Here is a 60,948-nt window from a genome sequence, read left to right on the forward strand (position 1 = left end):
AACAACAATATTTATTTAACTGTACATAATGTTTCAAAACTATTAAAATATTGTAACGGGCCTTATAACAACTTTGTAAGTAGATAAACAACAAAATCAAGCTTCATAGATGACAGTGATAAAGGTAGATGCTATTTGTTAGACGACCATTTATTAATATGCAATTAATTTTCCAATCCTATTTAAGTAATTGTAATAATAGTAATTTAATCTGCAAAAGGCAATTATGATCGCAAAGCATACTGAACCATTTGGGTATTATACAGCCAACCCAACATTTTCCATATAGAAAACCTATAAGTATCTCTACTAGTACTATGTAACTTCTCAGATATCAGTTGGATTATTTAGCCAAATCCATATTGATTGAAAATAAAAGTTAAGATTTTAGTAAGAAGCTAAGAGAAAGAGCTTCTAGAACATTTCTCAACTCTCACGAAAAGGAATCGTATACCAAGAGTCTTCTTGGTTTGCGCTTCTTTCTAATCTGCGGACAGGTTATATGTCCTAATATCACGTAATTTGATGCAGCCAGGTGCGTTCTTATTGCTTATCAATATTGCTTATCTTTACTAATATTATAATTGTGAATGTAAATCTCTGTCTAGCTGTTGCTTTTTTACAGCCAAACCCAATGATGTTCTAGTAAACAGATATGTCATTAACGCGCAAAAAGTGAAGACTAGAAAACGTCCCAATTGGTACGTTTGCCTTAAGTCGTTTTCATCATAATTATGCCAGTAATACGTTATAATACATCATAATTATGTAGTAATACGTTTTGCGCAATTATGCCTTTTACTTATTGTTTTTATCAAGTTATCCTTTTTACTTTTAACGAAATGTAAAAATAAACTAAAATAAACGGTCCCCGGCGCGGCACACTTTTTACTGTTGTTTAGTATGAGTATAACATATCTGTTTATTAGAATATCATTGGCCAAATCACTACAAAGAGTTCAATAAAATAGAATTGAAACAAGCTTGATTTCCAAGGAAGGTATACTTTTTTATGCCTAACACCTGATGTACCATATGAGGGCGACAACTATGATTTCATTTTGCACATTTAGTTCGTATTATCTATTAAGACCAAATAATATTAGTAAGGAAAGGTTTTTTCATCTTAGCTTGGTTAGTGTTAAATATTGCTACAGATAAAAAATACCCACACAAGTTTCTGCAACGGTTTACCTGTATTCTATGGTAAATATTTCTTATCTTTGAAAATGTATTTACAGCTAACTTTTATAATTCACTGGGATAATATATAGGAAGGTTTAATACTTAAAATAAGTCACTAATAGTAATTACTTTGGTTGACATAACCATTTTTACATACATGATATATTTTCAAACTATAAAGAAAATTCTCATTATAATCGAATATAGCCAATCTTTCGCGTCTATGAATGACCAAACCAGAAACTATACGAGATTGTGATATTGCTAACTTTACTTATATGTATAGTCGAAGTTTTCGTATCACGCTGATTACTTTGTTAATAAAATAAAATATTTCTAGGCTAATATTACTATATTTATGTTAAAACATAACATCTTCTGATTTTTAATTATATGTATTATCAATAAATTCACAAGGAGGGTTATTCTCAATAAAGGAAAAGCAGTTGCGCAGGAGATATAGTTTTTAAATGTATATGCATAAGCACTATATTATCTTGATCTCATATATTCTAATAAAACTGGATACAGTTCAAGCTCAATACTATATTTCGACGGTCGGTAGTATTATCACTTGTATAGAATCTTTGAGAAGCTGATTAGAATTTTTTTGACCATTGTTTTACTACAATCTCTGTACTAGTAGGAGCTGAGATGACCCAGTGGTTAGAACGGGCTTCTTAACCGATGATTTCGGGTTCAAACCCAGGCAAGCACCACTTTATATATGTTAAGCACATATATAAAGTGGTGCTTGCCTGGGTTTGTGTCTGGATTAGTGTTTTTGTCTTTGTGCCTGGATTAGTGTTTATAATTTATCTCGTGCTCGGCAGTGAAGGAAAACATCGTGAGAAAATCTGCATGTGTCTAATTTCATCGAAATTCTGCCTTATGTGCACCATTCTGCCATATTCCACCAACCCGCATTGGAACAGCGTAGTGGAATATGTTTCAAACCCTCTCCTTAATGGAAGAGGAGGACTTTTCTCAACAGGCGGAAATGTACAGGCTGTTACTTTACTGTACTAGAACAGCGAGGATGCTTAGGCAGTATGAGTTGAGATACGGATATTGTACAGAAAATATGTATCAATCGATAAAAAATTGCGGTTTTCCTTAATCTTCACTAATAGGTAACATCAGTTAGTATAGCTGTTAAATGACGATTCAAAAGTGCTTGTGAAGTATATTTTGATATTGATTTCGTTTATCATTCACATTAAACTGTCAGCTGGTCTGATTCGACAAGTTAAACTATTTCCTGGTAGATAAGGTAACTATTTAGATGTTACATTTCCAAAAGAAAAGTCACAAACAGTCAATTTTCGACAATCCTTAACTTGTTTCGGATTTCGAAGAACACGACCACTTGAAAAGAAATCACAGAAACAAATTGCTTATATTCGTGTCACAATCACATAACGATCAACGAGCTGAGATGGCCCAGTGGTTAGAACGCGAGCATCTTAACCGATGATTGCGGGTTCAAACCCAGGCAAGCACCGCTATATATATGTGGTTAATTACTGTTTATTATTCATCTCGTACTCGGCGGTGAAGGAAAACATCGTGATTCGAAATTCTGCCACGTATGCATTCCACCAACCCGCATTGGAACAGCGTAGTGGAATATGTTCCAAACCCTCTCCTTAATGGAAGAGGAGGACTTATCTCAGCAGTGGGAAATGTACAGGCTGTTACTTTACTTTACTTTTACTTTAATCACATACCAATAACATTATTATTTTACTAATAATTTATGTACAAAGCAGTCCATATTTGCTGATGTTAATATTATACTATAATATAATCTCATGCTTAAAACTCCTCGTTAGATGTTTATGGGGTAACACAATGGAATTCAGGAGAATCGTCTCAGCTGGCACCACCACACCGGCACCTGAAATAAAAATCAATATGTTTTTTTATGGGGGACGAGCTAATGGGTCACCTGATGGTAAGTGGTCACCGTCACCCATAGACAATGACGCTGTTAGAAATATTAACTATTCCCTACATCGTCAATGCGCCACCAACCTTGTGAACTAAGATGTTATGTCCCTTGTGTCTGTAGTTACACTGGCTCACTCACCCTTCAAACCGGAACACAACAATACTGAGTACTGTTATTTGGCGGTAGATTATTCTGATGAGTGGGTGGTACCTACCCAGACGGGTTTGCAAAACGTCCTACTAGCAAATAAAAATAAATAAATACAGGAATTTCACAAGTTATAACGTGCCAGTGCGAGAGGCGTAAATAAAACGTTCTATTTCTTAAATATTGAGAACAACAAGTAAAGAAATTTATATATCATTTATACTATCAAATCATTGGCCTAGTGTATACTGCTCGAAGCGTGAATCAGAAGTAAAACCTCCTTCGTACTCGGTTGGCGAAGATTCATCGGTGGTCTTAATATTACAATTCTTACGATTACCACGTTATGTGTTACGAATAATTATTAAATTCACTACGATCACTTTGGTGATCTTTGTGTTATATTCCCCAGAATGCTCGAGTGAAGTGTTACGAGAATTCGATGGGAAATATATTACGTAAAGTATATTTCGAGTTATCAATACTCTAGTCCAGTGCAATTATAACACACGTGTAACAATACCTCCATAATGTCTATTCCACATAGTAAAAGAGAAAGGCCAAATTATCAAATTTTTGGTAAAAGGCTTTGGTACTATGTAATAAGACAAACTCTTTAACAGTATATGTACTGTATAAGGTCCAATAAGCTATTTTACAATGCAAAAAATAAGTGTAAATTATTGTAATCAGTATATATTATGAGTTTAAAAATGATTATTTATTAACGAAGTCGAAAATAATACTTAATTTATTCAAAAATCCATAAATAAAATTGCATTGTGTTAAACGTTTATCACGTGACACAAAACGTTCCTGATTGGTCGGGTTTATGATGAAGTCACTTACTTGTTACCTTAAATTGTTTGCCTACTATATATATACCACAGATTAAAATACAGGCAAGTGACGTCACCTACCCCATTGCATCGGCATATAGTCCAAGTAGCAATGGTAATATGATATTTTTCGGCAAATATGTACTAGAAATAAAAATGAAAAATAACAAATTTTACTGGATACCTTAACCTCTACTTTATTATATTATTATATAAAATGGATTTTAAAAACCAGTCAAATAGCCTATTGTACCCACCTAATATACTTATAGATGGATTAAGCCTGCCGTCATTGTTGAAGAGCGGAGTGTTGTCCATCTTAGCGAAGGGTTTGTTGGGGTCCGGGTCCGAAGGAGTCCCTTCCACACGAGACCACTCGCCCACCGACGCTTCTTGACCAACTGCAGACAAATTATACATCAATACAGAGGTTATCCAAACAAAAAAAAAAAAACGATTATCCTTTTTTAAAAATAATAGTTAAATAAAAAAAAATTGAGTTATGAAAGAACACTAATCCATTTACTTATAACAATTTTTATTTAATTTCCAGAGTATTGATAGAGTCGTTACCATTCAAAATTCAATTATATTACGAATCCATACTGAATACCATAGACAACAATCTATATATAAGACTTGACCATAGATTATGTCAATTCAATGTCAGAATTGTTTGTTTATGCTGTGAATATGTTAGATTTTATCACAAAAAGCATCGATATTATTAGAGGCGCAGTCATCGTACGGCATATGTTTCATACAGCATGGCGACAGTCTATCTAACACATTGCAATAAATATTAATTCGGGGTTCCTGGCCATTACAACCACTGCGATGGCTGTCCTCGGCAAAGCTCGTGAGGGATCTTAGCAATAATCCCTACACTAACAAATCCTTCTTTCGTAATTTCAACTACTATAGACAACGAATCAAAGACAATGAGACATAGACAATTTTACATTTTATGTCTTACCAACGGAATACATGATGAGCGTGTGTTCGTGTATTGTCGCGTTGTTCAATATTATAGACTCCTTGATCCTGACGCCCGCCTTCACGGTCACTCCAGCGCCGATGGACACATTCGGACCGATCTGAAATAAACCAGAAATGTATAAGACATAACTACAGTGATATTGACAAAACCAAAATATAATTCATTCGAGTATGCTTTTACAGACTCTTTTGAATTATTATTTAACAGAACAGTAGTTTAAGAGGACTGATTCCTCTTAGGAGAGGAATTCCTCTCAAGAAATTAAATGGTTTATCTTGTACAACACTTGAAATTAAAAAGTTATGTCAGTTTCTTTTTATGGTATAGGTTGGCGGACGAGCATATGGGCCACCTGATGGTAAGTGGTCACATCACCCATAGACAATGACGCTGAAGAAATATTTACTATTCCTTACATCGTCAATGTGCCACCAACCTTGGGAACTAAGATGTTATGTGCCTTGTACCTGTAGTTACACTGGCTCACTCACCCTTCAAACCGGAACACAACAATACTGAGTACTATTATTTGGCGGTAGAATAACTGATGAGTGGGTGGTACCTACCCAGAGGCGCTTGCACAAAGACCTACCACCAAGTGAAACAAAACTATATAAGTATAATTTTGTTTATCATCAATAACACAATTTAACAGAGACGAATTACCTTCATCGGGAGCATTAGCCAGTCCGGTATAACAAGTAAAACAATGACGATAGCTATCCCTAAACATATCATATCTATACGTTTAATTAAAATATATAACATATTTAATTATTAGAAAACCAATAATTGAATTTTGCGTAAATAATAACTTCATATTGCATAATTTTTATATTTCACTTTTTTTTAATATTACAAATACTTAGTCGAATTTAACATGGATTTAAATACAAAGATAACTTAACTAAAACTTTAAAAACAGTCTAAAATATTTCAATAACTAAGCATTAATATATATTTTACATACCACAGCAGTACTGTCAACGACAGCGGTGGGATGAATGAACACATCCGGGAGGATGTTGCACGGCGCGTGGCTGAGCCGATATCGATGCAACTCCAGGTAATGACGATTCGCGTATATCGCTGAACCGGCCGTTTTCACTTGTGACCACCAATTTGTTACCTAAATTATATAAATTTACTTTTAAGAAAGAAACGGTAATATTTTATGGGTCAAAGATTTCCTAAAAGCCTACATATTTGGGATGTCGTAGTTTGGGCGTGTGTGGATACCGTGCAAAATGAGAATGTATTTCGAAATGTCACCGTAATTAAATAGGCACTAAATTCGCAAATAATCACGAAGCAAAACAAGTTACTAAATGAGTTTAATTATCGTCTCAAAAGGTAAGTGATACGAATTCGCGTGTCGTTTCCATGAGATGTTGTATGGTCATCGTTTGAGGAAAACATTGTTGGTTTTTTTTAGTCTTTTAAACATATTCCATTGATCATTGAATTAAATTATTTTTATGTGAAAAATTTAAGGTTTCTCAGTTTAAAGACAACTTATGTAGACGAACTCTTTCGCTCTCTTATAGCATCCCAGATAATATAAGAGAGAAAAAGAGTTAGTTCATTGTACTGTCATGAGCCACATTGAGAGTCGAGATGGCCCAGTAGTTAGAACGCGTGCTTCTTAACCGATGATTGCGGGTTTCAAACCCAGGCAAGCACTTGATTCATGTGCTTAATTTGTCTTTATAATTCATCTCGTGATCAACGGTGAAGGAAAACATCGTGAGGAAACCTGCATGTGACAAATTTCATAGCAATTCTGCCACATGTGTATTCCACCAACCCGCATTGGAACAGCGTGGTGGAATATGTTCCAAACCTTCTCCTCAAAAGGGAGAGGAGGCTTAGCCCAGCAGTGGGAATTTACAGGCTGTTATTGTTGTTGTTGTTGTTGTAATATATAAATTATATAAATTTAATTTTAGGTATGTGTTTTTTCCTAAAAGCCTACGTTTTGGGATGATACTGTATGAGCGTGTGTGGATACCGTGTAAAATGAGAACGCATTTCGAAACGACACCTCAAAATAATCACAAATCACAACAAGTCATTACATGAGAGTAACTATCGTCCTAGAAGGTAACTGATAAGAATTCGTGAGAGGACAGTTGAATCTTCTTAATAATCGTTTTCATGAGATGCAATTCAATTCAGGAGATTCAGTAGTTTCTAAATAAAAAAAAGTTATTTCAGTTGTATATTAATTAAACATGTATATATAATATGGCTAGCTAAACAAACTATTATTGTAAAGTATATACCATAACTTAGATACTTGTAATATTATAATAACTTGGATACTTCTATTGGATGTTCTAAATAAAAAACCTACCTGTATTGCATATAATTTGTTAGTTCCTGCTAGCGATGCCAGAACGTCCTGTTCCCAGGACATGTAGCCAGGGTGGGCACTGCCTTGACCGTTGCCACTAAAACATATACACTTCAGATATAATATGATCAGATAAAGTAAAAATTATATACTTCATTCAAGTATTGTTACTTAAACATTGTCAATATATGGCTAGCAATGTTTTGGAATGATCTAAAAATATGCTACTATGGATTTCCGGACATTAAGTTGATGCGGATGAAATTTCAAATTCTGACGAGACATCCAAGGGAGAAATTCAGAAACCAGGATTAATATAAATAAGGTTCATGGTTAATAGTAAAATTAACTACTTTTTTAAACCTAGATAATACTGTACAATATTTTTCTTGTCCTTTTCATTACATATAACATTCTCAACACAATCTACACAAATTTAAGACAAGCTATGAATAAAAAAGGGGTATCCATACTTGTAAAATCCATCCTGTTTCCTCTGAAATGCATCAGCCATTGTGTGAAACACTTGTAACGAACACACGTAAACACCACAATTGATCAGTGTAGATATATAGCTGTTCGGTTTCTCAACGTAATGTGTCACAGCCTTCGTATTAGGTTCACGGACCATACAGCCGTAGTGAACTGATTGTTGACGCGTCGCTTCTGTTCCCATTATTGTGACCTTGAAATATTTAAACAATTAAAAATATTGAAGCAATAATTAATTAAGGATTTACTAATATTCCTATTTACCCCTTATAAGCTATTTGACTGGTTTTTAAAATCCATTTTATATTATTTAGTAGAGGTTAAGGAACCCAGTAAAAATTGTTTTTTTTTTTATTTCTAGTACATATTTACCGAAAAATATCATATCAAAAATTCCACATTTAAATAACGCGCGAAAACGCTACTTGGACAATATGGCGCTGCAATGGGGTCGGTGACGTCGCTTTACTGTATTTCAATCTGTGGTACATATAGAAGAAAAGCAAGGTTTACATGAAAGTGACTTCATCATAAGCCCGGGCAATCAGGAGCGTTTTGTGACACGTGACAAACGTTCAATTAAGTATTATTTTTAAGTTTCGTTAGTAAATAACCATTTTTAAACTCATAATATACACTGATTACAATAATTCACAATTTACATAGCCTATTAAAAATATTGAAGCAATAATTAATTAAGGATTTACTAATATTCCTATTTACCCCTTATAAGCTTATCAATTGTGTTAGGATTAGGGACGATAATAGTCCAAGATGTCAGGATTGATCTTGCAACTTTTTAGATTGCTAACTACCCAATTAACCATAACCAAACTGAATGTAATATCTAGTAGAATTAAATGAACCATAATTATGGTATAAGTTTAGTTCATAAGAGATTTAGTGAATTATAAACTATCAAAAGTTATCACTTCATTATACTATTATCTCTGTCAAATTATATTAACGATACTATCCAGTGATATAATATTGTACATAAAGAATGGATAAACTAATTGATACCAACGTTGGCAGAGCAATGGCAATGTAATCTATTATTTTATTCTAATATAATTGCTGTCAAATAAAACTAAACTGAAATTTCAATATGTAAAAATACTCCTTGACATTGCGTACAACCAAGTTATATACAGTATATTAAGAAGCTAATGTAACTGACATTCCAGGGAAATAGAATGAGTCTTATTATAAGTATTAATTCTTACTATAGCTGTTTCTTTTTCTTCATGAAATGCCCATAACTCTTTAAGTGGGAAGTCAGCGCAAACATCGCCATTAAGAAGAAAGAATGCTGTCGGATTTCCTGCTCTAATTTGGTCCCGGAAATGGTAGAGTCCTCCACCGGTGCCAAGTGGAGTGAATTCCTGAAGATATCTGAAATGAAAGGGAGCACACACAGTTATTGTTTCCTTATTTTACCCATTTCTATCTTATATGATCTATGGTACAATACCAAAATCAAGATCCAAATATTCTTTACTTAAGGCTTATGAAGCCCATATTAATGGTCATGTTTATATTTAATTATAGAGAGTGTCTATAAAGTATGATTAAATTCACATATGTTCTGCCCAGAAATTGACAAATACTAAGTTTTAATTTTTATGATCTATGTCATCTTGTGCCTTTTTTTTTGACATGAGCTTAAAAATTATTAACAGTTTTCTATACCATTAATCCCATTGTGTTACAATCTGTACAGCTGCTATTGAAATATCTATGTAGCTTTCTGGAAGTATTCATTATCCTATTTGTTATTTTTCCAGTAGAAAAAATAAAGCAGCACACACATTTTAATTGCTGAAATTGGCATTATTTGTAGTCAATCAAAGTGTATGGTACTATAAAAAAAAGAGCAAGCAAAGGATGATTTTACAAATGCTACATTTATTAGTTGTATTGCTTTTCAAAATTAAGACCTTTTAAGTTGTATAGGTCTAAAACAGAAGGCATCAGGATAACAGTGTAACCCACTCAAACTTTACTGTAGTGAATAGATATTGTCATAATTACCTTATTATAACATGATATTCCTTTTGCATTTCACTGACAAACGGAGTCATAGTTGTTGTGGTGTATGAACCAATTATAAGGATCTCTTTACAATCTGTAAGCTTTGCACATGCTGCTATATGATGTTGTATCAATGGTAGGCCAGCTATGGGGAACAATGGTTTTGGTGTATCAAGAGAGAGAGGGCGAAATCTTGTTCCTGAAATAAATAAATTCATATGTATTATGAACCTTCTTAATAACAAAAGCTGGATAATATGTATAATGAGCAATAGGACTGGTCTTATACATGTATTTCTTAACTATTGTATGTTTATATATGTATACTAACTATGTTTTCTATTGGTGTAAATTAAAAACAAATATAGTCAACTCTTGGTTACATAATATTAAATCCATAAGCAACAGTTGCTATACCAAGTCTTTATAATTTAAGATGTTTTGTATTCCTAGCATGTTATTTTATAGATTTACTACCTGTGAATTAATGCCATACAATATAAATATAACACCAATGACCTAAGAATTACCATACCCTACTATCATGCTACTTTGTAATGATAATTTTAAGTATATATGTGCTTATATCTTACAATACAAATAATACTCAGACTAAAATAATAGACAATTCTGAGATACAAAATAATTCTAATACATCAACTTCTTTAAAATTAATTCTGATTACTGATTTCATGTAAAGCTAGGTTTATATAAGGGTATCGTGATGATTTATAAATTAATCTTCATGAGAATTACAGTATAGTATCAATAATAAACAATACAAGGAATTTATATCGCACCGATAAAAGCCGGTGACGTATAACATCATAAAAGTGAACTGTACCTTTTTGTGGTCCACCGATAAGTATCACAGCTTTTAACATTTTTGAAGCCTACTTTTAACTATTTTTATAATTAGTAAAACAAAATATTCACAACTTTTTCGAACTTATTTTTTTAACTTGTTTACACAAGACCTATCCTCTCAATGTATGTCAGCAAACTACTACAGATAACAAAAACAGATTAAACTTATTAAGTACACGTCAGATCCTATCAACAATACTTGACAGTGACAATTGAACAGATAATGCAATTAATTTTCCGACTAAAAACTTCCAAAATAAATAAACTGTAGCCTTAACTCGAGAGATTAAGATAAACAAATCTCAGATTTACTTCATTCATGCGATCTTTTTTGTAATAGTTCTTCAAACATTTTTTAAATAATAAAATAAAATTATTCACACAAAACTTATATCTTAATAATTTAGAATAATATATAGAGTGAACTGTGTCAGTATTGTTAATAAGCTAATATTTGACCCGGTAATAGCAATTTTTTATTATGTTACAAAATTTAAGAATCTATAATAATACTGCAGGCGCTGACATTCTAACTAATAAGCTAGGCCATGTTTAGGTAAGGTAAGGTAACAAATACAAACAGCCTATAAATTTCCCACTGCTGGTATAAGGCCTCCTCTTCCTTTAAGGAGAGGGTTTGGAACATATCCATGTTTATCTAAAAAAAGTTGGTCTAAAATAATCTTTCAAGAAAAAAAATTCGAAAGGAAACCGACCATATCGCGTGAAATACGTTCCAACGTCTTATTTAAAGGCTCTTTATACCCGAACGTACTCAATCATTTTAATCAAACTAATTTAGTAATTTTTTCGTTCAATAGTTTTATTTATAGGGCAGCAATGCACCTGCAAGCCCCCTCGTATTGCGGATGTCCATGGGCGATGGTAGTCATTTCTATAAAAAAAAATATTTAAGCTACAATTATATCAAGTACTGAGATGTTTGTTACTCAGAACATACCCAAGACCGTCTAAAACAATCTAAACTAAAAACATAGGTGTTAGGTAAAAAACATAGCAAAAACGTGGGAGTATTCGCGTTGAGTATATAATATCGAAAGAACAGATTGCTCAGCGTGATATAATATAGGGGAATACCTTATTAGCAAGTCAGTATAAACAAAAAGGCAACATCGCAATAACGGCCGGAGGTATATTACATATATGCCATCTGTTGAAACAAATCACCTCCGCCGTTTGATGACCTCCGTGGTCGAGTGGTGTGTACACCGTTTTCAAGGGTACGCCACTCCGAGGTCCCGGGTTCGATTCCCGGCCGAGTCTATATATATTATCATTAGTTTACTATGTTGTCTTGGGTCTGGGTGTTTGTAGTACCTTCGTTACTTCTGATTTTCCATAACACAAGTGCTTTAGCTACTTACATTGGGATCAGAGTAATGTATGTGATGTTGTCTCATATTATTATATAATCACCGCCTGTAATTATATAACAGTCATTATAAAATAAATAATTTAAAAAAAGGAATACCAAAGCTAATAAATGTGGACATAGAATTTATTAGAACATACGGGTGAAAGAGATGCAGATTTCTTCAGGAAGGTTTCCTTCACTGAAATGAATTGTTAACACAAATTAAGCACCCAGGCTACTTTCCCCATGTTTGAATCCATAATATCCGTTTTTGTCTTCAGATCAGGTTCTGTGTGTGCCCCTGGGTTATAACAGCATGTGAGTGTTATGCTGTTTGCTGTAATGTCAAATGATTCAGTCGAAATGTTAGATAAAAGAAATCGTCCGCAGACGTTCTATTCACCACTGATGTTACAATGAACAACATATTGAAACCTGTTAAAACAGTTCCCAGAGCAATCGAATAATACGAAATATTCTTATAACTAACAAAGCAGAGGTAAAAAAAAATAATTTAAAAAATATTGGGTTTTTCTTGTATAATTTATTACATTTACGGATAATTGGCACACAGTAAAGCAAATTTGTATTTAGGTATAATTCATCTCGAGCTCGGCGGTGAAGGAAAACATCGTGAGGAAACCTGCATGTGTCTAATTTCATAGAAATTCGGACGCACCACCTCCACCAACCTGCATTGGAACAGCGTGGTGGAATATGTTCCAAACCTTCTCCACAAAGGGAGAGGAGGGCTTAGCCCAGCGGTGGGAAATTTACAGGCTGTTGTTGTTGTTGTTGTAAAGCAAATACTTTATCATAAACAATCGACAACGGTGGCGATTGGGTTTTTAGTAAAACAACTGCACTTGTTTATGTTCTTAACTCTGAATGTGTATGAAATGGAAATAATCTAAATTTGCTTACCTCGAAACTAGTTGTTTTAACATGCAAGGCCGCCTGGGTAAGAACTACTCCCATATATAGTCTACGGCAAAAATACAAAACTAAATATTTTGAGTTCCAGTTCGAAGTTTGATAAAAAACTGTAACTGTAAACTGTTTGGTAAACTTCTCACCGCTGGGCTAAGGCCTCCTCTCTCTTTGAGCAATGCTCGTTGGTGGATTCACATGTGGCACTATTTCGTTGAAGTTAGACTCATTCTTGTTTCCTCACGATGATTCATTTCGTACTCGGCGGTGAAGGAAAACCTTCAACGCATGAATTATATTCCAATAGAGCACATGAGAATTCAATGGTAAGTACCTTGAATTGAATTGAATTGAATCTCATCTCATCTGGGATTCAACCGACAATCATCAGCAAATTTACCCTTCTAACATTGATAAAGGTCTTTTTCAAGATATACGGTATTAAAAGTAAAATCTAAAAATAATACTTGCTACACATTGTTAGCACGCTAACGTAAAGTAGACAATGATTAAATTTTATTATTATACAGAGTATAGTACTTTTCCTAACTGTGTCCCAGTCGTTTGGGGTCCTTCCATTCTACTCTATTATTCATCACCTGATCGTTAAAATATATCTCCATACACAAATTATACATGTCACCCATCCATCTATACAGAATATGATGTGGTTAAATAATGATACTTATAAGCTTGGCAATCATATCAATCTACTTCTATATAAACAAAAAGAAATGTTTGTTCTTCCTACGTTACTACACCATTAGGTAATGCAATTGTGAAGCAATTTTATGGAGTTGCTTGAATTTTGCCCAAAAAGGTTCCTAATTCAGTAAATAAGATTTTTTTTTGGTGTTTTTATCTTTTAGTATAGAAGTATTTTCTAAGCCCCTATTATACCAATTCAACAACAACAACACCAAAAACAGCCTGCAAATTTCCCACTGCTGGGCTAAGGCCTCCTCTCCCTTTGAAGAGAAGGTGCGGAACATATTCCACCACGCTGTTCCAATGTGGGTTGGTGGAATATACATGCGTTAAAATTTCTATTATACCAATTCGAAGTCGCCCAAAGTAGTTTTACTAAGTTTTAACTATAAATAAATTATAACATATACTAATCACGCTCAATTAACTTAACATATTCCATTAATGTGACATAACCTTTTAAGCTATAAATAAAGTTAGTACCTACCTGATATTAAGGTTCTTTTATTTACATATAACCTTCAAAGATATTTTTTAAAATACGTAATATTATGCAATACATGAAAATTTGGAACGAATTATAATAAGAAAAATAATTTTAACTCATATGAAAGAACTATGCACATTATTAAAAGCAATATTTTTCTCTACATGTGGTGAAAGAAGCTGAAAATTCGTATTAATTTAAATGCATATTAATAATAAAATAATACCTTACTTAGACAATAATGAATAATTAGGTATACAAAGATTTTTTTGTTCATGATTTCACTTTACCGTCCTTCAAATTTATTTTAACAATACAAGAACAGAAAACGTACTCATTTTAATTACCAATTACTACCGAAACAGTAACTGTTTTTTTTTTCTCATAAAATTATCTCGATATTTTTCGAATCGATTTAATTACATATGCAAGAATTCGATTATAAATTGGAAAATACACAGCAATCCGGTTGATCACAACTAATGTTTATCAACACATGCATTCGACCCGCTGTCATACGTTCGCTGCTCATGTGTGCAGCGCCTTGTTTGTTTATTATTTTTTAATATTCAAACGTGAATACTATGTTTCCGCTAATTTTGTTTATTATATTTACCTTGAAAATTAAGCTCTATAAAAAATATTTTTATTTAGTTCTTATTCTAATAATATGAAAATAGAATTATGAACTAAATATAATTATAAATATAATAACATTTCTATATTTTGATTTTAATAACAACGTGTGGATTCCAGAATTTTTTCCATAAAGGAAATCTTAAGTCCATGCCAGTTAAACGTAAATAAATATCTATACCAAGCAAATTTTAACACCTAATTATTAGCGTTGGTTGTACACAATTTTTAGTTAGTTTGCTTGTTGCTGCTTTATGCGGACTAAAAAAAATTGCGTTTGATAAATAATAATTTTAGAAGTATTTAATGTTTTAAACAATAATAAAGTAGTTAGTAATTATTTCTCTAGTAATTATTTTATTACAATATCGGTAAGCTGTATATAGTTGCATATACAAATAAAGCAAGGTCAATAAAAAGAGAAACAAATAAAGAAAATAAAAACTTAAATTAATAATTATTCATAAAGCAAATACTAAAATGAATAGCAAGTTAATTATTTAAATCAATAATTGATAATTTACATTAAATATAAAAGTAAGTTAATTATTTAAATCAATAATTGTCGGAATGAGGAACGCAATACAAATGAGCGAATGTTTTTTACCATCTTCCATTCATCTACCGTCGCAAGTCAGTATGAAGGAAGACGCAGCAGTGATTGGGTGAATGTTAACATTACAACATAGTGACGAACTAAAAAAAAAAGTTAAAATTCAAAATGAATTTTCTAATTTCAAAATTCATGTGGCAGAATGGGACCCGAATAAATCAATATCTATTCGCAATTATCAGTAAGTTTTCTATATCGATTATTTTTTAATTTGATTAAATAGTTTATTTTTATTTTTTTAGGCATTTTAATTCAGGTATTTTTTTTAAACATTTCGTTATGAAAAAAATTTGCTACGTTTTTGCGGCTTCTTATGTTCGATTTTCAATTAAATTATCTTTTGACGGTATAAAGCTGAAACGATCCAAATGACATTTTAACGGTGAATCTGGCTACAATAATTGATTTGAAAATAAATTGAAGTCATTTCATATAATATCGTATCGTTTAATTTTTTTTATAAACAATACTTTCGATTATAAATGTTATAAATTATTACTGTTACTTAAAACTAAAAAAAACTGATGATATTTTCAAAATATTTTATACCAATAAATGAGAGTATTTTTTCATTAAAAATTATGCATAAACTATAACACGAGCTTCTGTTTTCTTAATTACGAAATCTATTTAATGATTAATTGTTTAATAATGCACATTCATTCGTGCATACTTCGAATAAAATTCTTTTATTTAATATATAATACAAAAAACTAATTATTATACCTAATATTTCCATCCCTAATTTTTAACTCTTATTTTTATGGAACTGAATGTAACTTCAAACGTTCGCCAAATGAATGAATGATTGATTGTTTATTAACCGTAATAACTCAACAATAACAAATCGTTACCTTAATTGTTGCCATTTACATAAATATGAATTATTACTAAATTATTACTACGCGTTGACTTGTAATTTATACTTATCAAGATTATAAAAAACAAACTTTTCACGTGAATACAGAATTGCGAATATTTTCTAAAAACATATCAAACTTCTGGTATAAGTTTTATGAATATTGTGTAAGTAACTTTTCAGGTAATTTTATTATAAAAAAACATCATTCAACAGTTATTAAAATATATATTTAATGTTATTTTGAATATGGAATTCTTGAAAACAGATAGCTTCCATTTTTAAACATTTTCATTGAAGTTCATTTTAGATAAAGGAATACAAAGTATTACCTGACTTAGATGACTTTATAATAATTAACAATGACTTAATAGATATTCATCAATCAAACGTTGATAGATTAATAATATCATATTATTAAGTATTACCTACTTATCTTTGGTTTTTATTTATCGTAATTTTATTGGCAATTTTAGTTATTATATATTAGTGTAAATAGAAAAGAAAAAAAAAGGAAATTATTTAAAATAAGAATTAGAACAAACTCTTAAATTTTTAGAAATTGGCACATGTATAATAATTGCATGCATAATTTATAGATTTCTAAGGTATAGAACGAAATCTTTTTCGTTTTCGTATTTTATTTACGACTTTTTACAATATTTAACAAAATTTCGTAGAAAAAATAATAATGACGATGCGTTACTAAAAACTGTATTGCAACTGTCAAGAATGAAACCATTAATCTTTATTACGGAGTAATTATACTTAAAAACAATTTAATGTATACATTTATTATTTTATTATTAGTCTGTATATATACAACAAAGGCTATTAATTTATGTAAAAAAATGATTATTAAACATATATTTTTTTTCATTGCGTTTTTTTTAATGTTCTAGTAATTTACATAAAGGGAATTAAACAAATACTTCGATAACTACACTATGTTATAATCTTTTTTAATAAGAACATCATATCAACATATAAGATGATATGAAATGAAACATAAAAAATAATACTGATAAAATTTAATAGAAAATAATTCCGTGAGTGAATCAAATTTAAATTGGGTTTTACCGGAACAACCATTTTAATATAATAAGCAGATGAGAAATAGAATCCTTGGATATGGGATAACCCAACTCAACTCTAAATTGAATAAAGGGAACATGTACAGAAAATACAATACCCTGAGAAGATCTTGACTCAACTCTGTTTTTTTTCTCATTATTTATCTTTTTTTTTTTGTATAGATGTAACAGTCTCTAGTTTTGGTCTCTCGACAAAAATATAGAAACTCACAGATCACTTCATTCATCATTATTCCATCTTTAGTGTATTACTTTAATACAAAGTATACTTACATTAGAAATAAATGCCACGGAATCCTGAGCTTATACCCTTTTGGTCGTGTTGAATTTTTATTTCATATAGCATTACCAATACGTGATTTATGAACAAGATATCTGTCTTGAAGACAGGAGACATACGTTAACGCAAATGTCGGTGCAAACATTTGTGCAAACATATGTCTCCTAAGATTGGACGCCTTCAGAACCTAGCAGATCCTGCACCATACAACGAAACTTTCAGTATACTCAATTGTCTGTTTGTCCATGATTTATCGCAAAAAAAAAAACAATATGTTTTGTCAGCAGTTGTGTTGAGATCTCCCAATTAACAAATTTTTCATATATTTTTCCTTATATTTTGCTGTCTAAAATTATATTTTATTAAGTTGAATCAGTATCAGACAATATTTTTTAAGTTATAGAAAGTCGCGTTTTCCAAATTTTTTTTTAAATTTACATTTGACAGAAGGAGAAGTACGACGAACCTAAAATAAAAACATTCCATACGACTTGGTTATCGATAACTCTACTAACTACTTTATAATACGCTACAGAAAGCTAGGAAAAAAATTATGTTCTTTTTTTAAATTTAGAATAGATTAGCAACCCGACCCCGCTTCGCACGGGTGCAAGGCTGATTTGAAATATACTACAGAATGTTGAGATAGACGTATTACGACCATTCTGGACTTTTTTTGAAGACCTTTTTAAGGTGTAGGTGTAATACTGCGTTATTTTTTTTATATATCTTATAGGGTTCAATTCATTCAAACTCAAATTCTCATAAAATAGATTTATCATAACCATACATGGAAACAGACAGCGGTAAGCGACTTTGTTAAATCATTATGTAATGATTAGATGGACTGGCAAATTGGCTGATGATAAAAGGCCGTTACTGCAAGTTTTATATTAAATGCGCCGTGTCCTTTTGGAACTAAGACATTGTTATTGTTTACACTGGCTCACTCTTTCTTTAAGCCGGAACACAATAATGCTAAGTGTTGTTGTTTGGCGGTAGAATATACAATGAGTGGGCTTTATTCAAGCTCTGCCACCAAGTAATTTTTTTTCCACTTTGTTTTGCTTCCTATAGTTTATTCTTGATGCATTCACTTATTTCTTGATTCGCGCACCATACTGTCGTACCCTGCTACAATATAGAATATATATATAATAAACAGGTGACTTTAAAGCGTTCAAGAGCTCTTTATAATTCCAAATGTTAAACACATCTTGAATTTCTATTGTGTTTTTATGTATCCGATGTGAATCTTCGCAAGATGTAAAAAATCCGTAATGACCAGCGATGTCGCTGTTTAAAAATAATAAAAATATGTAATGATTATATTATGGTTCCGTACTTAAAGTATTTTTGGATAATCCCGTTATTGTGATTAGTCGAGTACGATCTGTTGCCATAACATTTTGTGTTTAAGTTTATAAAAATAATGTGAATATATAAAAAAAAATAAATTATTAAGAAAATAATAAAGATAAGTAAAAGTCTCCTCACCTCACCTTGCCGTATTGCCTCCACTTTTGACAGGAGGGCAACTAGCCTTTTTTGCCCAGAGGATAAGCATTGCGATTCAACGGGGAAATGCTGCTAGCATTCTTGCCACCTTGCACGCGGTCAATATTTATACAGTAACTAGTTTTAGTTCATATTTATATGTATATATTTAAGCACTTAATATTTTTAATTCTTATCTGAATAAATAATATAGTTAAGAATGTTTTACTTACTTACATTAAGTAAACTTACAATACATACCTACTTATTAAAATATTATTAGCCATGATAAAATATAAAAACGAATAATGTATGACAGGCGGCTGGAACGAATCAAATTCATTAACATATAAATTGAAATGAAACAATAACCTTCGTTTAATTAAATAACTATAAATTAATTGTAAAATTATATTAAAACACTTTTTATAAAACAACCGATAGCAAGAGACAGATATAAAAAGGGAACGATTGCCCAGAGGGGGCATAACGCTTTCCCTTAGGGGACGATTTATGCAATTCACAACGTAAGCCGCGTGAAAGAAAACAACAACAATAACAGCCTGTCAATTTCCCACTGCTGGCCTAAGGCCTCCTCTCCCTTTGAAGAGAAGGTTTTCAGCATATTCTACCACGCTGCTTCGATGCGGTTTAGTGGATCACATGCGGCAGAATTTCTTTGATATTATACATATGTAGGATGTGAGGAAACCTTCACGAAAAGAGCGTACACTTTCCTTAAAGGCCGCAGATGCAGATGTCCATGGGCGGTGGTAGTTTCCATCAGGTGAGCCATCTACTCGTTTGCCACCTATCACATAAAAAATACCTATTAGATCTTTTCTTGTTCAGATCTATAAATACCACCCAAAGTTTAAAACATATCTGTCGACTTACAAATATACTCTTGACAAGGCATGACATCACAGTGACGTATTACTTATGAACGATATGATAATTGCTGCTGCAATTCCATTATCACCAATTTTTGTCACATACCATTTTCAATTTGCCTTTAAAAATGTGTGCAAATTTAATAAGTGATATCTATATTGAATTAAATATCATTTTTTTATTAATAACAATTACCATTTTTACACGTGTATAAATAGTTCGAAGGAAATATCATATCGTCAGTATAAAAGATGAAAAAACTGAAGCGCCAAAATGGTATATTTAGGAAATGAACGTTTGAATTTTTATTTAAAGTCTCATTTACCAAAAATATGATTTTGGCGCTTAAGCCTTTCTTCTCTTCATTGACGATTTATAAACAATATACTCAAATTTGAAGCATATTCTAAAATCATTTATATGTTTACACGTTATTATTTAATTATTTATTTAATTTTACAGATCTTTGGCTCTGAGTATGTACTACCCACATATACATAATATTGTTATGTTGCGGTATGAACACATAAAAAACATGGGCACAAGGTTCATAACACCTTAGTTACGAGGTTTGGTGGCGCATTATCAATATAATTAATGGTAACAATTTCTTACGGCACCAATGATATGGTCAGTGGCACTCGTTACGTGGCATAACTTTCCGCCCGCCTAACAATGCAGAAAAAAAATAATATCTATGGTTGATGTGTACAAACACCAAGCGTTAATATAACTTTCTTTTAAAAAAACCTGTCTTACAATTTAAAAGTATTAAAGTCTGCCACGTGATGCTAATTAAAGCGCATCGGGTAATCGAACTTTAAAGGCCCTCAGAGCATTGCCCAGGAGTTCAATACAGACTCCGTAACATATTTCGCAATTAAAAACTCATTTATGACATAAAAGCAATTAATACAAGAAATAAAATACACACAGTGCTTCATTAAATAATTTCATTTTAAGATTATTTCATCGTCATTTATTGAATCTTACATCAGCCCTGTTATAAGTCAAGTAATTGGTGCGGTAATACTTATAGCTTAGTCCTATGAAGGTAGAAAAAAAAATAAGCATGCCTTAGATTTATATACATGCGATTCACTAATGACTCAACTATATTGTGATACTTGGCTTAGTGCAAGCCCGTCTGGGTAGTTACTACCCACTCATCAGTTATTCTACCGCCAAATAACAGTACTCAGTATTGTTGTGTTCCGGTTTGAAGGGTGAGTGAGCCAGTGTAACTATAGGCAAGGAACATAACATCTTAATTCCCAATGTTGGTGGCAAATTGACGATGTAAGGAATAGTTAATATTTCTTACAGCTTCATTGTCTATGGGTGATGGTGACCACTTACCATCAGGTGGCCCATATGCTCGTTCGCCAACCTATTCCATAAAATAAAATATAAATAATAAATAAATAAAAAAATGTGCGTTTTATGAGTGCAATTAATGATTAATTTTAATTTTTTATTTACTTTGTCTCAGATATAGTCCATATTTTAATTTTAGTATTACATGGCAACCTTATAACTAATGATAGTAAAAAGAAATAATAATAAAAGCAAACAAAACAGAAAGAAACAAAAAAATAAAAATCGCCGTTCATAGACAGCGTGTAGCCGTATCCAGTGGCGCAGTATTTCCGAGTCCCAACAGTCAGTGCACACAGAATACCGTTCGAGCTAGATCGTAAACTCAGAAGCGCAGATGCGCAGACTCCTTTTGCGAATAAAAGTATGAAAGCTATCAACACACCTCTCAGTAAACATTTCGGAGGTGTTACAGTAGCGCGGCAATCCGAACAGCGCTCTGAATGCATATTAATTTAAATAATTGTATTAACTAACATGACTGTATTTTTTTAAATGTTGAAAAAGAGTAAATTCTGAGTTTCTTGCCGGTTCTTCTCGGTAGAATCTACTTTCCGAACCGGTGGTAGCTTCACTTAATTGTTAAATGACGATTCAAAAGTGCTTGATTTTGATTGTTGTGTTAATATATTTGTGATACAACACTATTACACTTAACTACTTATAGCCATTTTAATTTTACTCTAACTCTGATAACAGTTACGTTGACGGTCAAAGCGCTATTTTTCGCAAAACCTTACCAAAGCTATCGCGTCGATTTGCTGTCAGATGTTATTTATTTGAATTTTTTCTGATATGATTAGAATAGATTATCAAGATAATGCATAATTATTTATTTACATGAGGCAGAAGTTTCGGAGGTGATTGAATCTTTGACCGAAGACAATAATACATATATCCACTTAGAAATAAACTTTCAGCTTAAAATCTTAAGTAAATTTAAAAATACCGTTTGAGGAAGAGTCACGTTCCACGAAATCCTATTTCTATGAAATAAATATCATGAACACTTTTGTAGTAATGTATATTGTTTATTCAACATGAACAATTGAAGTATAACATAATATATTGGCTAACATTCATACAGTAACTATTGTTAATTCATATTTGTATATGTTAAATAACTAAATGTTAATAATTCTTATGTAAACAAAGATTTATTTCGTGAGCATGAATTTTTGATAGTACGTTATCGGAGATCCTTCGTACCTTGGCAGAAATATTCGGCTGGTGTTTGATCCCCCAATGCCACTCCTTGCATACGTACAAACTAATAAATTAATTAACACACTAATCTGGTTCACATGTACTTTTTTTTTGAATTTTTCAATAGTCTCAGAAAATTACGACCAAGGTGTCATTCGATTCGTATTGTCACCTAAAAAGTGTAAGAAAAAGTCCGAAAAGGTGCTGAAAAAAATTGCAAAAGTTATAAACAATTAAATGAAAAAAAAAATGGGAGTTTAGCTTTTATTGAAAATCTCGGAAAATTTTTGAAATTAAAAAAAAATATATCTGAAAAGTTCATTAAATTTGCTTAGAAAAAGGCTCGACTACCGGAACTGTAGCTCTATTATTTATAATTTTTACAGAGCCCTGAAAATACAGCTAAATTCGGGTAGTTCAGCTGCCGCCACCAAAAACTTTCTTTCAAATCCGTATTTGTACACCTGGCCAAAAGTGACAATATTATTTACTTTGTTTTCAATAACGTATTTTATACACGTGATACTAAATTTTAAAGTAATCTGTGTTTGCGCTTAGAAATGATGATAAAAAGCTGATTTCATTATTTATTCAGGAATTTGCTATACTAATATTATAAATTTTGAATGTTGTTATATTTGTTTTTCTGTTGATGACGCCCTAGTCACTAAACCAATTAAAAATAAAATTTAGTATGAAGCACACTTGAACTTCAATTAAGGACGAAATCAATTTTTTATTATATCTAGCACCTGAAAGAAAAAATCATTAAATGCGAACGAAGCAGCTTTCCACAACTAGTTTTATGTTATATATTTTTAGCTTGGTGTCCTTACAAAGTAAACGAACTTTATTTAACTTGTTACTTAATGAAAAAAAAATAAGAGCCGAAATGGCCCAGTACGCGTGCATCTTAATCTATGATTTCGGGTTCAAAACCAGGCAAGCACTACTATATTATAACTATAATATAAACACAAATTAAGCACACACACTTATATATGTGTGTGCTTAATTTGTGTTTATAATTCATCTCGTGCTCGGTGGTGAAGGAAAACATCGTGAGGAAATCTGCATGTGTCTAATTTCATCGAAATTCTGCCATGTGCATTCCACCAACCCGCATTGGAACAGCGTAGTGGAATATGTTCCAAACCCTCTCCTTAACGAGAGAGGAGGCCTTAGCCCAGCAATGGGTAATTTACGGCTGTTACTTTTTTTTTAAAAGAAACATTTCTATATTTAAGCCGAAACTATTAAACATATAATGCAACCGACGAGGGACTGAAATGACTGAAAAATGTTTATTAAAATTAGCAAAATAACGTTTTGTATATAATTTTAATTTACATAAAATGTCGTACCAAATCTGCATTTGACACGGCTTCTATTATTAGCACTTGTTATAATACCGTAACTGCACTGACGGTCAAAAACTGCATCAACGCCTTTGAAATAAACGTTTAAAAGAAGTATTCAATACTTACACAAATCTAAATTGTAATATTTAGTTTAAAAAAGTTTTTATATATTTTTATTTTTTTTATAATTTTAATCAATTACCAAAACCAAAGAATTACGAAAAACGATTCTTCCAAACATTAAAAAAAAATCAAAATATACTTTATTCAGGTAGGTATACAAGCACTTTTGAATCATCATTTAACAACTATATTAAGTGAAGCTACCACCGATTCGGGAAGTAGATTCTACGGAGCCGCCAAGAAACTCAGTAGTTAATCTTTTTCAACATTTAAAAATACAGTCATGTTAGTTAATTAAATATATATAAATAATATGCACAAGGCTCCAATGTAACGGTGTTTCGTAGGAGCTCCGTATGTTTTCAGCTTTATATACTATGCGGACCGATTTAAACCAGAATCGAATGTTGATAAAAATAATAAACAGGTTAGTACGTCACATTGCGGACTTAAGTACAAATGCATATTTTTATTTTATAAAGTACAATGACCCTTGAATAACGCTGCTTCTACATTGGAAACGAATTTACCATTTGAAGGTGGAATTATCACACTGTTAATTATATTTTAATTATTATTATTTATAAAATAAATCAATATTTATAACTAGCAACATTTATCAATCCGCAACAAATATTTGGTAGAAACAGTTGCTATACTGTATAGCGTAATAACCCTACAGAACAGCAAATTATAAATAATATTTATTTTCATAAGCATTAATAGTTACTGTGTGTGACAATAAAATTTATCTAAAGTTAACGTTTTTTTTTCAATGGTCTTGTAAAATAAGAGTTAGCCCGCGTTTGTTTCGTATTTCTACGATATTTAATTAAACATTGAATTTATCTCAAAAAAATACCAATATCGCCGATCTATTGATTTATATTCAAAGATCCACTGATCCTTAGATATAAGGTACATTTAAAATTTTAAATTGACACGGTTATTTTTATTATTAAAGTTATTAATTTTGGGATATTTACCATGTTTTATATTTTTGTTCGGTGGAGCCCGATATTTCAACATTATCTACGAATGTATTCACGACGTGAACAAGTCTTTCCTCAGACAGTCGAAATAAAAAAAACATGGTAAATATCCCGAAATTAATAACTTTAATAAAGTACATTTATTGCTAAATTCAAAATATTATGTTTATTAACAAAATTATAATTTGTTAAAAAGTATCAGACAGTAATATAAATACAAAATTCTATGAATTTATCTATAAGGTTTAGTTTCTCAAGCTTTAGTCTAAATTCAGATTAATTTAATATAATCTTGTAATAAGACTAATTAAAAGTGCGTTTTAGAAGAAGTACATTTTGATTGATCTAATTAATTGATCAGGTCCTCCGATACTGTTAGTGTCTATTTATTCTAATGGCAGGAGATGTATGAATAAATAACCACATATTTACATATTCCACGCGATCTGATCTATTATGCACTACAACCGATTCTTGATTAATACATATCTTTATTTGTACAACACTATTTAATAAAAGTGGCTTCTAAAGTTCTAATAGCAATTTCGTCGACATTCGTGAAACGAGGCTTGAAGAGGCACCTCTTCAAGCCTCGTTTCACCTCCACTCCACAAAAGAAAATCAATTGAAAAGTTTTCTGTCAAAAAGTGTGCAGCAAAGTGGATTTAGAAAACTGAAGTGCAATTGTGAAAGCAATTTGTCATGTACAGTCGTGGTAAGAAAAGGTTCGTCATCCTCAGATCTATTTTCGCGTGTTCAGTATGAGCAATAATTCGCTTTACCGATTGAAAGTGACATATTGCGTCGCAATGATTTGATGTTTAGATTCAAAAGGTACTAAGAGTTTAAGACTTGATAAAGGAATGAATTTGAAAACTGACGAAGATTTTCTTACTCTGACTGTACTTAATCATTCGTCTGTATATCACCATAAGAGTGATAGACGCCATTTGAAGTCATGTGCATTTGTGCACTAAGTATACTTTTGCGTAATTTACTTTTACATTCGTTTGCAAAGTTACTCTATAAGAAAATACTCATCAATCTCTATTAAAAAGTATTGCACTATAAAAAAGAAATACGGTCAGCAAAACAAATATATTTTGTATGCAAATGAATTGTTTATAAATGTGCTATAAATATTAGGCCAAAAGTCCGCGCGATACAAATGTGAAACTCTTACAAATTATTGTATTATTATAGTTCTCGTAGTTATTAAGCTATTAATAAATCACCTGACCCACTAACGATGTCCAAATGACAAAAAAATAATACAAAACTCGTTTTTATAATAATATTTGTTGCAGAATATTTAAGACCACTTTCTAAATACAAGACTACATCTAAAAGGAATTTAAAGAATGCTAGACACTCCTATAAATGATCATTTAATAGACCTTTCTCCGATAATATATTTCCTGGTTAGAAAAAATGTAATAAAATTAATTCTTAAATCGCAGATTATAGACAACAAGTTATGAATAGAAATGCAAGAAAAATTGTAATTAATATTGTGTATGATAGTGTGACACGCCTGTCAAACTTTTTTTTTTATTCATATGTCTGATAAGAGAACAGACAAGATAGGTCTAATAAAGAAAAAAAAAAGAAAACGTGTACATAGATATCACTACTTCGCACTACTCACGGCTTCGCAAATTAAGCTATTTTATTTTTGTTGTGTTTTCTAATATCAGGAAACGGTTCTTATGAAACAAAATTCAGTAAATAGTGCGCAACTGTATAAAAGTAAACATACTGTAAAGAACATTTAACGATCATATTTTTCGGAAAATAAACCTATGAATAAACAATACCTATGTCGTCGTCGTCGTGAAAACTTTTTTCTTCATTGATGCTTTAGTAAGCAAATAAAAATGATTCCAATAGCACTAAGTAAATACAGACCACTGTGATATATTTTTGAATGAATTATTCTTATTCCGAAACAAATAAAGTAAGTAAAGTAACAGCCGGTAAATTTCCCATTGCTGAGATAAAGCCTCCTCTTCCATTAAGGAGATGGTTTGGAACATATTCCACCACGCTGTTCCAATGTGGCAGAATTTCGATGAAATTAGACACAAGTAAACAATACTTTTAAATTCGACAACTGTTCGCTATTTTTTTCTATCATATAGTTTCATCAGTCGTCTATCGATTTCCTTTTTTGTTTTTTGTTTAACGAGGAGGAAACGCGTTTACGCATGCCGCCCGGTCGAAGAACCGGGACGGGTATTTGGGACTCAACCGGGGCCATAAGGGCCCCGTGCCAGGGCCTAATGTCTTGTCCTAGCCACTAAAACCATCCTCGGGTTTCCAACGTGCAACCGCGACCCCACCAGCGGCAGACGCCGTGAGGCGGCTAAATGACAAACGTGGAAAGCTCGCCTAGTGCGCGTCTTCCTCCTCATCTTACATGTGCTCATGTGAAGAACTCCCCCGAGTCCGCCACTGGAGGCTGGGCGTCAACAAAGCTGATGCCCTGCGCCGGAAAAGATGGTAGGCTCCGCCGCTGACTGCCGGTGTAAAACACCTCGAGTAGCGAGCCTGTCTGCCACCTAGCCAACGAGGCCGCTCACATGGTCCACCCTGACGCCAACCAGGAACTTAACTGGAACTTAGCCGTGGCCGACGAGCAAACTCAAGTCGGCCCCGTTGCCCAGGGTGCACCACGAGGAGGTGACTGCCATGCACCCTGTCTATCGATTTCCTAAACAATCTCATTGAATATTTTGCAGTATTACACAAACATTTTAACTAGTTTTAAAATGCAATTAACCTTAAGACTGCAACTAACTCTAAAGCTTGAAATTTTCGATTTAAAATCTATCTTGTACATTGACTATTTAAACGACGGTAGGCAGAAAAAATATTAACCTTTAAAAAAAACACTTTATATCATTATTGAATGAATTAATAAACTTTTTTTATCTCTCTAAAACAAAAGATTCGATATTGCTTTCACGTGTTATTAAATGCTTTGAACAAAAGAATAATGAAGTCAAAAGAACACAACCAAGTGTCTTTGACGTATTCTCTTTTGTTCTAATTGCCATTTTTAATATCAAATGACAAATATAGAATAAATTAACATTGTATAATAATTTTATACTTGAAGTAATAATATGTAAAACGTGATTAAGAACAAGGATAAACACAAAATTCCATATTATATAAAGTTTTATAACAGTCGTGTTGTTACTGGCAGTGAAGAATAGTACCTATTGATTTTGTTAAAAAAAAATAACGAATGTCCGATGATCATGTTAAATGTAATGAAACGATAAATTAAAGAATCAATTATGATTTTAATTAATTACTAACTCAGTAGTCGATAATAATACAAATGGTTAAAATTAATTGATGACTATCTTGCCGGTTCTTCTCGGTAGAATGTACATTCCGAACCGTTGGTAGCCGGCTTTTTCATTCATCCGCCACATTATATAATCGGATTAAAAAGTACATAAAGGGCTACTTTTTTGAAAACAAAGCGGTAAGAACTCTTTGTATACCAATCATCAAAGCCATATTTATTTTATGGAATAGGTTGGCGGACGAGCATATGGGCCACCTGATGGTAAGTGGTCACCATCGCTCATAGAGAATGACGCTGTAAGAAATATTAACTATTCCTTACATCGTCAATGCGCTACCAACCTTGGGAAGATGTCCCTTATGTCTGTAGTTACACTGGCTCACTCACCCTTCAAACCGTAACACAACAATACTGCGTATTGTTGTTTAGCGGTAGAATATCTGATAAGTGGGTGATACCTATCCAGACGGTCTTGCACAAAGCCCTACCGCCAAGTAAAGTTTAAGTTAATTCATTAATATATACATATTCTAAGCGAGCAAATCCGCGAGTAACAGCTAGTTAAAAATAAAAAAATAGTTCTAAGTGGCGCTTAGGTATTACATTGTTAAGTACTTATTTATAAACTCAAAGTAATAAACGATATAATCGGTAGGATGGTCATCACCGTGATTGCATTACCGTTAATATCGGTAATGGAGACAATTAAATCTTATTTTAAAACGATTATGTTAATGAATGCAAATTAATCGTATTGTGATAGAACGAGGGATGAACACGAATTTATATACAAAAACATTACAATTATGTTAGTTCATGTTATTAAGGTGCATCAACATAATCATTATAGCTTTTTGAAAGGATAAGCCGGAATGCCATTATAGGCGTGAACATTTACTGATCGATAAAAGATTAATTTTTCAACTTTGTCATTCTTTCTGTCTGTCTGCCTGCCTGTTCAAAGGTCACACTGAGACTGAGAGCCGAAATAGCCCAGTGGTTAGAACGCGTACATCTTAACCGGTGATTGCAGCTTCAAACCCAGGCAAGCACCACTGAATATTCATGTGCTTAATTGGTGTTTATAATTCGTCTCGTGCTCGGCGGTGAAGAAAAATATCGTGAGGAAACCTGCATATGTCTAATTTTATAGAAATTCTGCCACATATATATTTCACTTGGAATATGTTTCAAAACCTTCTCCTCAAAGGAAGAAGCCCAGTAGTGGGAAATTTATAGGCTGTTGACGTTGATGTATAATTATATTAAGGAAGCTTAAATTCCAAAAAGGAGCATAGACTTTAAATACATAATACCTGACGTGATAATTTCAGTAATTGAGAATCAACTTTGTTTATTGTTTTTATATGGAGTAAGTTATATGCCTTGATTTAATTCGAAGTAAAAAAAATACAGACGAATTGATAACCTCCTCCTTTTGGAAGTCGGTTGAAAAAACAACTTAAAACCTTGAATAAGGATGTAACGCTCATGATTCTTGATCTTCTCTTAATTCTCTAAGCAGCTCTATCTCGTTAGAGGTTTAGAAAGGTTCATATTTTTGGATTTAGCCAAAGCAAGTTGAAGCGAATATGTATCTAATACAAAAACGGTAGCTGTAGTATAAACGCTGACTTAAGAGTAATCGATTAAATATTGTAAATACCTATATGTTGGAAATAAGGTTCCATTAAGGTTTTATGTCTGTCAGTACATAAATACATATGTATTTAAATAGAATAGTTTTTTTTTTTATTCAAATTATTTTTGTTAGCACACCTTGCGAATGTAACGCCTGGAGTATAAATTCAATATCTTAAAGATTTTCTTTTATTTAAATATATTTGTCATAAATTGACACAACAAAAAAATACAGACGAATTGATAACCTCCTCGTTTTTGAAGTCGGTTGAAAATGAATTTTTTCGCCGGTTCTTTTCAGGTGCTAAGCTGGGAAGTATTTTCTTTTTAGAATCGATTGTAGTATATAATTTGACATGAAATAAGTGTAATCATTCTATTTTGAATACAGGTTTTTGATTTGAAAACATCAATAGCATATTTTATATCGATGAATTATGTAAGAATGATTATAGCAGGGTCATGGCCAGGCGTGTTCTTATTACTTATAACTATAACATACAAACATGGTATATAAATTTGTATGTTATTTTACAGGATTATAAAGATATATTTTTCCAAGTATATATGTATACTGTAAATAATATTTAAATCTTGTGTATTAATAATCTCGAACATAGTAAGTAAATGAGGTAGTAGTAGTGTACCAGCTTATACAGAAATATGCAAGGGATGACTATTTGCAATAATTTAAAACCCTATATGCATATTGCAAAAGTGAACCATTTCTTTGAGTTGTTAGCTTTTTCTTAAAATTTGTCAAAAATTCAACTTCAAAAATTTATTGCAAATAGTCACCCCTATATCACCTCCTAACGGGAATGCGTCCAACTACCAATAACGCTGTATATCAACAAACGTTGGCGCGTAAGATCCGCTTTTACTTTGGATCAATAGAAGTTATTTATTCTTCCAAGATATTATTAGTGAGCAAACCGGAGTTTAGAAGTATGCAATATTGCGCTTGCGTGCGCAAAATCGTTGTCCTTGCGCCTGATCTCTCTATGAACGGTCACATTGCCGACCTGTCGGCCTACAATAGTTACGTAATAGAAAGTACACCTGCATGGCTATTACAGTAATCAGTAACAGACTATAAATTTCCCACTGCTAGACTAAGGCCTCTTCTCCCATTAAGGAGAGGGTTTGGAACATACGCTGTTCCAATGTGGGTTGAGGGAATGGACATGTGGCCATTTCGATGAAATTAGACACATGCAAGTTTACTAACAATGTTTTCCTTCACCATCCGAGCACGAGATGAAATATAATCACAAATTAAGCACTTATATATAGTGGTGCCTGCCTAGGTTTGAACCTGAAATCATCGGGCCATCTCAGCTCATGGCTATTATGGAACTTCAATTGCAATGATTTCCCATCACTATTATAATCAGATTCTATTATAATCTTTCAAAGTATCGGTTTGTTAATTATCTATTACATTTTTAGTGCAGGCGGAGGGCTTACCTCGTGGTATGTAGTCACCAACGTTCCTAGACATTTGAGTTAAGAATTACACTGCCAATATGGCACCAACTTTGGTACCCAACATGTCCCTTGTTCCTTTAGTTACACTGGCTCATTAACTCATTAAAACGGAACACGAATAAGAATTTCTGTTTGGCAAAAGAATTGGTGATATCTACCCATACAATGTACAAAGCCCTCTAACCAAGTTACACTCCCACAGTTCGCTTACCATGTAACTTGTAAGCTGTGGCATATTAGATAACCATAATACATTAATTAATATAACTCGCAAGACCATAAATTTACCTCTACGTGACCCGATATAAACACAATCAATTTATAACCTTTTGTAATTATAATTAATTACATATCTAAGATCGTGTTAGTTTATAAATAATATTTTAATTTGAGAAAATCGTTTTTTATATTAACAAAGTTTGATAAACAGGAAAATAATGTGAAGCGGCGCTAAGACGCATTTTTCGTAACCAGTTCTAAACTGGTAATGCAATTAATGAGGTAGATCTGTTTACAACTACGCAAAGAAGATAATTTCTGCATGATTAAAAAAAGAAACTGGATGCAAATCGCACGAACACCACGCATTTAATCCCTTATTCATTTATTTTAGAATAGTACTTATACATTTAGACATAACATTAGTTTTGTATATATTTATAACTGTGCTTCAAGGTTTTGGTCTGGTATTCATTATGTTACCATATATCGAACAAAATTGTTTCATTCAAGATTTTCGAATCTAAAAAATTGAGATTTCTCAACATATTGAATGCATTTATCATATTGGATATAATTAATCTAATCTGAGAATGAAACATCTTTATGACTAAATCTAAATAACCTGAAAGCAACAAAGCTTATTCAGATAGTCGCAGTTGATAAAAGATTTTTATTGATTGTGTTTTTTTTTCAGTAACGATTCCACTGCTGAATTTCGGCATGGTGCAAGGTTGGCTGTCTCCCATGATCTCACTTCTTCAAACACCTCAAGGCCCAGCGCCAGATCCTTACACAATCAGCGACATATCCTGGGTTACATCTGTTACGTACATCTCGGCAATCATCTTCGGAGCTCCCATGGGTTACCTCACTGATAGATACGGAAGAAAAGTAATGACTCTGATAACAACATTTTCATTGATTGTAAGTATATTTGTAATGCCATCTTTTTGCAACACTATTTATATGGATAAGATACAAAACTGGCTCAAGAATTGCCCTCTTCGGAACACCCCAAAGAAAATAGTTTCAGATATAAAAATCAATAAGAAATAGTGACGTTGTGTAAGCTTGAGAGGATATTAAAGTTGTAAAATTTCATTCACAACATGCTTACGATGATTTCCTTCGCTACACAAGATGAATTATAAACACAAATTAAGTACATGTACATGTATGTACATGTTCACAACAGAAGCAGACTATATAGCCGTTGCTCAATTTCAGATATAACATATATTTTAGAAATAATTTTTTATGCTATTAAGTTAAGTATTAACAAAATTCATTCATCACACTTTGATTTGCACAAATTGAAGTTGTTATTGTACAAAATGTATTCCGCATATAAATTGCCAAATTAATTTGTTTTTGTGTATAATATATAATACTGTTTCCGCTGCGCTAGCAGATCAGTGAGCTTAACAAAATCTTACAAATTAATAGCTTAAGCCGATTTTTGTCAGTGATTATGGGACGAACGGTTATGGTCTTATTTTGATTTAAATGTACTAAATTGTTAGGATTTAACAGACTTAATTTTAGAGACCGGAAAAAAGTTATTATCCACGTCGAGAGCGGTCATATAACTGTATAGAAAAAAAAAACAAAAACAAATGTCAACATACAAACAGTGGCGTTTAGTTTAATAAAATTAAACGTCAATAAGAATCAGTCATAGATTTCGAAATTTAATTTATAAATTCATTTTATTTCGACATTGTACCGTTTGCTGATGAGACATCTATTATTTTTAAATTTGACAGGAAGATAAACAACTATGAAACTAAGCAGTGCTCTGTCAAAAGTTCTTGATTGGTTTAACAAAAGTAATCTAATGCAAAATAGACTTAATATACTTTTTAATTCGTTTTTGTGTATAATTTACATTAAGTATTGTTTCCTCTACGCTATCGAACGTGTAACTTAATGAAATTATAAATGAATACTATTTTATTTACGAATTTGGGCCTCTATTGCATGTTCATAGGCATTCATCCAGGCTCTAAATAAGTGGCTTATAACATGACATATCTTTTCCATGAAATTCGATTTAACTTATCATTTCGTAAAAAACTTTCTCGTGGCTTGGTAAAAATATTATGTGGTTTATTATCGATAAATCAAAAATCGATAAACCTTACATTTTTGTTTATTGATACAATAGTCATCTGCAATCCAAAATATGCATTGATTTCTGAAAGATGTTGATGAAAAATGACATTAGTGTACCTTCTTAGTTTAAATGCGTGATATTTTATTGAATGAAAATAACTTATAATTAGTGAAAATGTTAGGAATATAATATATATCATATTAGTAAAAAGTAGAAAATAATTTTTTAAAAGTATAAAATTGATGTCCAATTAAATGCAAAAATATGTAATGCTATGAATAATTAGTCTTTCATCGACGTTTTAAGATGAAAGAGATTATCAGTTCCGCCTAATTTTATGTGTTTGTTTCTCATTATCTTGCCGATTATGAATCGATTTTGGTAATTATTTTTTAATTACGTATTAATTTGTATAGCTTAAAATAAATATAAATTAATATTTAATTATAGTAAAATTTTGTGTTTAAGTGCTATTTTAATTTAAAGAAAGCATCACCTTTATCGTAAGCGTAAATAGATTATAAATATTTAATATTAATAGATAAGATTGAGAGTTATATTAGAATTTGATTGAAAGCGACCAATATATGACATACTAGCTTTGCTCGCGTGGAAGTTGAATATATTTATACTACTCCTTGGGTGGTGTAGAATATGAAACGCTTAAATACTTACCTAGACATATTCAATCAGTATCCCAAAATTAAAATTTCATGTTTCTAACTAAAATAATAATGGACTTCTACACAAACTTTCAAACTCTATTTCTTTTTTGAGTTAAAATTTCCAAAATTACTTCTTCAGTGGGTGTCTACACAATTAAAAAATTTAAAGACAAAAAAATGTATAAGGGTAGAATAATTTTGTCAATCGTCACTTATTATTACTAAATATTCATAGTTTATAAATTGATTGTAAAAGATCGATTTTGATTATTATTCGAATCGGTAACGACGAGAAAATATATTATATAACACACATTTTTCTGACAAAGGTACATTAATATCTAAGTCCCCAAGGCTTCAGTGGCTGTAGAAAAAAAGTAAAAGTAAAGTAACAGCCTGTAAATTACCCTCTGCTGGGCTAAGGCCTCCTCTTCCTTTAAGGAGAGGGGTTGAAACATACTCCATCAAGCTGTTCTAATGCGGTTTAGTGGAATGCAATGTGACAGAATTTCGATTAAATTCACACATGCAGGTTTCCTCACGATGTTTTCCTTCACCGCCGAGCACGAGATGAATTATAAACACAATTAAGCACATATATACATATAGTGGTGCTTGCCTGGATTTGAACCCGAAATCATCGATTAAGATGCACGCGTTCTAACCACTGGGCAAAAGGGTTAATGTGTCTTACAATATGTATGAAAGCTGATGACCACTTTCATTTAGCCTAATAATGCGAAAAAAAACACTATTTTGAACAGCGCGATCGATATAAGATGATCTAAAATACGGTATTTGACATTCATGTACCGCAGTCGTAGCGTCAGTAACGTAACAATGGATACTAACCAATTTACTTATTAAGAATAGGGATTTCCGAGCAAGTTCTTTTAAATATATTCTAATTCAATACACGATTATATTCATTAAATGACAAAATAAAACATTAAAAATGTCAAGATATTTATGAAGTATAATTAATTGTGCCAGTAGCTATTAAAATCACTCAAGCAATTTAAGATGACACCGCACGCGTATTTATAAGATTTTGAAAAATACAAATTCGAAACTCACCACATAATAAGTGAAATATAATATTAGCTATAATACTTATAACATAGAGGATGATGACGTCAAAAAAATGCGGGTAAATCATTCGATTTTCAAAATTACAGATTGAAATAAATTTTACTATTATTATTTTTTTTATAAATCTTAACTTGTACGTTGATAGCCAGTCAGGCCATATTTATTTTAAAGAAAAATATGCTATGTTTTTAAACGAAATAATTAAATAAACATAGTATTAATAACATTAGAGTTTAGAAAAGGGAGGAAGGTCCGTGGGCAAATAATTAATACCAATATTTTACTAACATTTAATGTTAAATTATTTTAAGAAGATAATCATCTTATTACTGGGACAAACTTAATGTCATTGGTGCTTGATTTATTAGATTTTCAAACTTAATCCGAAGTTTATAAATGTTTCAAAATAACGTTCAAAGATGTGAAGGCGGCATGCAAAAGAAGATGTTGCTAATTGCTAAAAGACCGATCTGGTGCACACTGCCTTTAGATAAAGTAAATTTATTTATTGTAAATACATATAAATATTTGTTTTCATCATCTATATTTCTATAATATTAATATATTATTCGGGATTCGGCGGGTACAGGGATTCGGCGGGTAGACACGAAAACATAAACACGCAAATTTTAGAGCTCTGTATTTTTAAATATTTAAATTATTAATTTTCGTATATGTTATAATTTAAGTGTACCTGTGTATAAGTTGGCGGTCACTGAACTTTTTTACAAATCATCACCTTTTTAACTTAATCACTTCACATAAATATGGACACATCAGCTGAGCAGCTTTTAAAAAGCATGGAAGAGCTTTCAAAATTATTTAACTCCAGGATGGGAGAGTTTGAGAAAAATTTGCCGCAACCCACTTCTGCTTCCAATCCAACAGTGAAAGCCATAGCTGGAGAGTTCCAAACTTTTAAGACCTTTGTTTGGAAATCATTAGGCATTCTCAAATCCCAGATTGAACTTCTTATCCTTGGCTTCGATCGCTTGGAGACACAGTCTAGAAGAAAGGTCTTACTTCTTCATGGCATTATGGAGAGTGTGGATGAGGATGTGGTAAAGAAGACGATGACTGTGTTCACAGAGCAGATGAAACTGACTAATGTTAAACCTGAGTCACTTGAATCTTGCCACAGGTTAGGTGCCAAAAAGAACTCGGCTCGGCCTGTTTTAGTGCGCTTCACAACTGTGCAACTTCGCTCAAATGTCTGGAGAGCTAAAACATCGTTGAAAGGTTCATCAATTAAAGTAACGGAATTCTTAACAAAGTCCCGACAGGAAGTTTTTGTTGCCGCTCGAAATCATTTTGGGATTCGAAGATGTTGGTCTGCAGATGGCATCATAATTATTGTTCTGCCGGACAAATCCCGTGTTAAGGTCGTGTCTCAAGATGAACTGAAGCAGCTGATAGCTAAGTATCCTAAAAACACGACAGCTCCATAGTGTTAAAACATATTTATTAATTTCTTAAGTTTGTTATTGTTACCATAATTATTTTTGTCATGTTTTAGCATTCTAAATATTTTATATTGTAATTGAGGGTACACTGAAGTCTCTTTGTTCACTTCATTAATCTTAATTTCAAACAGTTAAACGTTATCTTTTTAAATTTCACAAACTTTTTAGTATATTAAGGTATTTTCAATAAAAATAACATTCTTTTTTTTTTTTTTTTTTTTAATATATGGCTTTTATTTGTGCCAAGAGAGCACAGATTATTTCGCCAATGTCACGTGCGATGGAGAAGACACGATGGAGATTGAACGGTGCGGTCGAGATTGCAGGCTTAAATTAATTTTAAGGGCACAATAGTAGTAGACTCTCTGTTAACCCATAACCTAAAACAATACAATATATAAATAATTAGATAAACATATTACAATATTATTAAGACATCAAATAAGAACGATCACAAAAATATTTACAACTTAATTTTATTACGCTCAATATATTTACATAAAAATTTACAAAGTGGACTAAACACACACATTAACAAACATTCAACATTAATAGGGCGAGGAACTTTGGGAGGGAGAACGTCATATACGGGGTGGAGGAGATTGGGGCAAGAAAACAGTATATGGGATAAGGAACCTTCGTCAAGGCCACATTCACACAAAGAGTGATCTCTAACTCTAATTTTACAAAGATGAACGGGCGTACATGCATGTCCAAGGCGTAAACGGCAGATAGTTGTGGTGACCCAACGTTTAGCTTGCCTGTGATGAGAAAACCAAGGTCGCCTCGGAATAACTGGTTGTAGACTTGCGTAAAATCTACCTTTAGATTTTGATGAAACTTCCCAAACAGAGTTCCAGGATTTAACAAGATGAATTTTCGGTAGAGCACACAAGTCCTGTGTTGAGTTTTTAAAATGATCAAGAGAGCCAGTTGATATAGCAGATTTAGCAAATGAATCTGCTGCATCGTTGTCGGGAATACCAGAATGGCTTGGTATCCAGACAAGCGATAAATCTAGCCCTTTTTGATGGCAAGAAAACAATGCTTCCCTGATCTTAAGGATGATGAAAAACTTTCGTTTACTACGAAACGGATTTTCCTTAATTGCCAACAGACAACTCAAAGAGTCTGTCAAAATTATCGTGTGTCTGAGGTCATGGGAGTGGACAAAAACGATGGCTTCTAAAATTGCAATCGCTTCACCGGTAAAGATGGATGATTCAGGAGGGGATTTAAATTGAAGGACAATTTTGAATTTGGGGATCCAACAGGCTGAGCCGACGCAGCTTTCAGGGGATAGTTTAGAGGCATCAGTAAATATAAGTAAATGATTTGACCAATTTTGATGAAGAAATCTTTGAAATTTTGAGTTTGTATCAGGGGCCCCTTTAATAAGACCAAGATCTGTAATGATTGACGGATTATAGACTAGAGATCTAAATGGAGTGGAAAAAAGAGGATTTGACTGGAATCTTAAGATAGGATGTGGGAGTGTAGTAAATTTTAAAAAACTGTCTAATAATAAGGATGGACTTCTAGAGCGAACGCAGAGTTGGGACAGTTCGCTTAGACGGGACCAAAGAGGATGAGAAGATAACTGTAAAGATTTTACTACAAAACGGTCGCATAAAAATTGTCTTCTCAGTTGAAGCGGAGGATCAACACATTCAACCTGCAGAGCGTTAGTGGGAGTAGTTTTCATAGCTCCTAGGATTATTCTGAGGCATTTGTATTGAATTTTATTAAGTTTTTCAGAAACGGATTTACTAAGCGGTTCTAAGACAAATAGTCCGTAGTCTAAATGACTACGAGCTATTGCATTGTACAGTAGTTTAAGAGAATAGGGGTGAGCTCCCCACCAGACTCCTGAGACTGCTCTAAGGACGTTAATACCCTTTTCACATTTTTTAATAACATGCTCAGAGTGACAAATTCCATTCAGTTTGTTGTCGAGAATAATGCCTAGAAATTTCGTCTTGTTGGCAAAGTTGATGCGTTGATCCCCACAAAACAAGTCGAAGACAGGAATTTGTCTTTTCCTAGTGAACACAACTGCCTGAGTCTTATCAATAGACAAAGACAGGCCATGGTCAAAGAGCCATAGGTCAAGATAATGTAAAGCAGAGTTTAATCGCAAAGTTAAATTTTCAACAGATGTAGATTTAAAATATAAAACGATGTCATCAGCATATTGAAGTATGTTACAGAAATTATTCACAGACAATTCGAGATCATGGGTATAAATGCTATAAAGCAGAGGGCTAAGGACTGAACCTTGCGGGAGACCTTTCCAGACAATCCTGGGGGGAAGAATACAATTTTGGTATTTAACAGAAATTGATCTGCAAAAAAGCAGATTACATATGAAATGAGTAATCCTCGGAGGGATACTCAGCTGTTGCAATTTTTGCCTGAGTACCGGAAGAAGAACATTATCATATGCAGAAGTAATATCTAGAAAAACACCCACAAGGTACTCTCCGTTAGAGAAGGCTATTCGAATGTCTGTCGTAAGAATGCTGAGACTATCAAGAGTGCTCAAACCCTTTCGAAAGCCAAATTGAGAGGGCGAGAGAATATTTCTGCTTTCCATTATCCATTCCAAACGGTTTTTTAGGAGATGTTCAGTAACTTTCACTAGTGTAGACGATAAAGCAATGGGTCTATAAGAATTGGGGTCCAAAGGGCTTTTTCCCGGTTTTAGTATGGGGATAATAATTTGGGACTTCCAAGATTCCGGGACGATTCCTGTTGAGAAAAAAGCATTAATTATATTCAGATAGACGCATTTAGCTTTATCACTGAGGTTTATTATAAAGGAGTAGGGCACGCCATCTTCCCCTGGTGACGAGTCCTTCAGTCCGTTCAGAGCTGTGTGTAGCTCTGAGATAGTAAACGGACTATCCATATCATCTGAGGTAGATGATTGAGTAAAATTTATAAAACTATCCCGACATGGAACAAAGGGGGGAGCAAGTTTGGTAGTAAAATCATTAAGCCATACGGATGGATTATAGGCGTTTGGGTTATCAGAATCGAGGGAGCGGCGAAATCTCTTAAGATTTCTCCAAACTGTTTGAGGGGGAGACCGAGGACTAAGGGATTCACAGAAATTGGTCCATCCCTGTTTTTTCTTTCTGGAAAATAGTTTTTTAATTTTGGCATCTATATGCTGATATTTGATAAAATTTTGTGAAGTCATAGATACATTATATGACTCTTCGGCTTCAGATCTCTGTTGGACCAAGGAATTACACTCTTCATCCCACCAAGGCGGAGAGATGCAAATTTTTTTATTAAGATTTTTTTGTGGGAAATGGGAATCAGCAGAGGATTTAATAATATTAAGAAAAAGCTCGTAGTAAGCAAGAGCATTTTCACCGTTCACAAAATCAGGGAGAGAGCTTAACATGACATCAACAGAGTTAGAGTATGCTAACCAGTTAGCATTTTTAAGTTTATATTTAAGGAGAGGGGAGGATTTGGATGGAGCAATGGATCTGTTGTTTAATGAAAGAAGGATAGGGAAATGATCACTTCCAAACGTAGATGGAAGGATATTCCAAGATATTTGCGAGGAAAGGGATGGGGATGCTATGGATAAATCAATAGCAGAATTAGGATTCTGATTAGGATAAACCCTACGAGTCGGCGAACCATCATTGAGAATGCAAAAGTTTACATCATCAACAATGTCCACCAACAAGGGGGCAAATCCATCACAGAAATAGGAACCCCATAATGTATGGTGGGCATTAAAATCCCCCATAACAAGAACAGGGCTTGGGAGGGAAGAAAAAATGGAGTATAATTCAGGAACAAGTGAAGGGTTAGGATGAGGAATGTAGATAGATAAAAAGGAGATGTTGAAGGCTTTGATAGCTACAGCATTGATTTGCTGGCTAAAAGGAGGTAAGGAAATTTGGGAGAAGGGAATGGAGTGCCTGATCAAGATGGCACAACCTGCATACCCATCATTTCTGTCATCCCTCAAACAGGAGAAACCCGGTACCCGAAAACGAGAGCCGGGAATCAGCCATGTCTCAGAGATGGCAATAATGACAGGTTTAAATGAATTAATAAGTGAGAGGAGTTCAGGTTTCTTACGACGGACGCTTTGACAGTTCCATTGAAGGAATCTGATTGGGGCCATTATTAAGGATTGTAAATAGCTGGGATAAATCATTGGCAACGTTGGACGGTAATGGGACATCATTACATGTACTGAGGATATTTAGGAGGATTTTGGTGAGTAATTCCAATAAATTAGGATTATTATTAGGTGGGGAAGGCTGAGGAACGTTTAGAGCGCAACCATTAGGAGAGGAGGAGGGGCAATTGGCAACTATGGCCTGATGGGCATGTTTATCATACCCCTTTCCTTGAGGAAGTCTAGGGGAGGGAGAGCGGACAACGGTTTGTCTGTAAGATTTAGTAGGACTAGGGGTGGACCTCGAAGGACCAGGGATGGGTGGGACGTATGCAGGAACAGAGAACAACTCTTTTGCTACCTCAGCATAGGATCTGCGGACATTAGGGAAGCGAGAGGCAGCTTCCATGTATGAGACATTATCTTGTGCCATTACAATTTTAATCGATTGCTGACGAGAATACTCAGGGCAATCCTTATCTGTGGCAAAGTGTTTGCCAGAACAATGTAAACATGTAGAATTATCTTTAATAACCTCACACGAATCACCCGTATGAGATTGAGAACATTTAAAGCACCTGGGAGTAGATCTACACTGAGTCCGAACGTGGCCATAACGACAACAGTTTAAACATATTATTGTGGGGAGATTGTATATTTCAACGGGAAGGGATGTATGAAATGAATATATTTTGCTAGGAAGGATTTGACCTTTAAAAGTTATGACTACCGATTGAGTTGGTACCCAAGACACAACTCCTTCGTTAATAGTCTTCCGGTTAAGACGCCTCAATTTTATTACTTCCCCACATCCATGAGGAAGCTCAATTGATTCAATTAGATCCTCCATAGACCAGTCTACCGGGATGCCTTTTATTAGACCCATTCTGGTAATATTATATGTGGGTAAGTTAGCAGCATATTTACAGAGTGCTAGAAGTGGGTTTTTTAGGAAACTATTTGCAGCTTGTGCTGAAGTAAACTGTATTTCTATTTTGTTCCTACCAACATTCTTAACACCATCATTCATAATAGAGCCAATCTTGTGTTTATGCAGAAATTGTCCGAATTTAATGGCTCTAATAGAATTACCTGCAGCTGGATCAGCTACTTCCCGAGAGACATGGACAATGAAGGGACCTTTGTCGTCATCCGTGTAACTTTTTGGGCCATCAATAAAGGAAGGATTAACATAAACATTCTGGATAGAGGCACTAGCGGTAGAAGGGTGGATAACTGTTTTCTTTGAAGAGGAATCAGGAGAGCAAGAAGACTTATCGCCGGAGCGTTTGCGAGAAGAGGATGTTGGAGGATCAGTTTGACATTCTGAACCCCCGGGATCAGGAGGTTCGGGAGGTGGATCGACATCCATTATAAAGTAACTACTGTAACTTAACTAATATACTATAACTATAATCAAAAGAAAAATAACACTTACCGAAACCGAATTATGTTAGTAAAACCCAGAAACCATAAAATTAAACTATTTGCACTGAAAATTCATAAAAAAGTTACACAGAATTAATATAAAAACACAGATATCTCACTAACACGTGTGTCAACCAAAGCTAACGCAAGCGAAAAAAACAAAATAACATTCATAAGATTGACGACAATATTTGATGATGTCACTGTCAACTGTCTATTTCACATTGTCTACTGTCTGTGAGCATTGCGTTTGGTTATTGCATTTACCGCTTTTTAATTTTTGATTTAACTTTTATTTTAACTCAGCACATTATTATTATTTTTTACCTCTTATCATTTTTTCCGTATTTTTTTTTTAATGTATAAAAATATAATTTTTTTTTTTTTTTTTTTTTTTTTTTTTTTTTTTTTTTTTTTTTTATTAACTTTAATAAAATTCATACCTATGTTTGTCCTGCAGTCAACTTATACATAGGAATAGTGTTGTTATTGGCAAATAGTTATTTAGTTTTTTGTATTTCTAGTCTATACCATAATTATAAGTTATTTATACTGTTTTTTTATAGTGTTATATACATATTTATATATATTTATTTATTTTATATCTATTTATTTCTACTTTGATGAACTTTGAAGATGATTATTTTTCTTGTACGTCAGATGATTATGAAAGTGCCTTAAGCAGTAACAATGACTCACTATCTGATACTGAACTTCTGGAGGCAAAACTCCAGAAAGTATTCCTCCCAAATAAGAACCTCCTTTCACTGGTGCATATCAACGCGCAGAGTCTACCAGCTCATCATTCTGATCTTCTCACATCCTTTGACACTAGTGTAGTCGATTGCATTCTGGTTTCTGAAACATGGCTAAAACCCTCCCTACCGTCTATTTCTTGCTCTCTACCCGGCTACCAACTGTTTCGCCACGACCGCGTTGGGCGTGGTGGAGGTGGAGTGGGTATTTATTTGCGCGGAGATATTCCGGCCAATATTACTCTCTGCTCCCCTCCACATTCTGTAGACTCTATAGAATATCTTTTTTTAAGTATTGAGATACATCATAAAAAAAATCTACTTGGTGTTCTTTACAACCCTAGTGACAAAATTAACTATTTTAATGACCTTGAAAACATTTTAGCAAATCTTTTACCGAACTTTGATCACGTAATATGCATGGGCGATCTAAACACGTGTATATTAAAGGGCGATTCACGAGCACAGAAACTGAATGCATTGCTGTCTTCTTTTAATTTACATTTACTTTCAATGTTTTCGCCCACTCATTACTTTCCTGGCTGTAAGCCTTCATTGATTGATTTGATGTTTGTCTCTAACCCTCATTTTGTTATTTCTCACGGTCAAATGTCTGCTCCCTTTTCCTATCATGACTTAATTTTTCTTACTTATAAAGTGCGCCCTCCTAAGGTTAGAGGCAAAGTATCTATTCAGCGCGATTTCAAGCATATTAACCTTGAACGTTTGAAAGAGGACGTAAGAAATATCGACTGGTCGTCACTACTATCCTCGAATAACATTGATGCCATGGTCAACGATCTAACTACTGAACTGATTCGTATATATGACATTCATGCTCCTGCACGACGAGTGCGGATGAAGCATGCACCAGCTCCCTGGTTAACACCAGTAATCAGAAACACCATGGCAAAACGCGATAAAGCGAAGAGTCGATATAAAAAGTATCCATCTGAGGAAAATTTTGTAGAATATAAAAGATTGCGTAACATCTGCAACAGAATGTGTAGGGACGCAAAACGTCGCTACATTCACTCAACAATTAAAAATCTCTGTCAATCCCAAGTTTGGAGTTTTTTAAGGTCAATGGGTGTGGGCAAAACTCCTGTAGCCTGCCACAGTTCCGTTGACCTTAAAGCGCTAAATTCTTTCTTCACTAGCCCTCCCACTACTGTAGATCCTATAACGAAATCAGAGACTCTTTCTTATTTATCTTCTCTTGAACCACCAAACTGTCCCTCTTTCTTTTTCCAGTTGGTTTCTGAAGATGTTATCAAGAGGTGTGTCCGTTCTATTTCAACCAAAGCCATTGGTAGCGATAGCCTCAGCCTTAATATGATTCTACCAGTGTTGGATGACATTGCACCAGTGATCACTCACATTATAAATTATTCACTTTCATGCAATGTCTTCCCAACACTCTGGAAAAGGGCTATCGTTATACCTCTTCCCAAAACCAGCAATCCTACCTCTATGTCCCAATATCGTCCTATATCTATCCTCCCTATCCTCTCTAAGGTCATTGAGTCCATTGTACACGAACAACTTTATTCCTTTCTTACAACTTACAACCTGTTATGTCCTTTCCAATCCGGTTTTCGTCCATCCCACAGCACTGTTGGTGCCTTGCTGAAGATAACGGAGGATGTGCGGTGGGCTATGGATAACACCAAGCTCACTGCAATTGCTCTATTGGATTTTAGCAGCGCCTTCAACTCCGTTGATTTTGACATACTTCTTGGTACTCTTCGAGCAGTCAACGTCTCTCCTCTTGTTATTAACTGGTTTCATTCATACCTTTTCGGACGCCAGCAATGTGTAAAAACCGACGGTTCCTCGTCAGATTGGTTAGAGCTCACGGCTGGTGTCCCTCAAGGCGGCGTACTTTCACCATTACTGTTTTCTATTTTTATTAATAACATTTCCCGATTTATTACTTCTCCCTTCCATCTGTATGCAGATGATATACAGCTTTATCGACATTTTAGTTTGGCTGAGCTACCCAGGGCTGTTGATTTATTGAATATGGACCTGTCTGCTATTCAGTCGTGGGCTAGATCTTTTGGCCTTCTTGTGAATCCCAAAAAATCACAAGCCATAATTGTTGGCAGTAGCAGGCTTAGAAGCAAGCTAGACTGGGGGCTAGTCCCCAAACTACTTTATGACGGGATTCCAATTTCTTACTGCGATTCAGTTAGGAACTTGGGTCTTGTTATTGACTGCAATATGTCCTGGGTGGCCCAAGTCAATGATGTTAGCAAGCGGATACACTACACTTACCACTCTCTTAAACGTCTCCAATACTTTCTCCCTTTCAGTACAAAAATTATGCTAGCGCAATCTCTTCTTCTACCAATCCTCGACTACGCTGATGTCTGCTTTTTGGATGTGACTGAGGAGCTACTTAATAAATTAGAGCGTCTTCAAAACCTGGCTATTCGGTTCATTTACGGCTTACGTAAATATGACCATATATCTGCATTTCGTACTCAACTTAAATGGCTCCCTATCCGCCCTCGCCGTGATATGCACATCCTTTCAGTCCTCTTTAATATTCTTAATGATCCAAATTCTCCTGCTTACCTTCGCTCCCGTTTCAATCTTCTTCCTCCTCCAACACGTTCTAGACGTTCCTGTATTACTTCAGAGTTAGAAGTGCCTAGATGTAATACAAAGTTTCTGCTTAACTCCTTCACGGTACGTGCAGCAAATCTCTGGAACAGTCTCCCAAAATCCATCCAAAAGAGTCCAAATATCAACCTCTTTAAAAAAAGAGTAAAAGAGCACTTTCTCTCACAACTTTCATAAATTTGACAAATTTACCATTATCTTTTTTTTTTTTTATTTATTTATTTATTTTTGTACGGTAGATATATTTATAATATTTGTGTATCTAGATGTAGTATAAGTATAATAATTTAATATATATGTATTTATTCTATTATATATATTTATGTAAGCGTAATATATATTATATTAATATTGTTTCTTTTATATAATGTTACTAAGAGTATCTAATGTTGCACTATTTATACCTGCTATATAACACTATCTCTTACAGCTGTGGGTTGGCTGGAAGAAATTTCTTTTAGAAATAAGCCCGCCATTGTAAACAAAAATTTCATGTTTAAAACTTCTGTGTAAAATTTCTCAGTGCAATAAAGAGTATTATATATAATATAATAAATGTGAAAGTAACTCTGTTTGTCACTCTTTAACGACGAAATCGCTGAACCGAATTTGATGAAATTTGGTATGAAGCAAACTTGAACTGCATGATAGGAATTAGGATACTTTTTTTGCCTGACACAGCGCAACCAACTACCTAAATCGCGAACACTAATATATCATATATTAGTATATGCATACATATGTAGATACGGCTACATACTGTTATAAAGTTTGTCAATATTAATAACAATAATTAGCAATCTCATCAAACATGCAGACTTTCTAGGTCAAATCTTATATACTTAAATTATCATAATAAGATCCACTAACAGACAAACATATCAAACTTTACAACATAAGTATAACAAGTATGATAATTTCAACTTAAAAATCACAAAAAAATAGTTTAAAATTCATAGATTCATTAAGATTTTGAATATAAACGACATCTTGAAATAAGGAAGTGTGTACGAAGCCTTGCACTGTAACATAATTTAGATTTAATTAATTAACATTTTATTTACGTTGAGGTCGAGTTTTAAGTGTCATTTAATATATTATACAATTAAAAATCTCTTAAAATGATAATTAAGAATAATCACAGAGAATTTATATTTAAACTCGGATATGTTTTTATTTCATTGTTATCATCAAGGGCTATCCCCTAATCTATCCTGATGAACATCCTGATGCTATCATTAGGATGTTTTTATTTATATTTATTAATACTAAGTCCTGTGGATACATTAAATAAAGAGTCAAGTCCACCCGTAGATATTGCCATTGTATGAATTATATAACATTCTTTACACTGATAACCATAAGTTTAAATAATGTATCCATGTGTAGTTCTACTGGCTCACTGACCCATTGACACAACGAGTAACGTCAAATTTAAGAAAAAAATAATTGATAAATATAAGCACAGATAAAAAAATCGGTGAAGATTTACATGTAAAATCGTGTGACGCATATTTTAAAGATTTCGTAAGGTTCTAAATTCAAATTGTATTGATTTTTTGCAAAAATTAAGGCCTATCAACTATCATATTAAAATTGCCTTTTTGTATTGCAACGATACCACGGAATTAGAATTTAGATATTGCTTAGAAAATCAGTCGAATTGAATGTCGAAATATCGAAAGAAATAATTCTATATTTAAAATATAACTTAAATAAGTTTGATACATATACAAAAAGATTCAATGTAGAGGACAACTACGTACGGAGAGGCCAACACGAATTTTGCATTATGCGGAAATAAGATGAATCTAAATCTGATCTTGGCAACTTATAAAAACAATCTGAGACAGGATAAGATGTTTTTTGACCTCTCTGTAAAAAATAACACCTAAAACTAACAAGCAAGTCGTAACCAAGCAAGCTTCTTTCTTTTGTTCTATAAAAGAATTGAAACAAAGTTATTATTTCACTTAACATACGGTAACCTTCAATAACATCTTTAGACGTACAAAATAGACACCAACAACAAACAACAACAACAGCCTGTAAATACCCACTGCTGGGCTAAAGGCCTCCTCTCCCTTTGAGGAGAAGGTTTTTGGAACATATTCCACCACGGTGTTCCAATGCGGGTTGATGGAATACACATGTGGCAGAATTTCTATGAAATTTGTCTCATGCAGGTTTCCTCACGATGTTTTCCTTCACCGCTGAGCACGAGATGAATTATAAAGACAAATTAAGCACATGAGTCAGCGGTGCTTGCCTGGGTTCGAACCCGCAATCATCGGTTAAGATGCACGCGTTCTAACCACTGGGCCATCTCGACTTAATAATAGACACCGATGTGTCCAAATCCAACGAAAATACACGGAAATCAGACAATTAACTTCACATAATAGATAATTGCGCTCAAAACTAAATGTTGATGTTTTTTATATGTTTAATTTGTTGATAAACAATGTACGTAAACCGGTTCCGCTCCAAATCTATTATCTGACCTGACGTTTTTGTTCGTGTAATAATAGCTCGTAAAAACTGGATTTGTTGACACAAAAAGTGTATCAGCCGCTTCCTTCCTATCAATTGAGATTTATACAACGATTTAATTGGAATGTTCCTCAACTTCCTTGACCTTACGTTATAATAACAGCAATTTTAATTGCGACAAGGATTCCTATTAAATTTTATGTATCGTTTTTTTTTTACATATGACAATTTATTATATTTTGATTTGACAACAATTAAACCATTATATTATTCATTTATATTTTAAAATATAGCAAAACAAAGCGTTAATAATGAAATAGTTATATAGAGGAAATTTATTATTAAGATAATCACAAATATAATCGTAGACGTAGAAACCGTAAGCGGTTTTAGTTTGTTAATTCTTATCACATACGAATTATCATCTGTGCTCTGCGATCTCATGCAAAACATTTCGTATGTTAAACAACTGTTAAGCCTTATTCTTTGATAAGAATACATTTTAAAATAAAACGCTTTAAAAGACAGACAACTTAAAAAAATCAAATTTAAAGATACTAAAATAAACGGACTTATTTAAGTTAGTTTTTTTCAGCATATTAAAGCAGTTTGGTCGCGTGTCTCCATAACTTATCATCTTAACGAAATTAAAATCAGACCATATAAAACCTCTTTCGAACTAAAAACAGTTTGTAAATTTCTTTATATATGACGTAATTATGCTCATATAGAAAAAAAAATATAAGGCCCGATTTTGAAGTCTATTAAAATTTAAAAATAAACAACCGCACTGACGCACCTGGCTCATGTGAATGTTGTCGCTTTGCGTACACGATACCTACCGGTTCGCCAGATTTGTTGACGTCTTTGGTCATTGCTCCGCTTGCTGGAAACGGGTAAAATCATAAACAAATTATCAAATCAGTTCGGGTAGTATCAATACGTTCAAACTTGCAGTCTTCATCGTTTAAGTTTTACAGCGAATTTATAATCAGTATCACTACATATTATATAACCAGGTCCCGCGTTTGTCTGTATGTTTGCGATAATCCCCAAAACTACTGAAAGCATTTTCATGCGGTTTTAAGTAACAGAAGGAATGATTCATGAGGAAGGTTTAGGTATAGTACGACACAAATTAGATGTCGCATCGGCAAAATTCGTAAAACCGATCACATCCGAATTGAGTACGCTGTCCCAAATTATCAATATTTATTTCTAATGCGAATATGATCTTTACACAAACGTAATAACTTGTAAAATCATGTGACCTAATATATTCGTCGATTTGACGCATCGATTTACATGCACTTGCTTTCTCTGACGCGTGAATCTATAGCGACGAATAACGTCGAATGGCGCGATAGGGAGCTATTTCTATTGGTTTTGTAAATCGGCAGTAATCGGTTTTATTTTCAGTCCATTGCATTTTCCGATGCTACATCTAATTTATGTTGTACTACATACATAATTTATTAAGGCTTTTGTGTAAATAAGTTGAAATAGAAAGAAATTTGTTAAACATTTCGGAAAAAGCAACAAAAAAAAGATAAAAATATAAAAAAAATACGTTATATCCACACCGAGACGGGCCACTAGTGCGTATAGTATATGTGTTGTATGGGTAGTAAGTACTGTAAATATTCTTTGTATTTTTCAGTTATATTGGCAAATAAAACTGCTTTGCCTTGAACCATGGGCACTGATTCTCGCCCGGGCCATTGCTGGTATCCCTTGTTCAGCCTGCTACATCGTGCTACCGATCTATTTAAAGGAAATCAGTGATATTGATCTAAGGGGAGCGCTTGGATCATTGCTTATATTAAATAGGTAATATTAATAAATAATTTTCAATTATTTCCGAAAAACGGATTGAAATTACCAAGAGTTAACCGCAAATGTTATTATTTTCAGAAACATCGGCTATCTAGCTAGCTATGTGTTCGCGGATCTGCTTCAAGTGACCACGATGCTGTGGATGGGACTATTAGTTCCAACTGTAGTATTTTTTATCTTCTTAATAATGCCAGAAACGCCGGAGTTCCTCGTGAAACAGGGAAAAGTTGATGTAAGTGCCATTTATATTTGAAACATTCTGGAAGCTTTACTTAACGGATTTTTAGCACCAAAAAATTTATTTAATGTCCAATTCCTTTAATTGCCGAATTCATTTGTTTTCAGTAACATTATATAGGAATAACGTTACTGAAGTTAGTAGTTTAACATCTGAATAGGACTCTCTAAATCATTTATTTATTTTTACTGCAAAACTGTATACATATCAATACAGGGCGTTGTCTCAATTCGATATTACAGCATATATGATATATTTCTTATCATGAAACGTTTTACTAGGAATTTGATATTTCTTCGTACTTTACCTTACTTTACTTTAAAAGTGTGTATAATTCACTTGTTTACAGGAAGCTAAAACAGTCTTAGCTTGGTTGCGTGGTGTGAGCGTGCTAGATCGTTCTCTAGAACAGGAGATAGACAATATCGTGAAAGTTGAAAAACAGGCCAAAGCTGACCCTAAGTCTGTCTGGATGATTATATGTTAGTATTTTATATTTATTAATTTATTTTAAGGAGGCAGACTAGAAAATAGGTGACCTGATGATTAGTGATCGCCTGTATAATGGTGAGAAGAATATGTCACACCATCTACCTTTTAATCAATAAGTCTCAAATTTAATTTCTCCCGTCTTCTCAAGATTTTTTTTTAACACTGGCCACAATTTACATTTTTAAAATATTTTTAATATTATTCTTTTTTTGAAACAATTGTCGAAACTTTTGCATGATTTGTCAATCTGCTAAAAAAGTGTTCTAAGTAAACCGCAATTACATTGACTCTCTTTCCAAATTAGGATGGATATAGTACAGTCAGAGTAGGAAAACCTTCATCAGTTTTCAATCCTTTATCAGATCGTAAACTCTAAGTACCTTTTGAAACTAAAGCTGAATTGTCAAAATATGTCTGTCAGTTTTATATATTCTCGTTCGGTAAAGCAGATTATCGCTCATACTGAGCACACGAACATAGATCTCAAAGTGACGAACCTTTTCTCACTCCGACTGCACAAAGTGTAACTCATATGGAGATTAATTGATCGGTAAGGTACGACCCTCAAAATTAATTTATGACTCTTTTACTTAAGACTTAAAAAGAAAAATCGGATAATTAACATCTAACAAATGAGGTAATCAAGCATGACTTTTATATATAGCTATAGACGTAATTTTATATCGAAAGGTCATTCCTACTTGTGTGACAAATATCGTAAGTAGGTCACTCGGATATTTGCATTTGTTTTGCATTAGATTTGCATCAGTTATGTTGTATTCATAATTTGCGCCTATTGTGTTTGTTGTACTTTTGTTCCTACCCTTGTTTTCGTATGACTTTGAAGTTATAGTATTACTGTCCATGAAATTTAATATGAGATATGTATTGCTTTACCATCAGTATTTGCTTTCATACTTTTCTTTTATTTTAAAATGTCAAAGTTCCTCTTATTACTATGAAGTAATATTTTCAATTCATCTTTTAACTAATTAAAATTAGATGATTTATGTAATTGCTTTGTTACAGTTTAATCAGGCTTATTTATTAACGTCAATAAGACGAAATAATAGGTCACTATAATGTGATTTACATTGACATATTATCCATTAGTAATAATAATTATTATTAACAGTTTAAGAAACATTGTTCACATCTACCAATTAATTGTCGCTGCAAGTATTGATGTCCAATATTGTTCTTATTACAAATTAACTGCCTCTACTTATATTTATCGACAAATCTGTAGATCTGAGTTCAATCCTATGGTCGCAAGTCGGGCCACTAAGAAGTTATTAGAATTTCTAATAAATTCTTAGTGTGGAGTCTGTCAGTTAGACATGTGTCCACTCACATACATTGTAGAGTAGTAACGTTATTAATTCAGCGTTGTTGTTGAACTTTTTCTAGTCGAATCAAATTTAAGTCCCCTAGGATTACAACACTGAGGAAATCGAAAGTGCACGGGTTTTTTCACACAAACATGTGCAGTCTATGACTTTTACATTTGGCAAGGTTATCTTGAGATTGTTGACTATGTCCCAAATTAATTAGAAGAATGTCATTGCCAGCAATTACAGATAATGTATTATGATTAACAATTAAAATTATAAGTATGTTTTATATTTCAGTAAAAGACAGAGCTACCTTCAAAGCTTTCATCATCACCCTGGTGATTAAAATCACTCAACAGTTTGATGGATACCTCATCGTACTCATATACGCTGGTTTCGTCTTCGAACGAGCCTCAGAATCCATCAGCTTGAAACTGAGCCCGAACAAACAGGTGATGATGATCGGCCTGGTGCAGCTCTTGGGATCTACAGTTGCAACTTGTATTGTAGAGAAAACGGGAAGGAAGGTAATTGGATAAAGACTTACTTTTTTATTAATTTATAATACAGGTATTTTAAATAGTAACCACTGCATATTCACGTTGGCGCTGTAAACAATATTAACCTTTCCTTATATAGTGTATAACTACATGCACAAGGGGCATTACATCTAAGTTCCCAAGGTTGGTGGCGCATTAGCGATGAAAGGAATGGTCAATGATTTTTACAGCGCCATTGTCTATGGGTGGTGGTGATCACTTACCACGAGGTGGCCCATATGCTCGTCCGCCAACCAATAGCATATAAAAGTCAATGTCCCACCAACATTGGCAGCTTGGACATACTGAAAGTTCCGGTTTGAACACAAAAAGATTAAGTAATGTTATTTGGCGGTAGAAATCCGTGGGTAACTACTCAGACGGACTTGCATGAAACCCTATTACAAATCAAATACAATTCCCGTTATCAATGTAAGATGTTACACTTACTTATAGGTTGTCAAATTAAACAATACCACCGCTTCCGAAAAGAAAATAGACTGTCATGAGAATAATCAGCGAAAGCTCTTTATTGTGGATTTGTCAATTTGTGATTGTGTATGAAAGTGAAAAACCTTTATTCAATATAGAAGTGGTTACACTTTCTTATTGATAGTCCAGTATCTACCACCGGTTCTGGATTTAACACCTTGGACCTGAGAAGAACTGGCCAAAGAAACTCAGTGGGATATACATATTTTAAAAATATATTCAATATCTCTGAGAAATTGCCAGAAAGAAGGAGAAATAAGGAGAACACTAATTGATTCCTGTATTATTATGTTTTCCAGTTGCTTTTGGTGTCCACGTCGTTCGCAGTGGGAGTGGGCATGCTGGCGCTGTCCGCGTGGTTTTACCTGACGGGCATCGGCATCTGGCTGCCGGGCTGGCTTCCAGTCTTCGCCATGTGTCTCTGCATCTTCGCCGACGCTGCTGGATTCCAGCCGATATCGTACATTATCATCACGGATTTATTCACTTTCCAGGTAAGATTGAAATTTAGCTTTTGTATAACATGTCATATGACATGACATTTTAAATACATTTTGAATATTTTCCACACATACAATGGAGTTGAAACTTTTCCACACCTTTTAATATAGTTAACAAAACATATTGTTTGTCTTAAAGATAGAGTGAGAAAAGAGACAGAGAGATATTCAGTGATTCAGTGGTTTCTTCGTGAAACAAAACAAACAGACAGGCAGACAGATACAGTTATATTCGCATTTATAATATTAATAATATAGATTTACTTTTACATTTTAGAAGGAATTAGTTTCGAACCGACAGCTTTGCATTTAAATTCAATACTCTATTATGACGATTCAAAAGAGTTTATGATATGAACCTAACGAATAAAGAACGTTTAGATTTGATTAGATTTGAAGAATAAAATTAAAGTAAAGTAATTAAGGAAGGGGTTTGGAACATATTCCACCACACTATTCCAATGCGGTTTGGTGAAATGCACGTGTGGCAGAATTTCGATGAAATTAGACACATGTATGATTTCGTAAGATGCACGCGTTCTAATTCATATAAAGAATAAACAAACTTAAATACATACTAAAAGCAAATTTCCCCGTTTTCCAGTTACGCGGCACAGTGTCATCATTCGCGAACATCTGCGCTAAACTCAGCAACTTCATCCAGATGAAATGGTTCACAAAAGTCTGCGAATTAATCAGCATCCATTGGACGTTCTTATTCTTTGCTGTCGTATGCTTCTTCGCCTGTTTCTACACATTAATATCCTTCCCGGAAACCAGGCAAAAATCCGTCGAAGAAATATACGAGAAATTGAACAGGAATAAGAAAGAGGAAGATAGAATAAAGGCTGTGCCGTAACGCAGGCGATGCTATTGGATTCTGTTTTTTAAATTGAATGGTATTACGCATTTTTTTTATTAGGAGGTTTTGAAGGTGATATATTTTATATCATAACGTATGCCTTATGTTATTCCGTCCTAAAGATTTGTGCTTAATACAAATCAAGACTGTCTTAGAATAAATCCTGTTTGGGATGAATATCATTAATTTTAGTGTAAGGAAAAATTTCTCTTAGATTTAAAAAAAAAATGTTTTATAAAATTATTATTGTATTGTACTTAAAACTATTAGGTATATACATAATTATCTGTGTAGATTAAATATAAAATAAATCAAGAGCTTTAAAGTTGATTAAATATTTTAAAAAAGGAAATTAATGTTTTCATATGTTTTTGAAGAACAAGTTACAAATTTATTTATTGAAATATTTAAAGCTTTACTAATATGTGAACCTTATCAAGATACAAATGTATTTATTGAACTATTTAAAGGTTTACTAATGAACCATAGGCGTTCATAATATTACTATGAGTTATTCCGGGTTCACGTAAATTATTTATCGAGATAAACTCGACAGATTTCGGAAGAGTACGTTTCCCATCGCCATTGCGTCGACATAAAAAAGTCACGTGATTAAAACCGGAACGCTTTTGAAATTAGAACTATACATGTATTCTGTAAAAAGAAACTCGTAACTCACCGCATATCACGAGCGTCAATTGTCTACACATACGCTACATTAAACTTATTAATTATAAAATTTATAGACATATACACACATAGAGTAAATATATGTCAAAGTAGCGTAAGTCAGTTGTCAAAATTTCGTCAGTGAAATACGAAGTGATTTCTTACAGAATCGCACTGTCCATAATAAGAAACAAACTTTACACGGCAATACTAATATAATAATTAATGAATTATTAATCTATGAATATAAAGCTGAATCGAGAACACAATACGCGCAATTTTATTTTTATTTGTTTTATTAAATTAGTTTTTATAGCATGATATATCTACGCATGTGTTTTAAAAGTGATACCTTATTTAAAAAAAATGCAAGGTGTAAATAAATGACTCGTAATTATGATACATATTATTCGATCACCACGCATGGTCAACCATGGATGACGACGATGAAATGAATCAATACAATATTTTTTTTAAATATAATACCATTATTAAATTTATTTATTTAGGAATCTGTCTCTTACATTTGTCTGTGTACATCTGTGCATCTCTCTCTTCCCCTATTTTAAATAAAATAAAATTATATTTTGAATTTGGAATATTATAGTTATTTCATTGCTTCTTCAAAAAAAGAAATATAATGCTTCCCATTCAATGTCTTTCTCATCGACTTCTGTCGAATTTTAAACTACCTCTATATATTTATTGTTTTTTTTTTTAAATAGCTAATATTTATTAAATATATAAAAAATATATAAATATTTAATAAATAAGTGTCAAAATCGTATTGGCTGTATACATATGACCTTCGTTCTATCTCAGTGGTCCATCATTCCAAATGACACATGACAAGTCTAATGACAGACGGTTTTATTATTTCCCGTTAATTTAAGTAAGAGCTCATTGGCCTCAAGCCTTTGACTATCGCCATTTCATCCACACTAAGCTAATTTTATTATCTTACGTCTCGCTCTTTAGTGTAGAAGAATATAATATTGTTTATTTAATGGATATCTCATATTAATAAGCGTAGAGTAATGTAAGTTTAAACATAAGTTGAAATCTTATTTCATATTTTAATGATCATTGTTAATAAGAAAACATTTATTGTTTTCATATTTAGTCCGGATAATTTAAGTTATATGCATATAATGGAATTTAATTGTAAATACATATATTGTTGAATTTACGTTTTTTATTTAACCAAAAATACTTTTAAAATAAGTTGACATCAAATAATCAACTTCCTCGAAAATGATTTATGAACATAAAAGAGATTATAAAGAACTAGAAGTTTTAGAGGTGTTTCTTTTTATTCTATTTTAGTACAATGAATTAATTATTTCGAATATTATTTTTTTTACCTGCCACTGCTTATGATTTATTATATGAAATAAAGAAATAAAAAGTTAGATTATTATGTTACTGAAGGAGAGAGTGCATGTGCAGGGAGAAAAGGAAAACCTACGAGCTATTCCAGATTATAGGTTTTTATAGGTGTTCCAAATTTCATTCAGATCAAGAACCTCTAGCTGACCAAATTCTAAAATCAAAACATAAGAAACATAAATAGCGCAATGGTTTATCGACTGCCTAACAATATACTCCAAAATTAAAAATATATAATCAATATCATGATCGACTTTTTTTAAAAATATTAAATAATATTACTTCTTTTAGTTTATTAAAGATATCTTACAGGTATGAAATTAAATCTGTATAGTTTATACGTTACAGAATAAAAATAGATAAATACATAACGAACAGATACTAGATGTCTAGTACCTATGCCCCATTTATAAGGGCGAAGATGGACTAGCTTCGCCCTTATAAATGGGAAAAAAGTATAGTAAACAGTTAGGTTCGGTTAATGTAAAACATTTAAAAAAACCTAACGCCTGTATATTTATAAGAGACATGTTGTCGATATAAATATTGTTGGAATAAACAAGCAACATCTGTCATGTCATGTCAAGTCACATAACTTCCCTTAAAAAAAAGGCGGGAGTTTTGCTGCTGACACGTTTTGGATCGCCATTTTGATTATTACATTGTAGTGTGATTATTGATGGGTATGTTTTTCTTTTGTGGTAGATTAATTGTTATTGTAAATTAAAGATAATTATTTTAGAATTTAGCCTACTTCCTACTTCTGGTTCTAAAAATATGTACTATTTTGATACTTAGCAAAACTGCCTTTTACGTTTTTGCAAACGATTTCAACAAGGGGCGTAATAGATATGCAACTTCGTATCTGATAATGGATAAATGATTAATATTTGACAGGTTTCAGATACGGTTACGGCTATGTATTTTTTTTATGGTATAGGTTGGCGGACGAGCATATGGGCCACCTGATGGTAAGTGGTCACCATCACCCATAGACAATGAGGGGCCGTTCAAGTATTACGTAAACACTATTGGGGGGTGGGGGAGTCTTTGTTTTGCTTATTTTGGATGACATAGGGGGTAGGGGAGTCTAGTTGATGATTACGTCATCAGTAGTTATTTACTTTTTTACACGAATTTTCGAGGATTCCCGCAAGTAATACATACGGTTAGGCACTCGCTTTAGAACCGATTAGGGGATTACCGCGCGCTATTCACTTGTCTAAATTTTCTTTGTCAGTGTATCGTTTCGTTTGGATATATACTATACTATAGCGCGTAGACGTGTTGTTAGGATAGCAAAGCAAGTGAACATTTGTGTTAGTTACCGTTGATTGTATTAGCCAGTTTGTTCAAATAAGATGTCGTTTCAAATAGACAAATCCATGTTGTATGAAAAATTGTTTGAAAGTTTTAAAAAATCACATAAAATTACGAAAAATGGAATATACACCTGGAATATAGAATCAAATTGCCTGACCACGATTGGGTAATCGCTGAAAGTCATAAATTAATACCATCTGTTTATGCTGGTATCAAAATCACTTCCAGTATGCTAGGACAACCGCAAGCCGTTGAACATCCTGGACCAACATACATCGCTATTTGAAGTAGAAAGTATAGTTCATCTACTGCTCATACTCATGCTCAGGATTTTGAGACGCCTCTCGAACTTGAAGAGTTTCGAACATTTCCTAAAACTGACCATGGACTAGTAAAACCAGTGGTAAACATGACGGTTGATGGAGGGCCAGATGAAACTCCGCGCTATAAAAAAGTCATAGAGTTTGTTATACAACACTTTAAGCGACATGATCTCGATGCATTTTTTTTAGCTACCAATGCGCCTGGAAGAAGCATTCTGCGCTCTACTCTGTTATACCCCTATAACAGAGTAGAGCGCAGAATGGCTCCTCTTAGTCGGGAACTGGCTGGTTTAATATTGCCTCATGACCATTTTGGGCCTCATTTAGATGAACGTGGCGTTACAATTGCTGAATATTTAGAAAGATCTATTGAGTCGAGATGGCCCAGTGGTTAGAAGACGTGCATCTTAACCGATGATTGCGGGTTCAAATCCAGGCCAGCACCGCTGATTCATATGCTTAATTAGTCTTTATAATTCATCTCGTGCTCAGCGGTGAAGGAAAACATCGTGAGGAAACCTGCATGTGACAAATTTCTTAAAAATTCTGCCACATGTGCATTCCACCAACCCGCATTGGAACAGCGTGGTGGAATATGTTCCAAACCTTCTCCTCAAAGACCAGAGAAGAGAGGAGACCTTTAGCCCAGCAGTGGGAATTTATAGACTGTTGTTGTAGAAAGATCTAATTTCGAATATGCAGGAAATGTATTAGCTGAAGTATGGAACTTAATTCGAAATTGATGGCTATAATGTTACTGTTTGTATATTTTCTTATTTTTAAAGTTATAAATATAACATTTTAATTATAATTAAAAAAAAATACATTTATACTTGAAAATGTTTACGTAAGCATAGGGGGAGGGGGTAAGTGCTTTGCTTACTTTTGCTGACAAGGGGGAAGGGGGGGTAAAAAATTGTAATAAATCTGCTTACGTAATACTTGAACGACCCCTGACGCTGTAAGAAATATCAACTATTCTTACATCATCAATGTGCCACCAACCTTGGGAACTAAGAAGTTATGTCCCTTGTGCCTGTAGTAACACTGGCTCACTCACCCTTCAAACCGGAACACAACAATACTGAGTACTGTTATTTGACGGTAGAATAACTGATGAGTGGGTGGTACCTATCCAGACGGGCTTGCTCAAACTCTCGTGCGACCGTACGTTTTATACGTTAATTGTTAAGTGACGAGAATGAGATGATTTATAAAGACATGTAAACTCAGAAATCCTTGCCTGTATTTATACGCACTAACTGCGGTTAAGATTAATATACAAAAAGTATATTAATCCACACAACCACAACAATAAAACTATTGTTCTATTCTTATAATGATTGTTGGTGACGCCGGAATTTCGTATCTCATTTCACTTGTAATATGTGAAATGTGAAAAGTCAAATTAGCGTGATATGCGGTTTTTATGCTTGTATCCTTTAAATAAAGTTCTAATTATTACGATAGTCAATGTTGCATATTACTTATCTATACAAATATTATAAATGTAAAAGTAACTCTGTCTGTCTATTTGTCTTAAGCTCTTTCATTACTAAGCAAACGAACCGAATTTGATGAAATTGTGTATGCAGCAAATTGTGTATGCAGCAAATTGTGTATGCAGCAAATTGTGTATGCAGCAAATTTTAACTCTAAGAAAGTACATAGGCTACTTTTTTGCCTAACACATGAAAACCGGCGACATCTAGTTAGTCATAGTAGTAGTAAAGAGTAACAGCCTGGTAAATTTCCCACTGCTGGGCTAAGGCCTCCTCTCCCATTAAGGAGAGGGTTTCGAACATATTCCACCACGCTGTTCCAATGCGGGTTGGTGGAATGCACATTTGTCAGAATTTCAATGAAATTAGACACATGCAGGTTTCCTCACGATGTTTTCCTTCACCGCCGAGCACGAGATGAATTATATACAAAAATTAAGCACATACATATATATATGGTGCTTGCCTGGGTTTGAACCCGAAATCATCGGTTAAGATGCACGCATTCTAACCACAGGGCCGTCTCGGCTCGGCTAGTCAGTCATATGACGATAGAATAAATATTAAATAAGAAAAAATAGGTTTTTGTAAACGGATTAAATCATCACTTTGAAATGCTTAAAGCGTGGGTAGAAGGAATTACTAGGACAAGGTGCTAACAAGCTTACCAA

At 33.2% G+C, this 60,948-nt stretch overlaps 2 protein-coding genes across 2 annotated transcripts; one reads left to right on the forward strand and one right to left on the reverse strand.

Annotated features, from left to right (window-relative positions):
• Positions 1-2,910: 2,910 nt before the first annotated feature.
• LOC124540043 (mannose-1-phosphate guanyltransferase alpha-A) lies at positions 2,911-11,011 on the reverse strand. Its single transcript, XM_047117443.1, has 9 exons — positions 10,852-11,011; positions 10,008-10,206; positions 9,200-9,368; positions 7,955-8,166; positions 7,482-7,578; positions 6,096-6,254; positions 5,102-5,222; positions 4,383-4,526; positions 2,911-3,085 (listed from the first exon to the last, which is right to left on the reverse strand). The coding sequence occupies exons 1-9, from the start codon at positions 10,889-10,891 to the stop codon at positions 2,985-2,987; spliced, it is 1,242 nt and encodes a 413-aa protein (XP_046973399.1). The 5' UTR covers positions 10,892-11,011; the 3' UTR covers positions 2,911-2,984.
• A 4,644-nt stretch (positions 11,012-15,655) lies between these two features.
• On the forward strand, positions 15,656-56,925 carry LOC124539990 (facilitated trehalose transporter Tret1-like). The gene is made up of 8 exons (XM_047117379.1): positions 15,656-15,804; positions 32,677-32,906; positions 50,439-50,608; positions 50,693-50,846; positions 51,202-51,334; positions 52,976-53,205; positions 54,009-54,203; positions 54,814-56,925. Exons 1-8 carry the CDS (start codon positions 15,732-15,734, stop codon positions 55,066-55,068), a joined length of 1,440 nt encoding a protein of 479 aa, XP_046973335.1. The 5' UTR covers positions 15,656-15,731; the 3' UTR covers positions 55,069-56,925.
• Positions 56,926-60,948: the final 4,023 nt, after the last annotated feature.

The sequence above is a fragment of the Vanessa cardui genome, chromosome 24 (assembly GCF_905220365.1).
Source record: "Vanessa cardui chromosome 24, ilVanCard2.1, whole genome shotgun sequence".
Lineage (NCBI taxonomy): Eukaryota > Metazoa > Arthropoda > Insecta > Lepidoptera > Nymphalidae > Vanessa > Vanessa cardui.

What these genes read in the sequence shown, in the direction of transcription:
- LOC124539990 (XM_047117379.1), top strand. Translation starts at nt 15,732, where the DNA reads ATGAATTTTCTAATTTCAAAATTCATGTGGCAGAATGGGACCCGAATA. An exon ending in ATATCTATTCGCAATTATCA is followed by an intron (nt 15,805 to 32,676) that starts GTAAGTTTTCTA and finishes TTTTTTTTTCAG; the next exon opens with TAACGATTCCACTGCTGAAT. An exon ending in TGAAACAGGGAAAAGTTGAT is followed by an intron (nt 50,847 to 51,201) that starts GTAAGTGCCATT and finishes ACTTGTTTACAG; the next exon opens with GAAGCTAAAACAGTCTTAGC.
- LOC124540043 (XM_047117443.1), bottom strand. Translation starts at nt 10,891, where the DNA reads ATGTTAAAAGCTGTGATACTTATCGGTGGACCACAAAAAG. An exon ending in GAATATCATGTTATAATAAG is followed by an intron (nt 9,369 to 10,007) that starts GTAATTATGACA and finishes CTTTCATTTCAG; the next exon opens with ATATCTTCAGGAATTCACTC. An exon ending in AAGAAAAAGAAACAGCTATA is followed by an intron (nt 8,167 to 9,199) that starts GTAAGAATTAAT and finishes AAATATTTCAAG; the next exon opens with GTCACAATAATGGGAACAGA.